The sequence below is a fragment of the Mercurialis annua genome, linkage group LG1-X, assembly GCF_937616625.2.
Source record: "Mercurialis annua linkage group LG1-X, ddMerAnnu1.2, whole genome shotgun sequence".
In the NCBI taxonomy this organism is placed as follows: Eukaryota; Viridiplantae; Streptophyta; class Magnoliopsida; order Malpighiales; family Euphorbiaceae; genus Mercurialis; species Mercurialis annua.
Window position 1 is genome coordinate 38,793,894 of NC_065570.1, and position 72,089 is coordinate 38,865,982.

The following is a 72,089-nucleotide window of genomic DNA, read 5'->3' on the forward strand; positions in this document are numbered from 1 at the left end:
AAACTTTTGGCTTAAATTTCTAAAAAGGGGAAACGTTTGGATGTGTTTGTAACGTTTACTAACGTTCGGATTTGTTTCGTAACGTTTACAAACGTTCGGATTTATTTCGTAATGTTTACAAACGTTTGGATTTGTTTCGTAATGTTTGTACACGTTTTGCTTCAATCGCTAAAAAGGGGAAATGTTTTAATTTGTTTCGTAACATTTGTAAACGTTTTAGCTTAAATGCTAGAAAGGAGAAACATTTGGATTTTTTTTGTAACGTTTGCAAACGTTTGGCTTAAATTGCTAAAAAGGGGAAATGTTTGGATTTGTTTCGTAACGTTTTAAATGTTTGGATAAGTTTCGTAATGTTTCAAACGTTTGTCTTAAATTGCTAAAAAGGTGAAACGTTTGGATTTGTTTCGTAACTATTTAAACCTTTGGCTTTGATTCGTAACGTTTGTAAACATTTGGCTTAAATCGCTAAAAAGGTGAAACGTTTGGATTTGTTTCGTAACGTTTGTAAAAGTTTGGCTTAAATCGCTAGAAAGGGGAAACTTTTGGATTTGTTTCGTAACGTTTTAAATGTTTGGCTTAAATCGCTAAAAAGGTGAAACATTTGGATTTGTTTCGCAACGTTTGTAAACGATTGGCTTAAATCACTAAAAAGTGAAACGTTTGGATTTGTTTCGTAACGTTTGTAAACGTTTGGCTTAAATTTCTAAAAAGGGGAAACGTTTGGATGTGTTTGTAACGTTTACTAACGTTCGGATTTGTTTCGTAACGTTTACAAACGTTCGGATTTATTTCGTAATGTTTACAAACGTTTGGATTTGTTTCGTAATGTTTGTACACGTTTTGCTTCAATCGCTAAAAAGGGGAAATGTTTTGATTTGTTTCGTAACATTTGTTAACGTTTTAGCTTAAATGCTAGAAAGGAGAAACATTTGGATTTTTTTTGTAACGTTTGCAAACGTTTGGCTTAAATAGCTAAAAAGGGGAAATGTTTGGATTTGTTTCGTAACGTTTTAAACGTTTGAATTGGTTTCGTATCGTTATAAACGTTTGGCTTAAATCGCTAAAAAGGTGAAACGGTTGATTTTATTTCGTAAAGTTTGTAAACGTTTGTAAACGTTTGGCTTAAATCGCTAAAAAGGTGAATGTTTAGATTTTTTTCATAATGTTTTAAACGTTTGGATTGGTTTCATAACGTTTTCAATTTTTGGCTCAAATCGCTAAAAATGGGAAATGTTTGGATTTGTTTCGTAACATTTGTAAACATTTGGCTTACATCGCTAAAAAGGTGAAACGTTTGGTTTTGTTATGTAACGTTTGTAAACATTTGCCTTGAATTTCTAAAAAGGCGAAACTTTTGTATTTGTTTCGTAACATTTTAATCGTTTGGATTAGTTTCGTAATGTTTCAAACGTTTGGCTTAAATCGCTAAAAAGGTGAAACATTTGGATTAGTTTCGTATTTGTAAACGTTAAGGGGAAACGTTTGGTTTTGTTTCATAACATTTGTAAACCTTTGGCTTAAATCGCTAAAACGGTGAAACGTTTGGATTTGTTTCATAACGTTTGTAAACATTTGGCTTAAATTGCAAAAAATGTAAAAGGTTTGGTTTGATTTCGTAACGTTTGTAAACGTTTGGCTTACATTGCAAAAATGGTGAAACGTTTGGTTTTGTTTCGTAATGTTTGTAAACATTTGGCTTAAATCGCTAAAAAGGTGAAACGTTTGGATTTTTTCGTAACATTTGTAAACATTTGGCTTAAATAGCTAAAAATGTGAAATATTTGGATTGATTTTGTAACGTTTGTAAACGTTTGTCTTAAATCGCTAAAAATGTGTAACTCTGGGATTTGTTTCGTACCGTTTATTAAAGTTTGGTTTAAATCGCTAAAAAGGTGAAACGTTTGGATTGGTTTCGCAACGTTTTAAATGTTTGGCTTAAATTGCTAAAAATTTGAAACGTTTGGATTTGTTTCGTAACGTTTTAAACATTTGGATTTGTATTTTAACGCCATAAATGTTTGGCTTAAATCGTTAAAAAGAGGAAACGTTTGGATTTGTTTCGTAACGTTTGTAACTTTTGGATTGATTTTGTAACGTTTTAAACGTTTGGCTTAAATCGCCAAAACGGGGAAACATTTGGTTTTATTTCGTAACGTTTGTAAACGTTTGGCTTAAATCGCTAAAAAGGTGAAACGTTTGGATTTGTTTCGAGACATTTGTAAACGTTTGGCATAAAACTAAAATGGTGAAACGTTTGGATTTGTTTCGTAATGTTATAAACGTTTAGATTGGTTTCGTAACATTTGTAAACGTTTCGCTTACATCGCTAAAAAGGTGAAACGTTAGGATTTATTTCGTAATGTTTTAAACGTTTGGATTTGTTTCGTAACATTTGTAACGTTTGGCTTCAATTGCTAGAAAGGTGAAACGTTTGGATTTGTTTCTTAGCGTTTGTAAATGTTTGGCTTAAATCGCTAAAAAGGTGAAACGTTTAGTTTTGTTTCGTAACGTTTATAAATATTTGGCTTAAATCGCTAAAACGGTAAAACGTTTGGATTTGTTTCGTAACGTTTCTAAACGTTTGGCTTAACTCACTAAAAATGTGAAACATTTGGATTTGATTTGTAACGTTTTCAAACGTTTGGCTTAAATCGCTACAAATGTGAAGCGTTTGGATTTCTTTCACAACGTTTGTAAACATTTGGCTTAAATCGCTAAAAAGGTGAAACGTTTGGATTTCTTTCGTAATGTTTTAAAAGTTTGGATTGGTTTCGTGACGTTTTAAATGTTTGGCTTAAATTGCTAAAAAGGTGAAACGTTTGGATTTGTTTTGTAACGTTTGTAAACGTTTGGCTTCAATCGCTAAAAAGGTGAAACTTTTGTAAACGTTTGGCTTAAATCGCTTAAAAGGGGAAACGTTTGGATTTGTTTCGTAACGTTTGTAAATGTTTGGTTTAAATCGCTAAAAATACCAAACATTTGTATTTATTTCATAACGTTTTTTAAACATTTTTCTTAAATCGCTAAAAAGGTTAAACATTTGGGTTTATTTCATAACGTTTGTAAACTTTTGGCTTCAATCGCTAAAAATGTGAAATGTTTGTATTTGTTTCGTAACATTTGTAAACATTTGCTTATATCACTAAAAAGGTTAAACGTTTGGATTCGTTTGGTAACGTTTGTAAATGTTTGTATATGTTTCGTAACGTTTGTAAACGTTTAGTTTAAATTGCTAAAAAGGTGAAACGTTTGGTTTTGTTTCGTAACGTTTGTGAACGTTTGGCTTAAATCGCTAAAAAGGTGAAACTTTTGGATTTGTTTCGTAACGTTTGAAATGTTTGGCTTAAATCGCTAAAAAGGTGAAGAATTTGTATTTGTTTCGCAACGTTTGTAAACGTTTGGCTTAAATCGCTAAAAAGATGAAACGTTTGGATTTGTTTCGTAACGTTTGTAAACGTTTGGCTTAAATTGCTAAAAAGGTGAAACAATTGGATTTGTTTCATACCGTTTACTAACGTTTGGATTTGTTTCGTAATGTTTACAAACGTTTGGATTTGTTTCGTAACGTTTTAAACGTTTGGGTTGAATCGCTAAAAAGGTGAAACGTTTGGTTTTATTTCGCAACGTTTGTAAACGTTTAGCTTCAATCGCTAAAAAGGTGAAACGTTTGGATTTTTTTTGTAACGTTTGTAAATGTTTGGCTTATATCGCTAAAAAGGCGAAACGTTTGGTTTTGTTTCGCAACGTTTGTAAACATTTACCTTAAATTGCTAAAAAGGCGAAACTTTTGGTTTTGTTCCGTAACATTTTAAACGTTTGGATTGGTTTCGTAACGTTTTAATCTTTTGGATTAAATCGCAAATAATGTGAAACGTTTGGATTTGTTTCGTAACATTTGTAAACATTTGGCTTACATCGCTAAGGTGAAACGTTTGGTTTTGTTTCGTAACGTTTGTAAACATTTGCCTTAACTTGCTAAAAAGGCCAAACTTTTGGATTTTTTTCGTAACGTTTTAATCGTTTGGATTAGTTTCGTAATGTTTTGGATTTGTTTCGTAACGTTTGTAAACTTTTGGCTTAAATCGCTAAAAAAGTCAAAATTTTAGTTTTGTTTGGTAATGTTTATAAATATTTGTCTTAAATCGCTAAAAAGGTAAATTGTTTGGATTTGTTTCGTAACGTTTGTCAACATTTGACTTAAATCACTAAAAATGTGAAACGTTTGGATTTGTTTTGGAACGTTTTTAAACGTTTAGCTTAAATCGCTACAAATGTGAAACGTTTGGATTTGTTTCATAACGTTTGAAAACATTTGACTTAAATCGCTAAAAAGGTGAAACGTTTAGATTTGTTTCGTAATTTTTTAAAAGTTTGGATTGGTTTCGTAACGTTTTAAACGTTTGGCATAAATCGCTAAAAAGGTGAAATGTTTGGATTTATTTTGTAAAGTTTGTAAATGTTTGGCTTCAATCGTTAAAAAGGTGAAACGTTTGTAAAGGTTTGGCTTAAATCACTAAAAAGGGGAAACGTTTGGATTTGTTTCGTAAAGTTTTAAACGTTTGGTTTTGTTTCGTAACTTTTGTAAATGCTTGGCTTAAATCGCTAAAAAGGTGAAACGTTTGGATTTGATTTGTAACGTTTGTAAACGTTTGGCTTCAATCGCTAAAAAGGTGAAACGTTTGGATTTGTTTTGTAACGTTTGACTTAACTCGCTAAAAAGGTGAAACATTTGATTTGTTTCGTTACGTTTGTAAACGTTTGGCTTAAATCGCTAAAAATACCAAACATTTGTATTTGTTTCATAACGTTTGTAAACATTTTTCTTAAATCGCTAAAAAGGTTAAGCGTTTGGTTTTGTTTTGTAACCTTTGTAAACTTTTTTTTGCTTCAATCGCTAAAAATGTGAAACGTTTAGATTTGTTTCGTAACATTTGTAAACATTTTGCTTAAATTGCTAAAAAGGTGAAACGTTTGCATTTGTTTAGTAACGTTTGTAAACGTTTGGATATGTTTCTTAACGTTTGTAAACATTTTGTTTAAATTGCTAAAAAGGTGAAATGTTTGGTTTTGTTTCGTAACGTTTGTAAATATTTGGCTTAAATCGCTAAAAAGGTGAAACTTTTGGATTTATTTCCTAATGTTTTAAATGTTTGGCTTAAATCGCTAAAAAGGTGAAACATTTTGATTTGTTTCGCAACGTATGGCTTAAATCACTAAAAAGGTGAAACGTTTGGATTTGTTTCATAACATTTGTAAACGTTTGCCTTAAATTGCTAAAAAGGTGAAACATTTGGATTTGTTTCGTAACGTTTACAAACATTTGGATTTGTTTCGTAACGTTTTAAAGTTTGGCTTGACTCGCTAAAAAGGGGAAACGTTTGGTTTTGTTTCGCAACGTTTGTAAATGTTTGGCTTTAATCGCTAAAAAGGTGAAACATTTGGATTTGTTTTGTAACATTTGTAAATATTTGGTTTACATCGCTAAAAAGGAGAGACGTTTTGATTTGTTTTGTAATGTTTGTAAACGTTTGGCTTAAATTGCTAAAAAGGTGAAATATTTGGTTTTGTTTCGTAACGTTTGGATTGGTTATGTAATGTTATAAATGTTTGGGTTAAATAGTTTTAAAGGGGAAACGTTTGGATTTGTTTCGTAATGTTTGTAAACGTTTGGCTTCAATCGCTAAAAAGGGGAAACGTTTCCATTTATTTCGTAACATTTGTAAACGTTTATCTTAAATGGCTAGAAAGGAGAAACGTTACGATTTTTTTATAACGTTTGTAAACGTTTGGATTTGTTTCGTAACGTTTTAAACGTTGTGATTGGTTTCGCAACGTTATAAACGTTTGGCTTAAAACGCTAAAAAGGTGAAACATTTGGTTTTGTTTCGTAACATTTGTAAACGTTTGGCTTCAATCGCTAAATAGGGAAAACGTTTGGTTTTGCTTCGTAACGCTTGTAAACGTTTGGCTTAAATCGCTAAAAAGGTGAATGTTTGGATTTTTTTCGTAATGTTTTAAACGTTTGGATTGGTTTCGTAACGTTTTATACTTTTGGCTTAAATCGCTAATAATGTGAAACGTTTGGATTTGTTTCGTAACATTTGTAAATATTTGGCTTACATCGCTAAAAAGGTGAAACGTTTGGTTTTGTTTCGTAACGCTTGTCTTGAATTGTTAAAAAGGCGAAAATGTTGGATTTGTTTCGTAACGTTTTAATCGTATGGATTAGTTTCATAATGTTTCCAACTTTTGGCTTAAATCGCTAAAAAGGCAAAACGTTTGGATTTGTTTCGTAACGTTTGGATTTGTTTCGTATCTGTAAACGTTAAGGTGAAACATTTGGTTTTATTTCGTACCGTTTGTAAACGTTTGGCTTAAATCGCTAAAAAGGTGAAACGTTTGGATTTGTTTCGTAACGTTTGTAAACGTTTGGCTTAAACTGCTAATAATAAGAAAGGTTTGCTTTTGTTTCGTAAAGTTTGTAAACGTTTCGCTTAAATCGCAAAAAAGTGAAACGTTTGGTTTTGTTTCGTAACGTTTGTAAACGTTTCGCTTAAATCGCTTAAAAGGTGAATCGTTTTGATTTGTTTCGTAACGTTTGTAAACGTTTGGCTTAAATAGCAAACAATATGAAATGTTTGGATTTGTTTCGTAACGTTTTTTAAACGTTTGTCTTAAATCGCTAAAATTGTGAAACTTTTGGATTTGTTTCGTAACGTTTGTAAACGTTTGGCTTAAATCGCTAAAAAGGTGAAACGTTTGGATCTGTTTCATAACGTTATAAACATTTGGATTGGTTTCGTAACGTTTTAAACGTTTGGCTTAAATTGCTAAAAAGGGGAAACGTTTGGATTTGTTTCGTAACGTTTTAAACGTTTGGTTTGGTTTTGTAATGTTATAATGTTTGGCTTACATCATTAAAAAAGTGAAACGTTTGGATTTATTTAGTAATGTTTGTAACTTTTGGATTGGTTTCGTACCGTTTTAAACGTTTGGCTTAAATCGCTAAAAAGGGGAAACGTTTTGGTTTTATTTCATAATGTTTGTGAACGTTTGGCTTAAATCTCTAAAAAGGTGAAACATTTGTAAACGTTTGGCTTAAATCTCTAAAAAGGTGAAACATTTGTAAACGTTTGGCTTAAAACGCTAAAATGGTGAAATGTTTGGATTTGTTTCGTAACATTATAAACGTTTAGATTGGTTTCGTAACGTTTGTAAACGTTTGGCTTACATCGCTAAAAAGGTGAAACGTTATGATTTGTTTCGTAACATTTTAAACGTTTAGATTTGTTTCGTAACATTTGTAACGTTTGGCTTCAATCGCTAAAAAGGTGAAACGTGGATTTGTTTCGTAACATTTGTAAACGTTTGGCTTAAATCGCTAAAAAGGTGAAACGTTTAGTTTTGTTTCGTAACGTTTATAAACATTTGGCTTAAATCACTAAAAAGGTAAAATGTTTGGATTTGTTTCGTAACGTTAGTAAACTTTTGGCTTAAATTGCTAAAAATGTAAAGTGTTTGGATTTGTTTCATAACGTTTTTAAACGTTTGGCTTAAATCGCTACAAATGTGAAACGTTTGGATTTGTTTCATAACGGTTGTAAACGCTTGGTTTAAATTCTAAAAAGGTGAAATGTTTGGATTTGTTTCGTAATGTTATAAAAGTTTGGATTGGTTTCATAACGTTTTAAATGTTTGGCTTAAATCGCTAAAAAGGTGAAACGTTTAGATTTGTTTTGTAACGTTTGTAAACGTTTTGCTTCAATCGGTAAAAAAGTGAAATGTTTGGCTTAAATCGCTAAAATGGGGAAACGTTTCGATTTTTTTTGTAACGTTTTAAATGTTTAGTTTTATTTCGTAATGTTTGTAAACGTTTGGATTAAATTGCTAAAAAGGTGAAACGTTTGGATTTGTTTCGTAACGTTTATAAACGTTTGGCTTGAATTGCTAAAAAGGTGAAACGTTTAGATTTGTTTCGTAACGTTTGTAAACATTTGGCTTAAATAGCTAAAAAGGGGAAACGTTTGGATTTGTTTCATAACGTTTTAAACGTTTGAATTGGTTTCGTATCGTTATTAACGTTCGGCTTAAATCGCTAAAAAGGTGAAATGTTCGGTTTTGTTTCGTAAAGTTTGTAAACGTTTGGCTTAAATCGCTAAAAAGGTGAATGTTTGGATTTTTTTTCATAATGTTTTAAACGTTTTGATTGGTTTCGTAACGTTTTCAACTTTTGGCTCAAATCGATAATAATGTGAAATGTTTGGATTTGTTTCGTAACATTTGTAAACATTTGGCTTACATCGCTAAAAAGGTGAAACATTTGGTTTTGTTTTAAAACGTTTGTAAACATTTGCCTTGAATTGCTAAAAAGGCGAAACTTTTGGATTTGTTTCGTAACGTTTTAATCGTTTGGATTAGTTTCGTAATGTTTCAAACGTCTGGCTTAAATCGCTAAAAAGGGGAAACATTTGGATTTGTTTTGTAACATTTTAAACGTTTGGCTTTGTTTCGTATTTGTAAACGTTAAAGGGAAACGTTTGGTTTGGTTTTTGTTGGAACGTATCAGTAGGTCTTAAAAGATCTTGCTTGCACTTGACTTCCAAAGTTGGCTTTCTTGCAGTTTGTCGACCTGAACTGACTTCTCTTCAAGTATGTTTGTCTTCTCTGACTCGGCAGGCTTATCATGTGGGAGGATTCCGTGTACATTAAACTCCCTGGGTCATTCAAGTCTCAGAAAATTTCCAAAAGGTCATTAAAGTCAATTTTCTTACAAAGTGGTCACTTAACTATACCTTTAATTACAGAAATATTTCTATTGTTACGAAAAGAACACTAAACTTTTTGTGAACTACAAAACAATCAATGGGTCATTCCTTTTATTACCAAAAGGTCACTGAACTATGTTCCTTTTTGTAATTTTTTCTTTCCACGTAAGCAAAAATGTTAGGTTTTTACGTCGTTTTATATGGGTGAACCCTTTTGTAATAAAATGTATAGTTCAGTGACCATTTTGTAAGAAAATTGACATTAGTGACTTTTTTGAGATTTCCTGAGACTTGAGTGACCCAGGAAGTTTAATATCCGGATTCCATTTACATTCCTTGGGTCAGTTCCTGAGCCCTTCTTGAATATTATCTCCTCGTTGTCGTCTTCTCTGTCTGAGTCATACCAAGCATTGATGGGCCCGAAAGTTTTAGTGTTTTGAGCCTCTGTTTGCTCTTTTGGATGTACTTTGATCTGGTCGATCTCATCAAATTCTGGACCCCAGCCAGTTGGTACAATGTCCTTGAGAGGGACTCTAGGTGAGGATGTGTAGTATACCAGGAAGTCGTATTTTCTGGATGGTTAACTCAACGTGTCCATCAGCCTGACAAGCTTGACATCGGAAAAGGAACTCATGACCTCTTTTTCAATTTTCTCATTCTCGTGACCCCTGTCAATCTTCATTATCTGGAAAGAAGGCTTATCAATCCTTCCATGTTCTATTAGGCTCATGGTGGCGCTCTTAAAGTTTTCGCAGCTCTCTATTGAGTACCCAGACTCTCTGTGATACTCACAAAACTCATTGTTCCATGCATGATGGTATATCAGTCCTTGAAACTTTAGTTGTTGGAAAAGCTTCGTCAAAGGCTTTTCTACTGGCATTTCTTGTTGAACACCCACTTTCATAAGGCTAATGGAGTCAACATGTCACGACTCGAAATCTCGAGCCGAGACCGGCGATAGGGAATGGGAGTGGTAGCTCCAAAACTCGTAGCAAGCCTAAAACTATAAACAATTTTTCGCGAATAAACATACATCATGCATGACAAATATAAACACGTGTCATGCTATAAACATGCCAGGCCACACATGGCCAACCGGCACGAAACAAACGGTTACAACGCAGGAAACATATCGTATACATATTTTCAAACATCAGAGTTATATTTACAAAAAACCGTTTGATATAGATCGAAATATAAAGCACCTATCTACTACAGCTCTAGAAGTAAAGTACCATATCTTTACATACTTCAAAATATCAAACTTCTGAGTCTGCATAACTTGAAAACGTAATCCCCAACTTGAAATTCTATATCTTTTCACTTTGGGTCTGCATAACTCATCTGTCGACTGAAGGCAGTGTTCAGGCATTGCCGTATCAATGGTACATTCTCTGAAGTAATTTGGATAATCTCTGCTCCCGTCAACTTTCTTTCTCCGACTTCATGCCAATAGATAGGGAATCTACACTTGCGTCCATATAAGGCCTCGCACGGAGCCATCTCGATGCTTGAATGGTAGCTGTTATTGTAAGCAAACTCGACTAAAGGTAGATACGTATCCTAACTACCTCCAAAATCGAAAACGCATAATCGAAGCATATCTTCTAGCGTTTGAATCGTTCGTTTTGAATGGCTGTCCGTTTGAGGATGAAACGCAGTGCTGAAGTTTAATCGTGTTCCCTAATGCCTCTTGTAAACTCTTCCAAAATGAGAGGTAAACACACCAAACCTCAGTCTGAAATGATTGATGCCAGAACTCCATGTAAACTAACGATCCTATCGATATATACTTGAGCTAACTTTGTTGCTGAATATATCATCTTGATAGCAATGAAGTGTGCTGATTTTGTTAGATGATCAATAATTACCCAAATGAAATCAAAGCCTTTCTGCGTTTTGGGCAATCTGACCACAAAATCCATCGTGATTTTCTCCCATTTCCATTCTGTAATAGGTAACGGTTGAAGAAATCCGTATGGTCGTTGGTGCTTCAACTTGACTTGTTGACAAGTCGGGCACTTTGCAACAAAATCTGCGATATCCTTCTTCATTCCACTCCACCAGTATGTTCCCTTGATATCATGGTACATCTTCGTGGAACCTTGATGAACATTATAATTCGATCCATGGGTCTCCTCCATGATTTTTTGTCTCAAGTTTTCCATGTCCGGTACGCACAATCAATTGCCATGTTTTAACGCTCCGTTAACGATGCTAAAGTCTTAGCATTTGCCTTGTTGAACTTCCTCAATTAAACGCTTGAGTTGAGGTTTGTCTGTTTGCAACTCTTTGATTCGATCAATCAACGTTGGTCGAATGCTTAACTGAGCCATCAAGTTCCCGAGGGTCGAAACCTCGAACTTGACTCCCTGGCTGAACAGTGTGTGGATTACTTTGATTAATGGTCTCCGCCACGTTATCGCAATATGCACGAGACTTCCTGCCGATTTTCTACTCAACACATCTGCTACTATGTTGGCCTTTCCTGGATGGTACTGTGTTATACAATCGCAGTCTTTTAATAACTCCATCCACTACCTCTATCTGAGGTTTAGTTCTCATAGATCAAAAATGTACTTTAAACTCTTATGATTTGTAAATATCTCGCATGTTGCGTCGTACAAATAATGTCTTCAGATCTTCAGCGCAAAAATTACCGCTGGTAGTTCTAAATCGCGAGTCGGATAGTTCATTTTGTGCTTCTTGAGTTTTCGCGAGGCATACGCGATTACTCGACCATGCTGCATGAGGACACATCCTAGTCCAATTCTTGATGCATCACAGTAGATTGTGAATCCTTCCGTTCCCTCTGGTAATGCTAGAACCGGTGCTGTGGTCAAGCACTCCTTCAATTTAAGAAAATTGACTTCAAACTGGTTTGTCCAGTTGAATCTAGCGTTCTTCTGAGTTAACTTTGTCAAAGGTACAACGATCTTTGAAAAGTCCTGTACAAATCGTCTATAGAATTCCGCTAAATCGAGGAAACTTCGAACATCGGTAACTGAATCAGGTCGTTTCCATTCCATCACGGCTTCGATCTTCTTTTGGTCAACATTAATACCACTTTGAGATACCACATGACCCAGAAAGCTACTTCCGTTAGCCAAAATTCACACTTAGAGAATTTGGCATAAAACTGATGCTCTCTCAGTGTTTGAAGTACTATCCGCAAATGATGTGCGTGCTCTTCTTCCGTACGTGAATAGATCAAAATATCATCGATGAATACGATCAAAAACTGATCCAAGAATGGCTTGAACACTTTATTCATCAATCCATGAAGGCCGCTGGCGCATTGGTCAATCTGAATGACATGACAAGAAAATTGTAATGACCGTATCGAGTTCGAAAGGCAGTTTTTGAAATATCGTCATCGCGAATCTTCAGCTGATGATAGCCTGACCTTAAGTCAATCTTGGAGAAGTACTTCGCTCATTGTAACTGGTCGAACAAATCATCGATCCTAGGTAACAGATACTTGTTCTTGATTGTCACCTTGTTCAAATGTCGATAATCTATACAGAGTCGAAGCGATCCATCCTTCTTTTTCATGAACAGCACTGGTGCACCCCATGGGGATACACTCGGTCTGATAAAGCCAAAATCAAGTAACTCTTCTTGTTGATCTTTCAATTCTTTGAGCTCTGCAGGTGCCATACGATAAAGAGGTATCGATATCGGCTTTGTACCAGCAGCCAGCTCGATACACAACTCTATCTCGCGATCTGGGTGTAATCCAAGTAATTCCTCTAGAAAAATATCTGGATACTCCGATACTACTGGTACATCGCTTAATTCCATGTGTTTCTTCTCCACGTCTCGTACTATGGCTAGAAATCCTTGACATCCTTTCCTTAAAATTTGACAAGCTTTAATAGCTGAAATGATACTCATAGGAGATTCTGTCTAGTCACCTTTAATTGAAACTGGTTCAATTCCAGGCGCGTTGAATGTTACTGTCTTCTTCCAACAATCCATATTGGCATAGTGCTAAGCTAGCCAATCCATTCCTAGTACAATGTCAAAAACTAATACCTCGAGTAAGATCAAATCCATAAGCAAATCTCGTCCTTCAACACTCCCAGGACAAGATGGATAAACGATACTAACTTTCACACTTTCACCTACAGGAGTGGCTACTAACAAGGGATCCATAAGGTATGGTGGTTACACTCCTAACTTACTAGCAAAGCTCGGTGAAACAAATGAATGCGTAGCACCCGGATCAAACAAAACTAATGTGTCTTGAGATGCGATAGGAAATGTACCTTGCACGACAACATTGGAAGCCTGAACCTCCTGAGGATTCAATGCAAAAACCTTGGCCTGACTTCCCCCCAGCTTGTGAAGCCTGGCCAGTACCACGACCTCCACCATTCTTTCCTCCTCGATTCCCATAACCTTGGCCTCTTTGGCCAGTAAATGTGTGTCCCGTCTGATCGTACCCTGACACTGCCTGATGTGCAGTTCTCTGTTGATGATAGGAAGGTTGCGCTACCGTAGTCATTGAGCCTTGAGGCATCTGTCTTGGACTATCTCTAGCAAAGTGACCCTGTTGGCCACAATTAAAACACGCTCCGGAAACGCTACGGCACACTCCATAGTGCCTCTTATTATAAGTCGGACAGATAGGAGCTCCGCCTCCCATACCACTAATAGACCTAGCATCAAACCCTGTGCCGGACACACTAGCTCGAGATCCATGTCGAGACCTCTTGTGTTTTCGCTGTATGTTGTGTCGGCCTTGAGTAACCTCCAATATATGACTGTGTTGGAGAGCTCTGCACGCTGGGAAACACATCACTTCTTTTAGGTACAACGTTAGAAGGATCAGGAATCCTCCCAAATCGAATCAGAGAAACCTCCATCTGTCTGGCGGAATCAATTAGTTGCACCAAGGGCTTACCTACATCATATGTGAAACTCACAAACTCGGGTCCTAAACCCTCTATAAACCTCGAATTAACCCTTACAGGACCGGCAGTCAAATCTGGTGCAAATCTACTCGATCTTGTAAACTCCGTCACGCACTCTTGCACAGATCGAATGCCTCTACTCAAAGTCAACCACTTGCTGGGATAACTCTTTGTTACTACGAACGGTAGAAAATACTCCCTATAATGATTCACAAATTCAGCCCAAGTCATGATATTATTGTTGGTTAAATATGGTTCTAAAACCAATCCTTTGCAGGTCCTCGCATTGACATTTCCACCAAAATGATGGACTGTCTCTTGTTAGCTTGCAGACGTCGAGCATTTCGTTCTACTTCCTCCAGGAAGTCTAGAGCGTCTTTAGAACCGTCAAAATTTATTGGCTTAAGGCGCATGTAAGCCAAAATGATGTCTCAATCAGTATAAGCAACATTACGTTGCTGTTGCTGCTGCAATTGTTCTCGATGCATAGCCTGCACCTCGACCTGATTGGTTTGCATAGACGCAAATCCCGTAAGAAACTGATTTAGGTCAAAGCCTAGGACGTTAGGTTGTTGAGCTTGCACTTGCACCCCTATTGCCTGATTATGGGCCTCTTGGCCACGACCACTACCTGCCGCTTAGGGTGGTAAGTTGAGCCCGCCATGAACAGAAGACTCATCTTGAGCTTCTGGAAGTACATCATGTGCTCCCTCGATAACGTTTCGTGCTGCAGCGGCAGCTTGTTCTTCTTCTTGTTGTTGGTCAGACATCCTGACCAAGACAAGCAGTTTTACGTATCAGGATAAACGCATATCGTCGCAAATGCAAAATACATATATCGCACATCTCTTCTTATATGAACAAACAAACATATAACAGATTCACATCCTAAGGGAAGGATGAAAGTTTGAAAATCAAATGAATACTTAACAAAGACATGACTCGAATCCTATGTGCTGCTGTAGATCCCTAGGTACCTAAACACATAACACTTATCTGATAGAAACAATAGTATCCTGAACCGTTGCTCTGATACCAACTTTCTCATGACCCAAAATCTCAAACCGAGACCGGCGCTAGGGAATGGGGGTGGTAGCTCCAAAACCCGTAGAAATCCTAAAACTATAAACACTTTATTGCGAATAAATATACATCATGCATGATAAATATAAACACATGTCATGCTATAAACATGTCAGACCACACATGGACAGTCGGCATGAAACAAACGGTTACAAAGCAGGAAACATATCGTATACATATTTTCAAACATCAGAGTTATATTTACAGAAAACAATTTGATACAGACCGAAACATAAAGCACCTATCTACTGCAGCTCTAGAAGTAAAGTACCATATCTTTACATACTTCAAAATATCCTACTTCTGAGACAAGGATAGAAGTCCATCACTTTGAAGATTCTTTCACCTGAGAAGGAAAACGGTGAGGGGTCAGTATATGGGAATATACAGAGTGAGTTCATATAATTTACTAATAAGAATTTTACAAAAACATAAAACAATGTTGTAAACATTTCATTCACATATAGCCAAGTAAAGGATCAAACTGAAACCCTAATCCTCAAACAGGCCAGTCATATTCAATCAAATTAATCATTCAATCCATTGGCCCGGTGCCGGGATAGTTCAACTGAGTTCAACCGCTACCAGTCTCTTAATCCCAAGTTGTGGGTCTCGAGATAGTTTAACCGAGTTCAACCCACTGGATACGGATCCCGAGATAGTTTGACCGAGTTCAACCTCGTATCCATTAATTAAATATCCAGCTTTCATATTCATATCCATAATCATATTCTCAGTTGAAATCAATTGAAATTGGTGATCACGCAGTCCTATTACCTCCCAATAGGAAAGCACCTTCCATAAGATATATACTGGTTTCAAATTAAACATGTGTGCATCTCATGTAAAATACTTGTAAAAGTAAACATTCACTTTAAAAGTAAAGCAATAGAAAACGTTTGTTTTATAAAGAATACTCGTTTAAATACTTTAAAAGTAATCATATAAACTCACAGAAATCGCTATCCAAAAACACCACGGTATTCAAACACCGTTAAGCTTTGTGAGCTCCCTGTCCGGTAGCTGCTTGCCTTGCCGGATCTAGGAAATAGATAAACACAACTCGAGCAAGAATCTAACTCTAGAGACATTTTAGACTCGAGACACAAACATATGCATAACTTGTCGAGTTCTAATCACGTTCTATTCGACTCACTTCCGTTTTACTCAGTAACCTTCGATATAGCCTCGATACTGCTTTTGGTTTACAGATAAACCTAACCGCTTAACATCGAATCATACATTATAGCCCTTGCTGCTCCTAAAACACCTCACAGACTTATTCCGACGTGCTTAACACATTCCCGAACGCATCAAACATCCAAACAACATCTAAATACATCAAAAACTAATGAAAAACGCCTAGAACAAATCAAATACGAGATTTCGATACAAATTCTCCGTAACTCTACTGTTCAAATCAAAAATCCATCAAATAAACTCAAACAAATGGCCAAACCACGTGCTCACCTTGATTACCCACTGAAATATGATCGATTCAAGCTAAGAAACGTCAAAAATGGTTGAGAATCGGTGATCGAGCGTAAGAAACGGTGATGGCGATGATGATTGAGATGAAATGAAGTTTTTGGGTTCTGGAACTTTCATTCTTAATGAAAGGGGAAACTATATATATGGATGGTTAAAGTACTGTTTAGCTCGAGCAGCTCAAACTCGTACTTTAACCCAAAACCTTAATTAACTTCCGCGTCAAAAATTAAAACAGTCTCCGATTGACAAGAAACTTTTCCGATAAATTTCTAAAATTATTTTACGGACGACGGTGTAAAAATAATTAACTTGAGACGTATACTTTATTTTATATTAATTTCTTTGATTTTTTTCCTAGTCCCGCTAATACCCGATCTGACGAATAATAATTTTCGAACAAAATTATTATTTCGCGATAAATCTTATAAAATTATTCCGGCCATCATTTCCCACTCGATTTTTACTTCCGACCTACTTTGTTATTTAGGACACGTGGCACGATCTAATTACTTAAAAATTTATTGGGTATTACACAACATCAGCGAAAGAATTCATGACCTCATTGTGAACTAGGCCAGAATTTATGGTATGTAGATTCTATGGCGGCGCCGCCGCATGGTAGTTGGGCAGTGGTTTGTTCTGTGTTTTAGGCTGTCCTAATGATGGATCAATGATTTTTCAATCGTCTATCAGATTGTGGATGGCATGTTTCAGCGTGATGCATGAGTCAGTATGATGCTTGGGTTTCTGATGGAACTTGTAATGTACATTTGGGTTATAGTTTGGCGAATTCAGATTCAGAGGATTTTTAGGAGGTTTGTTCTGTAAGAGATCCTGCTTCATTTGCCTGTCTAACACCTTAGCCAGAGGAATAGGGAATTCTGAGAACTTTATGTTTTACGTCCCTTGTCTTTGGACAAAATTGACATTGGCGCACTTGTTGGTTGACTGATAGCTCTACCGATAACCTCCAGTCTGTGCGTTATGTTTCTTTTCGGATTCTATATCCTCCACTTGCATCCCATCATCTAGCAGGTCGTCGAAGGTCTTGGGATTCATGTTCTGAAGTCGCTCAACCCAATGTGGGAGAACGTTCTTGACCACAATTCTGACCCGATCTTTCTCAGACGGCTTATGGGGTTCAACAAGGTAGCCTTATCTAACCATCTCGTGAGGAATTAAGAGAACGACTCTCCTAGCTTTTACTTTGTTAATTCTAAGTCTCTTAGGGTGACTTCCATTTTAGAGCCACAATTGTGCTAGCTCATAAAATAGGTACACAATTCGCTCCAGTCTCCCCTCGTTTTCATTGGCCGGTCATAATACCAACGAGCGGCGTTTCCTTCCAGCGAACTTGGAAAGGCCCTGATAATCTTCTTTGTGCATAGGATTGATCATCACAATGATGAATTGATTGAGATGGGTATGAGAATCCCCCCTCTTCCATTAAACCGGATGAGGTCAAGCATCTTGAACTTGGCAGGTAGCTTTTCGTCTTCTCCTAGGGAATATTCATCCAGGCTGATGAATTGGCTGATTATTTTCCCTATAATACTAGCCTGGAGCTGCTCCTCTTTTCTTGTCAGGTCTTGATAGGTGTCAAAATGAGCTTATTACAGGTTCTTGAGCATTTTACTCTCGGTTTCTACTTTCTATTGTTCTTCGTACAATTTTATTGAAACAATTTTGACCAGTAGGGTGTCTATTTGTGTTCTGGGCCTGCCATAATCTGCCCTACGCCTTTTCTCAGCGTCATCTTTCTTTATCATCTCCCCCATGAGGTCCTCAGCGGTATTTCCTCCTTTGGTAGAAGATGATGGCTCGTTGTCTTGACCCATTCCTCTCCCCCGTCGGGACTCCACAAGTTTGCAAACCATTTCTCTAAGTCATCATTCTGCCTCTTGACGAAGTCCAACACCTCCTCCTTCATCTAGTCGAGTTGGGCCTCCGTCACGGCGGGTGCTCCTTCTAGTGTTTCTTACATGTCGGAGGTGTTGGATGATTTGATGTCACGACCAAAATTATTGAGCCGCAACCAGCGCTAGAGAATGGGAGTGGTAGCTCCAAAACCCGTAGCAAACCTAAAACAATTAAAAACTTTTCGCAAAACGACAGATACATAAACGGAAGCAAACACATATACAAACATTTACATTAGATAATCGGATATCCACGTGGACTTTAGTTACCGTACCACGTACGAACTGGCCTCACGACACTAAATACATCCTAATGTATCATAAGTATATCACCGGCATCTAGTGCCGTGAACAAAACATAACATGCGTAGCCTACAGAAATATATAAAATAAGACGGCAAGTAAAACATAAAACCAAAATACATTGGGTCAGACTATGCTGAGTGAGTTTGTAATTTACTAACGGTATTATAAAATAACATCGCATCTCAATAAAAAATTAATAAGAAATACATATATGTTAAGCATTCAATCCGTTCGAAACTAAAAGCCTGAAACTTAACACCACCTACTTACCACAGATTATGTATGTCAGAAATCAGATTGATAATTCAATCTTTGGCCCGGTCCCGGGATAATTCCACCGAGTTCAACCGCTGCCAACCTTTTAATCCCAAATTGTGGGTCCCGAGATAGTTCGACCGAGTTAAACCCACTAGATACGAGTCCCGAGATAGTTCGACCGAGTTCAACCTCGTATCTACTCATTTCATATCCAACTTCCATATTCGTATTTGTGCGCACTTATCAAATCATCTTTACTAATCTAAACACACTAGACTGACTCAGTTACTGATGATCACACAGCCAATTGACACCCAATAGGTAGTTAGTTTCTTCGGATCTCACACTAGATTCTCATATTGAAAACAATCATTCAAACAGTATATCCTACATTCAAATCACATAAATGCGATGTATTTAATAATAATATTCATACTATATGAAATTAGCTTTTATAATAATACGCAAATGTAAAATGCAACTCACAGTGACCGCTATCCAATCTATGACGTGGTCGATGTGATAATATGCTCGTACTATCCCACGTTTACCGACCTCACCGCTTGCTGACACGTCTGACACATATTAATTAACGTTTTATAATTAGACGTGAATATCATATTTATATATGTAATACTTTTAAATTTTTAGGTTTAGGTTGATTAAATTTGCTTTCTAGCGTGTTCGTGAATTCGATAATCTTTAATCGCATCGCACGGCTTAATGAATACTACTTCCCGTATTCACTGATCATATAACCTTCTTAATGTTTTCTGCTATCGTAAATTACTTAAAACGTCGAGCTTTAACCCTTAATTTAAGATTTTTGGAATCCTTGATTCATTCTTAAGGTCTAATGTTCGTAATATCGGTCGTCTAGGTCAAATAGGAGCTAAAATGCTCGATAGGTATCTCAAATAAGCTGTGCGGGCACACAGGGGGTACTGTGCGTCCGCCAGTATGCTGTACGTTCGCACAGCTTCGGAATGCATTTTCCGGCTAATCTGCCGCCTTCCGACACCCTACACGCATAAGAGAGATTCTATTCTACAAAACCCGTGTTTTAGAATTTCCGAAAACACCAACATCGAGCTAGTTTCGATGAAAATCCAATTCCCTAACTTATCAAATATGAAACACCCAATATCAACCAAGTTCAATGCCGATTCTTAAATTCTTACCTTAAAGTGATGCCCGAGACGATAGAGAATTCGATTTCAAGAAGTTCGACACCAAGAACACGAGATTCAGACGTCGGACGGCGGAATTATCGCGATCGCAGTTTTTTCGTTGTGGTTTTCTCGATTTTTCTCTTCTCTGATTTCCTTCTTTTGAATGTAATTCTTATATATAGTGTGGCTAACATGCCTCTTAGGTCCTTATTCTCTTTATTCATTACTAATTTTATATTAAACTTTTTTTATTCAATTGAACCAATCACTTAATCAATTAGTATCTTAATCATTTTGTATACGTATTATTTATATCCAATAAATAATACGATCCAAGAATTTATATTTTCCTGTCAAATGTTCGTAAATATTTTATTTCTTGAGACTTAATTGGTTAAATTACCAATTTAGTACCTAAACTTTATTTTGTGACCTTTCTTGCAATTCTTCTTTTCAGTCCGAATTCCAACTTTTAAACTAAAATATAATATTAAATTCCTCATAATTACTTTCCCGAAACCAACCTACTAAAATTTTATTTATCTCTATTTCTCGGAAATCTTTCCGCTATCGCCACTCCGGCGACTCAAAACTGGACACGTCAAAACTGCGTACTATTTAGTAACTTCTTCTTTTATCTTGACGCTCAACACTTCATTTTGACTATTTGATCCTTTATCCATCTACAATTGTGACCTCACACTTCTCGCTGGGCAACAATTTATTCCATTTGTAGACTCTTCTCGCCGTTTACGTAATTGAGAATCTTCTCATCGTTACTCTTGTTCAATCTTTTGCCCTTTCAAATTAGGGCAGCGTTAGGTGTATCTTCAATATTGTAGTTCTTGCGTCATCACCATCTGATCGGAGATTTCTCCTTTGGCTGTCATTAGTCGTTGATTAATGTCCTCTCGATCTACTATCTTATCCTAAGCAAGTGTCATGTTGTTGTCCGCCTCTTCTATGGTTGAATGGTCACCGACATGTTATTTACATCCTTAATGAGATACATACTTATTTCACTTATACGTCTAAGAGTATTCGCTTAATAGTCGTGAATTTGTAGCCATAGCTCTTATATTCCGTTTACTCTAGTCGCTATTCCTTAGCAAAGTTGGATTCGATACACTTTATACTGTTTTAATTTCTCTTTCTTTGCCGTTTTCAAAATCATGGCGAACTACGCGTCATTTGATTGGTTAAGAATAGTTTGCCGTTGTTTTAAACGTTTCGTCTCACACTGATTTGTTTTACTTATATAGCTCATATGGTTGTCTTTGCTTAATGATATTATCCGTATTCTTACTTTCTTCACTTTTCTTTCCTTAATTCTTAAAGATCGTCTTCAACTCCTTGCTAACTTATTAGTCAGCCCGTCTTGTTATTACGTTTAGATTTTTTTTATACGTTAACTTCACAAGAGCCTTGTATTGTCTACTTAACACTTATCTTTAGGCTTTAGCTAATCCAGTAGTTTTTCACTAACTTATCTGCTCCTGTACTCAAATTGTTCTGAAACCGACAATTCCATAAATTTTCATCATATTCCTCGTCGCAAATCCTTCTCGCTGTAAGAACAACTGATATCCTCTATCTTACATATCATTCTTTCTCACTTACTATGGTTTTCTTCATTTCATTCTTACTTTCACCAAATGTTATCTTTACATGTTACTTACTTTCTGCTAGGTATTATCATTCTTTAATTCTTTATTGTATTATATTTCGTCTTCAACCTGAAGTTTCACCGATTGCATACGTCGTTAAAATTGTGCTTGAATTCTATCACTTCCAGGGTTAAGGATTAGTTCCAATGTTCTCGTCTATTACACTTTATGCTTTCCATTATTCATATCATGTTCCTAATTTTCCTTTAAATAACTTAACTTTCTCGTACAGTTAATAGCTTTCATCCTTATAACTTCATGGCTCTTTTAAACGTAATCCATTTCTATCCATTCAATAATAATGAAATATCGTCTCCTCCTTTACTTGTCATATCTGTTATATCTTTCCTCTGTTCACAATAGTTCTCCTGTAATCATCGTGATTATCTCTCCAATGTACCTTTTGAAAGTGTTATTCCTTCTCTCATCTTATGAGATTTTTACTGTACCTTCATATCTTACCACGCTTTCTTCACGTTTCTTACGATCCTTGAATTCCCTTTTTACACTTACCTCCCAATTTCTTAATTTCATTTTCTCGTATCCTACGAGATTATCCTTATCTTCATCTTTTGTATTTCCCGATTTCCTTCTCCGACGAAATTCTTAATCACTCTACTTCTTACTTCTCAAAATGATAAATGTTATATTCTCCAAACTTGCCAACGTACTATATCTTACTTGCGTATATCTTCTCGTGTTGAACTCTTGCTGACGTTTCTATCTTTATCTCATCGACTCCTATCATGTTTTATCGTTAACATCGCTTAATTCCTTTATTGGGGTCCATTTTACAAACTTCAATCTTACTTATCAAGAATCTTTTATTGTTTGTCACAGAGTTGCACGTCTGAGTTTACTTACAAACAAATATGATTCCAAAAACACTTTTTGGCTGGCCAGCTCTTTAATTCATTTTTTCATTTCAAACATTCTTTTTAAAAAATTATTTGAAATCAATTGTACAATTGTAGCTCAGAGTGATGAATTCTCTCAACACTAAAGAGTTGCTCGATAAATCACGTTTTCTTTATCGTTGTAAAGATATGATGCATGATCTACGTTTTGAAAATTATTCTTTTATGCATTCCTAACGTGATTATGACATGCCATATGAGATGTCTGAGCACAATTGTACCTTTAAAATCATAACATTTTCATGCTTTTCGTAAAATCGTAAGTTTGCTCCAGATTATACACTCTACGACAATTTAATGGCTTTTCTTTATTATTTATTGGGTACGTTATAACTTTTTAATATTTCCGTTACTTTTTAGTACTTCCCAAGCATTCCTTTGCTAAACAACTCCTTCTTCATATCTTTGATAAGACAATTAAATTCAAAAATTTCCTATAGCTATAATTGTTGCATCCGTCTTCTTATTATTATACTTGTATTCCATTCTTCACAAGTATAAGTATCGATCCATCTTCCGTAGTCCGCTTCTTCCTTCACAACCTCTAAAACATAATATAAGAATTATGTTCGCGATAAATGTATTATGTATTGTTCATTAAGTTAGTATTCTTGTAAATTATGTATAGATATTTCTTTTATTAAGCGCGTTGTCATCAATATCTCTCCCTATAAGCATTAGCTATACGATACGCTATCTTATAAGCATTTCCTAACATATTGTCACGACCCAATTTCGTGGATCGCGACCGGCGCTAGGGTATGGGTATGGTCGTACCAAAACCCGTAGCAAGCCTCGCGGAAAACCATTTAATCAAAATAAACCTGCAAGAAAACCAATGCTCGGGGGCAACCGAGACTCCAACCTAAGTCTAACAACTTATATAACAATCCTATTACAACCAATTGATAATATTCCGAAACTAGAAACATGCCTCATAAATCAATAATCCAATGTAACATGTCAACGTATAAATAATATAACAGTCGTACCACTACGACAAACCAAAGTATAATAATAAAGACAACTAGCTCTACTGCGGTCTAAGAAGTGAAACAGTTGACTAGTCTGATAATATAAAAAGACCTCCGAGGAACCAAAAGATCGGAGATGACCAACGCTCTCAAAATCATAAACCTGGAAAAGTTTGGAAAGCAACGGGGTCAGATATACTGAGATGAGTTCATAATGTTATTTACATTTATTAAGATTAAAACCTCAAAACAAATCCTTTTATACTAATGTATATATTTGATTATGGAAGACAGTATTGAAATGAAATCCCAAAGTAGGTGTGACGTATCATCACCAAATCCCAAAGTAGACGGGAACAAATCCTCGTCGATCCCAAAGTAGGCTAGACATTAGTCTGCCGATCCCAAAGTACTTACCGGTGCACACAGTCTCGATACAAGCCTATCGAGTAGCTCGTTTCAATCCAGATCCATAATCCTTAAAACAGTTCACAACATTTGATATACTAAAATAATTTGCGGTACTTAATAAAGCGGTAAATAACACTATCAACTCACTGCTTGCGTATCCACGTGAATAACTTGGCAAACAGCTAACCCTGAGCGGACTCCGAAGCACGAACAGACGACGGGTCTAAAACAAGGTATAAGTTAAAATCCATTCAACCCCTAACTCTAAGATTACTAGACACCACATAGGACTAGTATCTCAAACACAACCAAACACAACCAAAGTAATCAAACATAACCAACGTATTATCATAACCAAAGTATACCATATAATAAGTTAGGCAAATTAAGCTTAGGTGAGTTCTTATCTTTAAAACAAAACCAAAGTCCTTTCATAGCTTAAATACTTTATTTAAAATAAAGAGATTTCCCAAAGTAGTGTGTTAGCCTCAACTGCAGTATAGCTCAACAACACATGTCGGAAGACCACGTCTAACCCGACCCATCCATAAACCAAAGTTTAAAACCAAAGTCTTAAATAAATCCTTAAATGAAACCAAAGTATTTTTAAATAAGAACTCATACCTAACTTAATACTACCACGAACACCAAAGTAACAAATCAATTACCTTGCCAACACTTGACAAGTACACCCAAAGTATAGTTGTTGAAATCAACCTTCTTTAACATCACAAATAAATTTCCAGCTTTTAATTAATTACTCAAAACAGTTTTTAACTCAAATACTTAATCCATTTGTTATACTAAATCAATTAGGCAATTTACCCAAACCATTTAAAGTAACATTAGACATCTAACAACCTATGATTCATATTTACAAAATTTCCAGATTTTATATCATAAGAAAAACAGAATTTAAATCCATTTATAAACCAATTCTTTCATGCCATTAATCGAAACCACCAATCTCAAAGCCATCTAGAATAATCATCCAAGGTATAACAATCACAACACCATAGAATGAAATCTCAGATTATAAACCATCACAAAACAGAATATAATCACAAACCACCCAAAGTATCGATTTCAAATCGAGCCACAACAATCACAACACACAAATATAAGGGATTAATCCACTAACCTCTTGAGATAGATTAAGGACAACAATCAAAGGAAAACCCAGAGAATATAATTCCAAAATCAGCCTACAAACAAACCATACGATAGCTAAAGATCACACAACTCAATTATATGATAAAACACTAATTAAACCTTAAGGAATTGATTAGAATACTTACTAATGATCACCAATGGATTAGGAATAGCTAGGATATGAATTTCAGAGAGTATAGGCCGTTCTAGGGTTTTAGAAAACGAGAGAAATGAATTTAGGTCGCTTAAGGGGTCTATTTATAAAAAAATCAGCGAACTGAACAGTGCACGAGTCGCGCCCGCTACACTTCCATCGCGCCCGTGAAACATGAATCGCGCCCGTGATGAATGAATCATCGCGCCCGTGAAAAGCTACTGCCTCCGATGAAAAATTGAGATTTCGAAAATGAAATCGAAAGCGTTCCAAACTCCAAGGTTACTTCTAATACACCTTAAAACACATTTTAAAAGGTTTGGAACATTCGAACCGCGAACCGAAGTGGTCGAACCACTCAAACGAACCCAAAGTACCGTTTAGGCCTAACGAAACTAGTCGGAAAAATACGGGATGTTACATTCTCCCCAACTTAAAAACAAAATCGTCCTCGATTTTAAAACAACGAAACTAAGCCCAAACTCAAGTAAACACACCAAAGTAACTCATATAAAACATGCCCAAGGTAAAACACAATCAATTTCCCAAAGTAGTAGCACAACTCAAAACACAAAACAACCACAAACCCAACGTACCTCAAAGAAAAAGGAAAGGATAACGATTACGCATATCGGACTCCGTCTCCCAAGTGCATTCTTCGACCGAGTGATTTCGCCACAGAACCTTGACCATCGGAATCTCCTTGTTCCGCAACTTACGCACTTGCGTATCAACAATTTCGACAGGCTGTTCCTCATAAGACAGCTCTTGGTCAATCTCGACACTCTGTGGTACTATCACTTGCGAAGGATCCGAAACGCACTTCCGCAACATTGAGATATGGAATACCGGATGCACCAACGACATATCTGGCGGCAAAGCCAAACGATAAGCAACTGCTCCAACTCTCTCTATGATCTCATAAGGACCAACGAACCTCGGTGCCAACTTTCCCTTAACACCAAAACGCACAACGCCCTTCATAGGCGAAACTCGAAGAAACACAAAATCGCCAACTTGAAACTCGAAATCCTTCCGCTTAAGATCAGCATAACTTTTGTGCCGACTGAAAGCAGTCTCAAGCCTACGCTTGATCAAAGGTACCTTCTCAGAGGTAATCTGGATGATCTCAGCTCCAGAAAGTTTACGCTCGCCGACCTCTTCCCAACAAATAGGAGATCGACACTTGCGCCCATACAATGCCTCATATGGTGCCATCTCGATACTAGCGTGGTAACTGTTATTATAGGAAAACTCAATCAAAGGCAAATGAGTATCCCAGCTACCCTGAAAATCCAGAACACACATTCTGAGCATATCCTCCAAAGTCTGAATCGTCCTCTCAGACTGACCGTCGGTCTGAGGATGAAATGCAGTACTGAAATCCAACCTCGTGCCCAAAGATTCCTGCATCGCCTTCCAAAATCGAGAGGTGAAAACTGAACCTCTGTCCGAAACTATCGACACTGGTACACCATGGAGACTAACAATCCGATCGATGTACAATTGTGCCAACTTCAAAGCCTGATATGAAACCTTGATCGGTAAGAAGTGAGCTGACTTGGTCAAACGGTCAACTATCACCCAAATCGAATCATACCCCTGCCGGGTACGTGGTAAACCAACCACAAAATCCATAGCGATCCGCTCCCATTTCCACTCTGGAATAGGTAGCGGTTGCAGATATCCAAACGGTCTCTGATGTTCTAACTTTACTTGCTGGCAAGTCAAACACTTAGACACAAACTCTGCAACATCCTTTTTCATACCGCTCCACCAGTACGTACCTTTGAGATCATGATACATCTTGGTAGAACCCGGATGAACACTGTAAGCTGACTTGTGCGCTTCCTCCAGAATCTGGTCTCTCAAACCATCCGAATCTGGAACACACAGTCGAGAACCGTACCTGAGAATTCCATCCGCCAGAACAAACTCGGAATTTCCATTCAGATGGATCTCATCCATAATCCGTTTCAATTGTGGATCCTCAGCTTGTGAAGCTTTGATCCTATCAATCAAAACTGGTTGCACTTGCAACTGTGCCAACAAACAACCTTTCTGCGAAACCTGAAATCGGTATCCCGAAGTTAACAGACTATGCCACTCACGAACCATGGGTCTCCGCCCAACCTCAGAAATATGGGCCAAACTGCCCGAAGATTTGCGACTCAACGCATCGGCTACCACATTAGCCTTACCCGGATGGTACTGAATAGAACAATCGTAGTCTTTCAGTAACTCCAACCATCTCCGCTGCCTTAGATTCAATTCCCGCTGATCAAAGATGTACTTCAGACTCTTATGATCAGTAAAGATCTCGCAAGTCGCACCGTACAAATAATGCCTCCAAATTTTGAGAGCAAAAACCACAGCTGCCAACTCCAGATCATGGGTAGGATAATTCACCTCATGCTTCTTCAGCTGGCGAGAAGCATAGGCAATTACCTTACCATGTTGCATCAGAACACAACCCAAACCGATACGAGAAGCATCACAATACACGGTGAATCCCTCGATGCCAGATGGCAAAGCCAACACAGGAGCTGTAGTTAAAATCTCTTTGAGCTTCTCGAAACTCGCCTCACACTTATCAGTCCACTCAAACTTAACACCTTTCTGTGTCAGTTTAGTCATCGGTGCAGATATTCTGGAGAAATCTTGCACGAACCGACGATAGTAGCCAGCTAACCCAAGAAAACTTCTGATCTCGGTAACTGATCTCGGCCTCTGCCAATCCATGACTGCCTCAATTTTCTTCGGATCAACCTTGATTCCATCCTTAGACACCACGTGTCCTAAGAAAGTAACATGATCCAGCCAGAATTCACACTTCGAGAACTTAGCATACAGTTGATGCTCACGCAAAGTCTGCAGTATGGTTCTCAAGTGAAAAGCATGCTCCTCCTCACTCCGAGAGTAAATCAATATGTCATCAATAAACACAATAACGAACTGATCCAGAAACGGCTTGAATACCCGGTTCATCATATCCATAAACGCTGCTGGTGCGTTAGTCAACCCAAAAGACATGACCAGGAATTCGAAATGCCCATAACGCGTTCTGAAAGCAGTCTTAGGCACATCGACGTCTCGAATCCGAAGTTGATGATATCCGGATCTCAAGTCAATCTTGGAAAAACATTTCGCCCCTTGCAATTGATCGAACAAATCATCAATGCGAGGAAGAGGGTATCTATTCTTGATAGTAACTTTGTTCAGCTGTCTGTAATCAATACACAACCGAAAAGACCCATCCTTCTTCTTGACAAACAACACCGGAGCACCCCACGGGGAAGTACTTGGTCTGATAAAACCACAATCCAGTAATTCCTGTAACTGCTCTTTCAACTCTTTCAGCTCAGCAGGAGCCATTCGATACGGAGGTATCGAAATAGGAGCTGTTCCAGGAGCAACATCGATACAGAACTCAATGTCTCGATCAGGTGGTAATCCAGGTAACTCCTCTGGAAACACATCAGTGAACTCATTCACTATCGGAACACTATGCACATCACCACAGCCTCCTTCTAAATCACGAACCACCGCTAAGAAAGCCTGGCAACCCTTGCCCATCATACGCTTGGCCTTGATCGCTGAAATTAGATTCTTAGGTGTTTCCGTCTTCTCCCCTTGGAAGGAAAAAGGCGTCTCACCAGGAATCCCGAACAATACCGACTTCCCTCGACAGTCGATAGAAGCAAAATGGCGTGAAAGCCAATCCATCCCCAAGATGACATCAAAAGATAACACATCGAGAACAATCAAATCAGCCCTAAGGTCCCTACCATGAATAATCACAGAACAAGAAGGATACACCACATCCACCACAACACAGTCAGACAAAGGCGTAGATACAGATAAGGGCTCTAACAACCTAGATGGTGTCACACCCAACTTAGCAGCAAAACTCGACGAAACAAAAGAATGGGTTGCACCCGCATCAAATAAAACCAATGCATCTACAAATGAAATGGGAATAGTACCTTGCACCACTGCGTTTGATGCACGAGCATCCTGAGGAGTCAGAGCAAACACTCTAGCCTGACCCTGCCCTTGCTGCGGTGCCTGAGAAGAACTGTAACTACCCGAGCCTCTACCACCGTTTCCACGGCCACCAAAACCACGTCCTCCTGAACCACGGCCCCGCTGGCCACCAAACGAAGCGGCAGGTTGGGAATACCCTGCCGAAGGAGTAAAAGCAGTTCTCTGCTGCTGAAAAGACGGCTGAGCAACACTAGCCGACGACACTCGCTGCCCAGATGCCTGACACTCTCTCGCGAAATGGCCCGGTTGGCCACAAGCATAGCAGCTACCCGGTGCTACTGCACAAGCTCCAAAGTGCCTGCGCCTACAGTTCTGACAGAAAGGGACACTGGATGCTCCACTGCTATCCTGCCCAGAACTACGGTTACCACTGCTGTAACTAGCACCATGGGAATACGGTTGGTATCCCCTCCGCTCACCCCCTTTCTTACTCTTGAACTGAGAAGACTTGGAATGATAGCTGCTGCTACCACTTTGCTGCACACTACCCTGCGCAACACCGCTCGCCTTTTTGGTCTCAGACATTTTTCCAAAGTGCAGTAAACTAGTCTCCATTCGACGAGCACTGTCTACTACATCCGAAAACTCCTTGTTCGACTCAGTCAGAAGGCTAATAAAATCAGCGCCTAAACCCTTCACGTACCTGTCATTCACCCTTTGCTGTTCAGTCAGCAGCTCTGGGGCAAAACGACACAGCCTCACAAATTCAGTAGTGTACTCGTTCACCGACCTATCTCCCCTTTTCAAAACCAGCAATCTGTCTCTATGACCTTCGGTCAATGAAAAAGGTAAGTAAAAGTTCTTGAACCGAGTCACAAAATCCTCCCAAGAAATAGTAGCCATCTCAGCACGAATGGCACTACGAAACCAATCACTTGCAGAGCCCTTCAAGGACATCTCCACCAACATAACAGTCTGCCTCTCCGAAGCCTGCAACCTCTGAGCATTTCGCTCAACTTCCTCCAGAAAATCTAGGGCATCGCCATCGCCCGAAAACTCTGTCGACTTAAGCCTCGCATAAGCCAACACCAAATCCTTGTCAGTGGTCCCGCCACCACCAACTGCATTACCACCAGCCTGAGGTGCCTGTTGCTGAACAATCTGACCCAGCATAGCATACTGGTTCTGCATGGCAATCTGTCCTGCCTGCAGTTGCACCTGATTATTCTGAAGTGCAGTGATCCCAGCCAAAAACGTCGTGAAATCGAATGGATCGAGATGAATGCCTGCACCACCTCGTCCCCTACCTCTGCCAGCCTGACCTCTGCCGGCTAGGCCTCGGCCGGCCGGAACTCCGCCTGCACGACCCCCACCAACTTGAACCTCTGGTTCATGCTGGTCAATCTCAATCGACATAGCGTCATCAGCCTCAGCCTCAGCCTGAGCTGCAGCACGCCTACGAGTATTCATTCCTAAGAATGAAACAAACAATTCTCAAAACAAAGTCCTCAAGGCAACACCCAAAGTAAATTTAAATAGTTCAAACATCAAAATTGCAACCAAAGTAATAACAATAATATTCCAAAGTAAGCATAAACTTCAAAAGTAACATTAGTAACACGTAAGACCGACTCAACATCCCTAAAGGTGAAGGTAGAAAGTTTTGAAAACAAATGATGACGTTTCAAAAGACAAAACTTGAATCCTAATTTCCGCAGTAGACCCTAAGACATAACAGTAACACTTAACATGCCTTAAAGCAGTAAACACATAACATGCAAAATTTGACCTTAGTTCGAAACTAAAGCTCTGATACCAACTTTGTCACGACCCAATTTCGTGGATCGCGACCGGCGCTAGGGTATGGGTATGGTCGTACCAAAACCCGTAGCAAGCCTCGCGGAAAACCATTTAATCAAAATAAACCTGCAAGAAAACCAATGCTCGGGGGCAACCGAGACTCCAACCTAAGTCTAACAACTTATATAACAATCCTATTACAACCAATTGATAATATTCCGAAACTAGAAACATGCCTCATAAATCAATAATCCAATGTAACATGTCAACGTATAAATAATATAACAGTCGTACCACTACGACAAACCAAAGTATAATAATAAAGACAACTAGCTCTACTGCGGTCTAAGAAGTGAAACAGTTGACTAGTCTGATAATATAAAAAGACCTCCGAGGAACCAAAAGATCGGAGATGACCAACGCTCTCAAAATCATAAACCTGGAAAAGTTTGGAAAGCAACGGGGTCAGATATACTGAGATGAGTTCATAATGTTATTTACATTTATTAAGATTAAAACCTCAAAACAAATCCTTTTATACTAATGTATATATTTGATTATGGAAGACAGTATTGAAATGAAATCCCAAAGTAGGTGTGACGTATCATCACCAAATCCCAAAGTAGACGGGAACAAATCCTCGTCGATCCCAAAGTAGGCTAGACATTAGTCTGACGATCCCAAAGTACTTACCGGTGCACACAGTCTCGATACAAGCCTATCGAGTAGCTCGTTTCAATCCAGATCCATAATCCTTAAAACAGTTCACAACATTTGATATACTAAAATAATTTGCGGTACTTAATAAAGCGGTAAATAACACTATCAACTCACTGCTTGCGTATCCACGTGAATAACTTGGCAAACAGCTAACCCTGAGCGGACTCCGAAGCACGAACAGACGACGGGTCTAAAACAAGGTATAAGTTAAAATCCATTCAACCCCTAACTCTAAGATTACTAGACACCACATAGGACTAGTATCTCAAACACAACCAAACACAACCAAAGTAATCAAACATAACCAACGTATTATCATAACCAAAGTATACCATATAATAAGTTAGGCAAATTAAGCTTAGGTGATTTCTTATCTTTAAAACAAAACCAAAGTCCTTTCATAGCTTAAATACTTTATTTAAAATAAAGAGATTTCCCAAAGTAGTGTGTTAGCCTCAACTGCAGTATAGCTCAACAACACATGTCGGAAGACCACGTCTAACCCGACCCATCCATAAACCAAAGTTTAAAACCAAAGTCTTAAATAAATCCTTAAATGAAACCAAAGTATTTTTAAATAAGAACTCATACCTAACTTAATACTACCACGAACACCAAAGTAACAAATCAATTACCTTGCCAACACTTGACAAGTACACCCAAAGTATAGTTGTTGAAATCAACCTTCTTTAACATCACAAATAAATTTCCAGCTTTTAATTAATTACTCAAAACAGTTTTTAACTCAAATACTTAATCCATTTGTTATACTAAATCAATTAGGCAATTTACCCAAACCATTTAAAGTAACATTAGACATCTAACAACCTATGATTCATATTTACAAAATTTCCAGATTTTATATCATAAGAAAAACAGAATTTAAATCCATTTATAAACCAATTCTTTCATGCCATTAATCGAAACCACCAATCTCAAAGCCATCTAGAATAATCATCCAAGGTATAACAATCACAACACCATAGAATGAAATCTCAGATTATAAACCATCACAAAACAGAATATAATCACAAACCACCCAAAGTATCGATTTCAAATCGAGCCACAACAATCACAACACACAAATATAAGGGATTAATCCACTAACCTCTTGAGATAGATTAAGGACAACAATCAAAGGAAAACCCAGAGAATATAATTCCAAAATCAGCCTACAAACAAACCATACGATAGCTAAAGATCACACAACTCAATTATATGATAAAACACTAATTAAACCTTAAGGAATTGATTAGAATACTTACTAATGATCACCAATGGATTAGGAATAGCTAGGATATGAATTTCAGAGAGTATAGGCCGTTCTAGGGTTTTAGAAAACGAGAGAAATGAATTTAGGTCGCTTAAGGGGTCTATTTATAAAAAAATCAGCGAACTGAACAGTGCACGAGTCGCGCCCGCTACACTTCCATCGCGCCCGTGAAACATGAATCGCGCCCGTGATGAATGAATCATCGCGCCCGTGAAAAGCTACTGCCTCCGATGAAAAATTGAGATTTTGAAAATGAAATCGAAAACGTTCCAAACTCCAAGGTTACTTCTAATACACCTTAAAACACATTTTAAAAGGTTTGGAACATTCGAACCGCGAACCGAAGTGGTCGAACCACTCAAACGAACCCAAAGTACCGTTTAGGCCTAACGAAACTAGTCGGAAAAATACGGGATGTTACACATATATATATTCTATTATGCAATGCAAGCATATATATACACAACAATGCAAACACATAAACACAACACACAAAACATAACAATCAACTAATACCTGGGGTGCCTGATGTGGAACTCTAGGCTCCCTAATAACTATACCGGAGCGTCGTCCCCTAACTCTTCTACCAGCATTGCCCCCACCCCTATGCACAAATCTGGGGTTAGTCCGAATAACAGGGGCTAACTGGTGTAGTCTGGGTAAAACTCACATCTGAAAAAGAAGGGTCGAATAGGATTGTCATCCCACTCGCGGTTGCTCTCGATCCTACGAGCCATCGTAGTAAGCGTCCTAAAATGCTCGTTGACGTGATCATACAACTCCACAAACTCGGGTCCCAAACCCCTAACATGCCCACGATTAATCTCCTCGTTATCTTCGTTATGCTCTGGAAACCCCTCAACTATACGCAGGAAGTCAGAAGAATACAGTCCCACTGAAAACATAACCCTAAAAAAGGAGTGCATCTGCCTCCTAACTTGACTCAGAACATCATGTGCCTGATTGTTCCTCACCTCCGCATCCTCTCTCAGACTTCGGTACCTCTGCAAATCGGACCAGAACCGCTCACCTCTAAATTCCTCGACGTCAGATTCATCTGACAACTCTTCTTCCTCCAAGTCCTCCTCCTGAGGATCTTCTTCTGGTTCTTTTCCGGATCCTCCTCTAGATCCTCTGCTAGGTCCTCCTTACTTTCCTCACTGTACTCTATCTCTGGTGAGTGAGCCCTACTTCTAACCCTAGAAGAACTACCACCCTCTGACCCTGACATAAAGCCATTCTGATAGATCTCGAGTGATCCTCTAGTGTTTGTATAGAATCTGTTCTGATGGACTTTAGATGGTCCGCCTACTTCATAATGAAATCTATTTTGAAAAATAGGAGGCACTTCCTCCTCTTCTTTTGAAGCATGTGGCTGAGCTCCGTTTTTCCCATACATGATGAAAAAAAACAATCTAAACATAAGAGACCATCTGAATCCATTTCCACATTTAATACCAATATTAACTTGCGCAGATTACAAACACTAAGTCACGTTAGCAGTTCGAATGGCGCAGATACTAAACACTTACTCGCCTAACAGTTTTGGTACGCGCGCGTTATGAAACAAACTAACACTTCACACGTTAAACAAATACAAGCAATTAAGGTTCGACTCTATTGCTGCAGTAGTTCCTAGGTTCACTTACTGAAAAAGTGTCTAAAATCAAACAGACATCATAAATAAACTAACAGTGGTAACTAGACCAACTGCTCTGATACCACAATTGTCACGACCCAAATTATTGAGCCGCAACCGGAGCTAGGGAATGGGAGTGGTAGCTCCAAAACCCGTAGCAAGCCTTAGACAATTAAAACTTTTTTGCAAAACGACAAATGCATAAACAGAAGCAAACACATATACAAACATTTACATTAGATAATCTGATATCCACGTGGGCTCTAGTTGTCGTACCATGTATGAACTGGCCTCACAACACTAAATACATCCTAATGTATCATAAGTATATCAGCGGCATCTGGTGTCGTGAACGAAACATAACATGCATAGCCTACAAAAACATATAAACAAAGACAACAAGTAAAACATAAAACAAAAATACACTGCTGTCAAGGCCACGACTCTGTCAACACAGGACCACTACTCCAGCAATACGGAAGTCAAGGAACTATACATGTGCAGCTGACTTCCGGATCCCAAAAATGACCTCTAACTAGGTCCAGACACTAAGCACCTGAAATGTTAAACAACAACAGGGTCAGACTATGCTAAGTGAGTTTGCAATTTACTGTAATACCTCAAATATTTTAGAATAATTAAGTCGTGCCACGTGTCGTGAATTTCGATAAATTAAGTTAAGATGGATTTAATTTAATGATATTGGGAATTTAAAGTAATTTTTATTGAGCGGATTAGCGGGATTTAAGGAAAAGGGTTAGAAAATTAATATAAAATAAATTATAAATCTCGAGGTGATAATTATTTCGCCAAGGTCCGCGAAATATTTTATAATATTTATGGTAAAAGTTTTAAGTCAATTGGAGACCTTTTAAAATTTGGACGCGGATGCGTTTTGGGTCAATTTGCAATTTTTGAAAAGTTTAAGGGCTAAAGTGTAAATAAGCTAATTGAACATCGAGAATAAAAATTAGAGGATTATTGACGGATAATAATAATATTAGAATCGTATTATTTATTTGGATATAAATAATACGTACGTAATCGAGTTAAAGTAAATAAATAATCGATAAGTTAAAAATAGAAAGTTTAAAGGATAATTGGTTTAAACTAATGAGATGAAGAACCAAAATGTATTTTAACCATAATTATATAAGAAATGAAAGAAGGGAAAGAATGATCCAGAACAATCAAATGGCTATCAGCTCCATTTTTCTATCTCCTTCGACGATGGTTACGGTTCGTCGCTCGATCTCCATTTCTCGTCCGTTTTCGACGTTTAATAACTCGAATCGATCGTATTTCAAAGGACAATCACGGTAAGAAAGTTGTTTCTCCGTTTATTTGGGTATAATTGATGGAAAAACAAATTGAAAATTAGGTTACGGCAAAACTGTATCGCGATTACGTATTCGATTCGTTTTACACGTTTTTATTGTGTTTTTTAATGGATTTAGATGTCGTTTCCGTAGCAGATACGTTCGGAAGTGTCTCAAGCATGTCAGAATTAGTTTTTTAGCGGTTTTATGCCGATTTGGGCCTGCTGCCCTCGTCTGCACGACGCGCCAAAATTTGGCGCGACGCGCCAAAGCGTGGCGCGACGTGCCAAAGCCCAGCACGACGTGCCAAGCCCGTTTTGAAGCTTTTTGATGATCCCCTAACCCAATATCGACTTCCGGACTCCGAAAATGCAAGATTCGGATGTCAAACGAGTAAAATATGACTAGTTGATTGGAATGAGATAGTTTATGGATATCAATTGGTTTCATTAAGAAAACCTATATTCTCTATTGAGAATTAAATTGAAAAGTGTTAAGAAACGAAAGAAGAATGATTCGTTTATCGGAAAAGATTATGTTTAAAGCACAACGACTTATGTTTTGTGTCTTTTCGTGTCTCGAGTCTAGACTCAATCTTAGAATAGGATTCTGATGGTGAGTCAAACGTTTTGAAATTGTTTTAAATCCAGCGAGGCAAGAAGCAGCTGGACCAGGAACTCGGAAACTTGACGTTTCTAAGCCCCGACGTATTTTTGGATAAGCGTTTTCTGTGAGTTTATACGATTTGCTTTTAAAGTATTTATTCAAGCAATTATTTTATATTGCTTTCTGTTTGAATTGCATGATTTATATGCGAAATCTTTATATGAATTACGCATACGTTGATTTGAAACCAGTATTGATCCGATGGAACGTGCTACCTATTGAGCGGAAATAGGACTGCGTGATCACCAGTTTTGATTTGATACAGCTGTAATAAGATTAAGAACACGGATTTCAAAGTCAGATGTACGACTGTGATACGAGAGTGAACTCGGTTACAGTGTAACCTGAGCCCCGTATCTAGTGGGTTGGACCCACCGTTAGAATAAAGAGATTTGTCGCGACTGACGTGGTTGAGTGTGAATATTGGATAAGTTTTCTTCTGAGTACATACGTTTAGCATGTTCGAGGATTAGGGTTTCAATCAGATCTTGTCCTTGGCTGCATGAGGTTTGAACGTTATTACATTGTTTTATATTTTATATGAATATATATTAGTAAATGTATGAATTCACTCAGTATATTCCCATATACTGAACCCTCTCAGTCTTTCTTTCAGGTCAAAGCGTTTTAAAGGACGGACTTCCTTTTCTTGTTTCGGAAATGTACGATAGTGAAAGAATATGTCAAGGGAACTTTCCTCGTAGAGCTGCAGTAGTCGGTAGATGTCCGTATGTAATGTGAAATTTAAATTCAAACGGTTTAAAGGGCAACTCTGATTTAATATAAAATTATATATATATATATATTATTTGTTTATAAAGATCGTATTTTAACCGTTTGATTTCCTTAACCAATTGCCATGAGTGAAATTGGTTGAGATTATGATTAGAGACAGGGCAGGGCTGGACATGAGATGTCGCTCAGTAAGACCCTAGTCTATAAGAATGATTTGTAATGGTTTTCAGAAAGCAATAAAGATAATTTGATATTTATAATAGTAAAGTTTAAAAAGGTTTTCTGAAAATGTTTTATATAAAATAATATATTTAATTCGCGAAAAATTCATAGTGGATTTAGGCTTGCTACGGGTTCCGGAGCTACCACTCCCGTTCCCTAGCGCCGGTCTCGGCTCAACAATTTGGGTCGTGACATTTACTAACGGTATTATAAAATAACATCGCATCTCAACAAAACATTAATAAGAAAATACATATACGTCAAGCATTCGATCCGTTCGAAACTAAAAGCCTGAAACTTAACACCACCTACTTATCACAGATCATGTATATCATAAATCATATTGATCATTCAATCTTTGGGCCGGTCCCGGGAAAATTCCACCGAGTTCAACCATTGCCAACCTTTTAATCACAAGTTGTGAATCCCGAGATAGTTCGACCGAGTTCAACCCACTAGATACGGGTCCCGAGATAGTTTGACCGATTTCAACCTCGTATCTACTCATTTCATATCCAACTTCCATATTCGTATTCGTGCGCACTTATCAAATCATTTTTACTAGTCTAAACACACTAGATTGACTCAGTTACTAGTGATCACACAGCCTATTGACACCCAATAGGTAGTTAGTTTCTTTGGATCTCACACTAGATTCTCATATTGAAAACAATCATTCAAACAGTATATCCTACATTCAAATCATATAAATGAGATGTATTTAATAATATCATTCATAATATATGAAATTATCTTTTATAATAATACGCAAAAGTAAAATGCAACTCACAGTGACCGCTATCCAATCTATGACGTGGTCGATGTGATAATATGCTCGTACTATCCCACGTTTGCCGACCTCACCGCTTGCTGACACATCTGATACATATTAATTAACGTTTTATAATTAGACGTGAATTTCATATTTATATATGTTATACTTTTAAAGTATTAGGTTGAGGTTGATTAAATTCCCTTCCTAGCGTGTTCGTGAATTTGATAATCTTTAATCGCATCGTACGGCTAAATGATACTACTTCTCGTATTCACTGATCATATAACCTTCTTAATGTTTTCTACTATCGTTAATTACTTAAGACGTCGAGCTTTCACCCTTAATTTAAGATTTTCAGAATCCTTGATTCATTCTTAAGGTCTAATGTCGTAAAATCGGTCGTCTAGGTCAAATAGGAGCTAAAATGCTTGATAGGTATCTCAAATCAGCTGTGCGGGCGCACAGGGGGTACTGTGCGTCCGCACAGCCTGTGCATTCACACACCGTAGCTGTTCTTACGCACAGCTCCGTAATGCATTTTCCGGGCTGATTCACCGTGTTCCGACATCCTACACGCATAAGAGACATTCTATTCTACAAAACCCGTGTTTTAGAATCTCTGCAAACACCAAAATCGAGCTAGCTTCGATGAAAATCCAATTCCCTAACTTATCAAATATGAAACAGCCAATATCAACCAAGTTCAACACCGATTCTTAAAGTCTTACCTTAAAATGATGCCCCGAGACGATAGAGAATTCGATTTTGAGAAGTTCGACACGAAGAACACGACATTCGGACGTAGGACGGCGGAATTATCGCGATCGCCGTTTCTTCGTTGTGGTTTTCTCGATTCTTCTCTTCTCTTCCCTGATTTCCTTCTTTTGAATGTAATTCTTATATATAGTGTGGCTAACAAGCCTCTTAGGTCCTTATTCTCTTTATTCATTACTAATTTTATATTAAACTTTTCTTTATTTAATTTAACCAATCACTTAATCAATTAGTATCTTAATCATTTCGTATACGTATTATTTATATCCAATAAATAATACGATCAAAGAAATTATATTTTCCCGTCAAATGTTCGTAAATTTCAATTCTTGAGACATAATTGGTTAAATTACCAATTTAGTACCTAAACTTTATTTTGTGACCTTTCTTACCATTTTTCCTTTTAGTCCCAATTGCAACTTTTAAACTAAAATATAATATTAAATTCCTCATAATTTCCTTACCTGAAACTGACATACTAGAATTTTATTTATCTCTATTGCTCGTAAATCTTTCCACTATCGCCACTTCGGCGACTCAAAACTGGACACGTGGTCCAATTAATTAATTTAAACTTACGGGGTATTATATTTGAATATTCTACTGGAAGATTTCCTGGAACTGGGATTACTTAATTGCTGGCATACTTGTTTGGCCTTCTGTGCTGGTGTAAAAGGAGTTGCCTGTCTTGGTAGGGCTACCTGGTCTAGAGAGTCTTCCTGACTGTCTTTGCTAGAGAGCAGCAAAGCGAGTTCCCTTATTGGTTGCATCCACAAGGGATTAGTACATGGTGTTTTTGCATTCAGGATGCATAAGATGCAGATGCGTGATATGCAAATGCATGATATGCAAGTTTATTTTTACACATAGCACGTAGCACATAGAAGTTTAGCACGTAGAACAGTTTGATATCACATAGGCACGTTTAGTCCTTCCAACCTTATTTCTCCCACACACGTGTTCCAGGCGAGGTTTGATTCCTAGGTGTTTTGGTATGGACCCTCGTATCGCAATGCAAGACTCGACGTATACCTGCAAGCTCTCTTTAACAGTTCTAAACAAACAAGCGGCAGTATTCGATATAAGAATTTGTTTATTCCCTTCTCTCTTGTGCAAACATATAGAATGGACCTCACAGTCCACTTTGAAATTTGGAGTGATTTAGCCTTGCGGCTAGTCAAGTGCCTGGACAGACACTTGACTGGACTATTATTAGAGTTTGTAATCAAGTGAAGGGGTTTCACTTGATCGACTTTTGTATTTTAGGTCTGGCATAACATAATGTTTTGAAAATTTGGTTTTGAAGACTGGAAAATATGTTAGGTCGGACCTAAGACTGAGATTGAAATATTAGTTTTGAAAATATGGACTTAGAATCCTACATCAACACATTGTCTCAAATACACATTATTTCTGGTATTTTCCTAAAGGGTAGTGTCTAAGCTGGAATGTATGTGAGCTGAGTTAAAGATTTTGGTAGTAATCGGTTTAAGGCTCCCACATATTGATATACCTTTGGTAAGTCTCCTCAATCACGAGTACAAACGAACGAGGTACTAGGTTGTGAGTGGTGCTACTCCGCATAAGACGTACATTGGTCGTTGGAATGCAACGTCAAGACGTGAGAGCGGCTTTGAGCACCAGAGTTTGATTAGGGTTTCTCCTAGAAAGAACCATCTAATCCAATGCAAGCAGTTTGAGACATCTGGTAAGCAAAGAATTTGAGGTCGATAAGACGCAAGCTCATGCGGTTTAGGTCCATGGCAACCATTTCCAAAATACTTATGAAAACGTTTTTTTTTATGCAAATGGGTATCTTTATACATCCCTAGTGGAGTCGCCACTGTGAGCGGAATCAGGAATTTCAGGGACCTGTTCGCCAAGGCTTATGGCAGGACTCTATTTCAAACATGTTTTGAAAAGGTATGGAGTTGCCACCTAGCTCAGCTAAGAAATGCCTTTTACATCGACTCGATAACCTTACTTGCTTATGGCTAAGATTATCGTAGCAAAGACTTGGGTTCATGGACCTCCCTAAGACTCGTGCAACTTTGTTTATGAACCTCTATTTTATTTACTTACTAGATGTATCTATATCACCTCGACATACATTGCAATTCACAACATATAATGCTGGAAATTCAAACATATATGAAAGCAGTTAACACGTGTGACGCACATATGACTCAATCTTGCCTAGCAAGTAGCAATTACTCCTAGCATACATCTAAACTTGGCGGTTTCTAACTAGTAAAAAGTATTGGCTAGTCTGGATATTTTACAAGCACAAAACCTAAACTGGGAGTCTAAGTTTGATTGATTTTGTTAGATTATTCTTGAAATCCTATGCAACCTCTAATTATATTTTATATGCAACCCTATGATATCTAGATGATTGGATGAAATTGATTTGATCGGTAATTAACGTGGTCAGTCCTTTAGCCTATTAATACTGGATTGGCATGCTTTTGGAAATTTGTAAACATTGAAAACAAGCTCACGAGCAATTGATATGCATACAAGGTTAGGAATACTTTTAAACCTCGTTGACTTTTGAGTAATTGGCACTCACCGCGTATTTGAACGTCGGTGTGTTCAGAACTGGTTCTCGGGCAGAACATGGAAGTTGTATGTTTTGTCGATACGGTTCTATTGGTTTGAAATGGGGTCGATTAAAAATTTGGGTGGACCCAAAACTCGGTCTCGAAGTGGATGGGTTTACCATTTCGTAGGCTTATGGGCCGATTTATATTGTAGGTTACAAATTTTGGCTTTGAAGCCCGTGTTACGTTAGGTCTGGCCCATTATAATACAAAAAAGTAAAGTACATAAAAAACCATTAATTTGGGCTCAAACTTTACCTAACTCTGAGATCAAACGAGACCGGAAACACAAAAACTAGTTTGAGTTGAATTCTGGAAGATCTAGGATCCGAATCTGGAAACCAGGGAAGGATGATCTGGGTCGCCTGTTACTGTGGCGGCGGCGGCAGTCTGAACTGGCGGTGGCGGCGACTCATTCCAGCGCCGGCACCGGCTTGCATAGAGGACAACAGCTCTGTTTTTTGTTGTTTCAGCTCCAGTTTTCATCGTTTCAGCTCTGGTTTTCATGCAAAAACATGGAAAAGTGAATAATAGTACATAGAGTGTGTAAATAACATATTCCGGGATTATTTAAGAGTGTTTGTAAGCGAATTAAAGCACATAAAACGTCAATTTACAACAATTCTAAGGAATAAATGAGTATATGGTAAATAAGCTTAAAACTCACTTTAACATGCTTTCTAAGAGTTTTTATCAGCTGAGATTTTGAACATAACATACAAAACATATTAATTTAGCTATTAACATGTTTCCTATCAATTTCATGGCAATTATAGTAAATTCAATTACAACAACAATTTTATGGCAAAATTAATAAAGTAAGCTAGTATGCATCCTAACATAGAAATACTCGACAAATATTATCATAATGGCCTAAAAGTGACATAGGAATAAAGAGAGTCCTCAAAAGTACCATTCTGAGTCCATGGCTCATTTACTTGCGAAGTAGATGCAGAATCCAACTTCGAATAGTTGTGCAGTCTGTTTTCTTAAGAGATTAAAACGTTTTAGCTTGTTTTCTAGGCTATAATTAAAGTGAATTTTTATGTGTTGTGTAGGGCGGCTTGGCATATGCTAGGGGAATTTAGGGTTTCTGGTGCTTTTCTAGTAATTGCATTTTTGCCGACCTCATGCTACGCTAGCTAACAGGGGTACTTAAAGAGGAGTCTATGACCTAGAGATTACTATAGTCTACTAGGTTTGAAAGTGTGTGAAGTGATAGGTTTTTAAGTGTTAGGACTTAGTTAAACCTCTTTTAATTTATTTAAATTCGTATCTTATCTTGGTGGCTAAGCAAAAGCGTGCTAAAAGGTTATTTTGGTGCCTAAAAGTATCAAAAAGGCTTCTCGGACTATGTGGGTATGGATATGGTCAATTTTAGTATGTCAATCTTGCAAATTGGCCCATAAACTTCGAAGATATTGTAATTAGTCCAATATCTGGACTTAGACTAAAATCTCTTTGGATTTTTATAAGCTATTTACGGCTAATTACGCTTTAATCCACCAAGTTCACGGCTATTCACTGATTGCGCCTTCTTGGATTCCCGCAAGCAAATCTGTAGCTCGTCACCTGGACGATTTTCTCTAGAAATCATCATTGGAGGCTTCAGTTCCTTGTCAGTTTTTACATGTCCGGAAAATAGGTATCTACAATTATCTTACGCAAACTGTGCGTGAAAAATCAGGCTAGATTAGTATGCCCGGTCTCAACACTCTATCGATCCCGACCTCCTTATTTTCACTTTTCACGCACACATTGTGTAATATAATCTAACCATGCTTAGGTAATCTGAACGACACGTTAAAGAGACTTGAAACGGGGCATCAGACGGGACACGACATGCTTAAGTAATGAATTTTAAGACAAAAGATACTAATCTAGCATCTCTTTAGCGCGTCATTCCAATTACTGTTGGTCATTTACCGCAAAAGAACGGTATCGTAACTCGTAATAAAGTGGACTAAAGTCCTGGTATCAAACCCACGAAGACGAAGGATTTGATGAGAATGAATTGACTTTGAATCCCAACTCGTTTAGCATAAAAAGGTAGATAATTCTGCAATTCCTTAAACAACTAAGAATAAGCAATTTAAACACGAATAATTCACTAAACAATACTTGTAACTAACACGGAAATAACGATAAACAAGTAAAACGGGAAATCAAGGGATAAAACGCGTTTAAGGGTTGCTAAATCAAACCACATACAAATCATGCATAATTGGGGTAACTAGGGATATTTGCGAAGGTCGAGATATCCAAAAACTTTAATCTCGCTCTCTCGAGTCTCAAAGATTGAAAGAATAAAAATGCAATCAACAAGCCAAAATCTAACTCACTCTCGTGTTATTAAATTTTGATAAATCAATCGAATTCAATTAATATGCAAACTCCAAGACCGCCTAAACCCTAACTTGCTCTCGAGTAATCAAATCATAGGCATGCGATTAACTAGGTTGATTTAATTAAAAACTCTCGTCTAATCAATTAAACACACATCAAGGATTAAGAGATCAATTTAACCTTAGCATTAAGTCTAATAATCACATCAAGCCCTAATCACTAATCAAACCAACAACACAATCATCACAATACAACAATCATTAACAACCTTTAAACTAAGATTCTAGCTACTCATGGCAAGCATTAAACTAAAAGAAATTGAATAAATAGAAGTCATAATTTAAGGAATACTTACTTAAAAGATGAAATCAAAAATATAAAGTTGCATTAATAGATAAAACTTGTTTTACAATAATAAAAGCTTGAAATCTTCAACAATGGTGAAGAAAAATGCTGGAAAAATTAGTAAAAGTAGGTGGCTTCAAAGCCCCAAAAAGATACTACAACTAAAACTAGGAGAACAACTTGTAATGCATTATTCTATTAATTGTATATGCCCTAAAATGAGATAAGGTGCCTTTTATAGGCAATACAAAAAGGTAAAGATAAACATCCTAGTACAAGTCTTGTTGGGATAAACAGGGAAGCTGGCCAAAGAAGAACTTGATTCAAAAACGATTCTATCTCAAGAATCATGGGCTTCTCGATCGAGAAGCAATTTTGGCAATGCTCTACCAATATTTCCCTTCATGTCTCGATCAAGAATCTTTGGTCTAGTGAACTTCTCGATCGAGACATGTACAAAATGTGTGCATCTCGACAACTTCAATGGTCTTCTCTTCAAATCTTCGCTCTAACCCCTTGGCTTCACCGAATCGTCATTCCTTTATTCTTTTAGCCCCACAATAGTCTCGCAGTTGCTCCAATGTACCTGAAACGCTCAAACATGCAATAAGGCACACAAACACCTAATAATGCATAATAAAACATAGTAAAGTGATGGAAAAACAACTCAAATACTAAGAGTATTCTGCTCCAATCAAACCTCCTCACATTAAACCCTTGCTTGTCCTCAAGTAAGAAATGAATCTCACTTAGGGACACATGCTAGCTAATGAAATCACACTTAAACATTAATGAATCATCAAAGTTCCAAACCAATGAATACTAGAATAAACACTTAAAGAACCAACAACTAAAAGCGATGCAAACAAATGAGAAATGCAATTATAATGACATGATCTGATGACATTAAGACTACAATCACAAAAGCATGCTAATGAAACAAGTCACATCACGAGGCTGTTATTGTATACGCGACATGTAAACTAATTGGTCACAAGCTAACTTAGGCAATTCATGGCATACTTCATATATTTCAAGCAATGGCATACTCCTCTCAAGGTTTCATTCGCTCAAAAAATTTGGGTGTACAAACACGCATGCAAAGTCACCATAGTCTTGCTCATAGTCCCAGACTCCACTACTTAGTTCGGATTTCGACAACTATGATATGGACTTAATTGGGATTGTAACAGGGCTAAGGGTTAGGGTAGGTAAAAAGAAGGTGAAATGTGGTTAAATAATTGACTTGACTACTAAGTTATAATTCATACTAACTTGATCTAGCTCGAAATTTTATACAATGAACGCTTCTTTCTTTTCCTTGCCTCTTTTTATTCTTTTGCAACTTTCAAATTTTTCTTTTATTTTTTATTATTTCTTTCAAATTTTATTATTTCTTTATTTTTCTTTTCTTACTTAGGCATTTGTTCACTTTTTCTTTTCTTTTCATCAAACTAGATCCACTTATTTTCAAAACATCAAAGTCAATCAAGTCAATTAGGATGTTCAAAGAGGTCAAAATATTTTGAAGGGTAAATGTATGAAAATGTGGTACAATCAAGAAAGGTCTCATGCTCAAATTTGTGTTATCTAAGAGTAAAGGGTAGGCTTTTCAAGTGATTTAAAGAAATGTGTACCCTAATTGCCAGACTCACCTAATTGCCAAAAACTCAACAATGTAATTTTGAACAGACACCAAGCAAGTTTTAGGACTTAGAATGCAAAACATAACAAAAAATAGGCTCGAAGCATTCAATCAATCAAAAATATGTGTTTTTTTTTCCATATATTAGAAACTCAACAACTATGCCAATCATGGCCAAGTTTCGATAATTAACACAATTTTAAGACATACATATCATGAATATGTATCAAGCTAATCGAACATGCATCGAGGGTCACCAATGCAAGAAAGTGAGTTCACCCTAATCCTATTGAATCATGTGATACAATTGGCATTTCATTAGGCAAGCATCATGTCACGACCCGAAATCTCGGATCGCAACCGGCGTTAGGGAATGGGAGTGGCAACTCCAAAGCCCATAGCAAGCCTGAAACCACTATGAACTTTTTGTAAACAAAACAAACATCTGATCATAAACATATACTATATATTCCATACAAATACGATATAGACCAGTCCAAACTTGACTACTGGTATCAAACACAAACGGTTATACAAAGCACATTTGAAATGATACATCTGTACGATCGTATCAAAATATCAGAGTAAAAGCGATACAATAAAAACCATTTGACAAAAACGATATAAGTCTAGGACACGACTACTGCAGCCCTATCGATTGAAACCTTCTTTCTATACATACTTCAAAACACAGACTTCTAGAACAAGAGTAGAAGTCCATCACGTCAAAAGACTATTTACCTAAAAAGGGTTATATCAACGGAACCGGTAAATACTGAGTGAGTTCATATAGCTTACAAGTGAGTATTATATAAAACAATCAAAACAATGCTACAAACCATTTATTCATATGCATCCAAATATAATTTACGATTGAAACCCTAATCCTCGATTTATATCAAATCCCATATGAACTGAATTCTCCTTTCGAGCGAAACAATTAACTTGTTCCTGATGGTTCGATCCCGAGATAGTTCAACCGAGTTAACCAATACCATGTGGTACAGTCCCGAATAATTCAACCGAGTTAACTAGTACCATTTCTCAAATCCAACGATCGAGATGAGTCACGGGATAGTTCCACCGAGTTAACTCATTAGATATAGGTCTCGAGATAGTTCCGCTGAGTTAACCTCGTATCTAATAAACAAGAAAGATGTCTTCAAACTTCTTGCACAAACGAAGTAGTGTAGAGCTCTGAACTTAACTAGTGATCACGCAGTTCCTATTACTGCCCAATAGGAAAGCACGTTTCATCGCATCTATACCGGTTTCAAAGTAATGATGTATGCATTTCATACAAAGCATTTAGGATTATAAACAATTCTAGGCAATTCATATAAAACATTTTGCATTTATAAAACAATGCACTTTCAATACATCACAAGTAAACGTATATAAACTCATTGAACGATATCCAAAAATTTCAATCAAACAACACCTGATACGCTCCCTGAGCTCCTTGTCCGGTAGTTGGCTACCTTGCTGGATCTAGGAAAGATTCAAAACACAACCCGTGTAAGAATCCTATCTAGAGACAACTCTAGACTCAAAACATAAACGGTAATATTAGGTCTAACTCGTTGAACTAGACTCGGATCGTTCTCGACGAACTTACGAAACCCTAATCTTATTTTCTTATTTTTGAAACCCTTATGAAGTCTATTCCAATTAATCTCAAGTATACGATACAGTACAGATAAAAAACATCGAGCGAGTCGTCGTGCGATTGCACGGCTAACTATGCGTTCGCACAACCTTGTTGTGCGTTCGCACAATCTTGGATGGATTGTGCGTTCGCACAGCCACATGATTTCCAATCCCGAAGCCATTCCGACCTACTTCACGCACCCATTCATCCTCGAGAACAATCAAAATACACCTATCTATCGAAAAACATATTCAAAATTATAAAATCAAACCTGAAACGTCAAAATCGATGCGATAACCTTAAAACCCTAATTTTTAACTCCAAAATTCGCCGAATTCATCCAACCAAATATAAAAGGCCAAACCCATCCTCAGGTCCCTCTACTCTTCACATTTTTCAATAAGTCCTTCTACTTCAATTTGACGTTTACGAGTCCCTTGAACTTTAATTTCGTTGTTATTATGCCCTTTAATGGATGGAATTTGGGGAGTGTGCTACACTCTCTGTTAATGAGAGTGAAATTTTTTTTTGACATTTTAACTTTTAAATAAAGTAACAAATATTTTAAAATCCACGTATTTAGTATATAATACATTAAAATCCTTAAACTTTCTCTACAAACCAAAATCAAACCCTATTTTTTTAAAATTAATTAATTATATTACTATAAATTCATATATTTACAAATAACTAATAGTGTGGCATTAACTAATTAAAATTCATTTAACAAACAAAATGAATCTATTAAATTTTAATTTATTTCGAAATTTAATTTTTATTTTGAAACAAAATTTAATCAGTAACTTTAGTCCCGCCATCGTCTTCTCCCTTTCCCACTCCGACCGACACCCACATAAATTTTATTTAATTTAACTCGTAATTTGTTTAAAAATATATTTTTAATTTACTAACACATCAATATATCAAATTTGTATTTAATACTGGAAAAAAAACTCAATGGTGGCCTTTTTCCCTTCATTAATGGACCATTAGTGGAGGAAACCATTTCCTCCATAGTGGAGGAAACCATTTCCTCCATAGTGGAGGAAACCATTTCCTCCACTAATGGAGGAAAAAAGGCCACCATTTTTAAATGGTGGTAGGAGATAAAAAAACTTAGCATCGAATGTTTTTTTTTAAGAAAAAAGTGTTATTTGGTTCTTCAATTTTAGCCATATTACTATTTTAATTTTGACACATCATTTATTTAACAGAGTTTATAATTTAGCAGAGTGTGTAGCACACTCTCCACATTCCATCTGTTTAGGGGTATAATAACAATGAAACTGAAGTTCAAGGGACTCGTAAACGTTAAATTGAAGTATAAGGACCTGATGAAAAAAAAGTGAAGACTAGAGGGATTTAAGGATGGGTTTAGACAATATAAAAACGACATGTTTAACTTGATTTCCCGTTGAATTATGATCGTTTCTCAACAAGAACCGTAAAATTCGGACGAGAAACGGAAACCCAAGGCTATGGCTATGAAGAAGGTTAACAAATGATAGGAAATTAGGCTTTTAGATCAAGAACCTGAAACTCGTACTTTAACTCAATTTCTTATTAACGTCCGCGTCCAAATTTAAAACAGTCTCTGAATTTCATGAAACTTTTCCGATAAATTCTTAATAATATTTTACGGACGATGGCGTAAAAATTATTGGCTAGGGATTTATATTCCATTTTATATTAATTTTCTTAACTTTTACTTAGTCTCGCTAATACCCACTCTAACGAATAATAATTTTCAAATAAAATTATTACTTCGCGATCAACTTAATAAACTTATTTCGATTTTATTTCGTAACACGATTCTCAATCCTGACCTACTTGACCTAAATTTTAAAATTAGGACACGTAACACGATCTAATACCTTAACAATTTACGGGCACATCACTAATAATTGTTAATTCGAGAAGCAATAACAATTGACACGGTTCAAGAATTTCATTCAACTTAGCTGGTATGCTCAACAAAATTAAGCTAAAAGTTCATGCTTCAAAGGTAAAAAAAAATCCCAACACAAGGACATCCTAAAACATTTAAACTAAACAAACACGCAAAAATATAAAAACAACCTAAAACAAACAAGATTCAATTTCTCTAACCCTCCTCACGCTATTTCTAAACAATTCCCTCAATGGTAAGAAATAAACAAATACGAAAATTAAATTGAGTTTGGGTTAGAGAAATCAAACCTTGCTTAATCAAATGGCGGTGGATTAGGAAATGGCGAGGGAGATGGATATCGCTCTCTTCTTAGTGAGTTGAAATTTGCCTCATATAGGCCTCTTGACACTTGAGCTTGGCCTTCATCCGGCCTTGCTCGTATTGGAGCATCTTCATATCCCACCTTGCTCGTATTGGAGCATCTTCATATCCCACCTTTGATCCGCTATAAATTAACGACTCTCCTTCCAAAAAAATTATGGTGCGGCTTGTTCCCATTATGCCCCCTCCGGAACATCATCCTCACTCGGAGCCTCTTCAACATGGGCGCTTGAGCTAGCCGCTCCCTTTCCTTTCCTTCGCACTTGTTCTTTATGCCTCTTCGATTTTAGTGGTGGTACATCTTCTTCATCGAAATAATCCGATTGGTCACCAAATTCTACCTAACGCGTCGCTTCTTCTCCGTGCACTTTGACCCAAGTTTTCCTTTGGTAGTATAGCACCACTTCCGCATTCTTCACAAATTGAGATTTGTTGAGATGCTCGATATTTATCAAACAAGCCTGAATGGGAGTAAACCTCTCGAAGTTCTTGGGCGAGCCCCGAGTCTCCATGGAAAATGGCATAATGAGCCATGAAAAAAAAACTTTGCATCTCCCTCCGAAGTCTCACCAAAACTATGCATTAAGCAGTAAGCCATATTGATTTTGTAGGCTTCCACCTCCCGATGCAACGTGTTCATCATCAAAAACTCGCTTTCTCCCACTTTGCTATACTCATGTTGCCCCCCGAATGTGTGGCCAAGCCACTTAAGCACCACAACCAAGGCGATATCTTTAAAATCATTCACCTTGGCCGTTCTAGCTTGATAGCCATTCAAATCGGATGCTTCTTTCCAAATCGATTCCTGATCGAATCGCAACGGATTTGTTTTCAACCCCGCTCCTTTCAATTCGTACTTTAGCTTTAAATCTTGCAATCTCAATACCAACTCTTCACCCATCACTCAAAACTTGAAGACGGCGGGTGACATTTCCTTCATAGTGGTGAAGAATTCTCAAGTTAATTCTTCATAACCGTCATGTGAAAACTCCGTAAGACGCCTCAATTCGAGAATATCCAAGTAGCGCTTGACATCCTCATCCAATCCTAATTCCACCATAGAGGGCCAATCAATTTGGAATAAAATGGCAAACCCCCTTGCCTCAAATTTCTCACCTTCATCCACGGTTCGAATTTCGAAAGGGACCTCAAATCTCCGGGTTAATGCAGCCGGATTGTTGGTTCCCACCATGCTTGCTCCGGAAGTGGTATTTTTCCAGCGAGACCTTATGTTGGTGGTTTTGGGTGGTTATTGTTCTTGAGGTGGGTTGGAGCTAGCAGCTTTTGTTGATTTTGTCGTTTATACCATGATGACAGCAAGCAAAATGGTATCCAGAAGTGGATTTGTTTCTTGATTTGGTGGTTGTTAGAGTAATGGCCGGAGTTGGGTTGATGAGAGAGCGAGAAGCTTAGGTTTTTCTATTTTTTGTAAAGTTTGGGAGGAAGAAAATGAAGTGTTGTATACAAATAAAGCAAAGAAACACAAATGTATTTGAATGATCAAGATCTCGCCACCTCAATGATTAATATGAATTGTGTTTCTTGTGGAATTTTTAGATCATGCCACCTCACTAATCAATGTGATTTCCTTGATGCTTGTTGAATCAAAAGTTGATGTGTCATTTAAGTAAACTTCTCGATCAAGAAGGCCTAAAAAAAATTTCTTCTTGATCGAGAAGGTCCTGAGCCAATTTTCTGCCCAAAAATGCCTTCATGTCTCGATCGAGAAGGTCCAGTTTAGTCAACTTCTCGATCGATACATGACTTAAACTGACACTTCCAAATTTTCTTCTACATAACACAAACAAAAACAAACCTCGACATTAAATTGAACAAAAATACGCAGAATAAACACATAAACACTAAGAAATAAATAACAAATGTCAAAGGAACAAACCTCTCGAGATTGCCTCCCATGTGTGCTCGTTTTAGATCGAAAGCTCGACCATCATTTCGTGATATACGGAGGAGTTGTGAGCGACACTTGCTAGATTACTTGATCCGCCATAGCAACGGTATTCGTTTAGATTAAACGTTTCCCCTTTTGAATTCTTTAACTCCACCGCACCGTGACTCGGCACACTCCGGATTTTGAAAGGGCCACTCCATTGGGACTTAATCTTGCCCGGAAATAACTTGAGCCTTGAGTTGTAGAGAAGCACAAAACATCCCGCTTCCAAGACTTTAGGGGTAATATGTGCATCATGCCATCGCTTTGTTTTTTCCTTATTGAGCTTGGCGTTCTCATATGTCGAGAACCGAAACTCGTCCAATTCATTATGTTGAAGCAATCTTTCTACCACGCCGCCTTTAAGTCAAAATTTATCTTTTTGATAGCCCAATAGGCTTTATGCTCCAATTCGACCAGAAGGTGACATGCCTTCCCATACATAATCCGGAAAGGGGACATACCAAGAGGCGTCTTGTATGCCGTAAGGTATGCCCACAAGGCATCATCCAACTTGAGGGACCAATCCTTGTATGTTCCGTTCACCGTTTTCTCCAAAATCCTCTTCAATTCTCTATTCGAGACTTCAACTTGACTACTTGTGTTCAGGTGGCATGGGGTAGCAACTCGGTGGTACACATTGTATTTCTTCATCTATGCCTCAACTTTCCGATTGCAAAAATGTGAGCAACCGTCACTAATAATCACCCTTGGGGGTCCCAAACCGGTTCATCAAACGCTTGAGGAATCTCAATACAACCTTGGTATCATTTGTGGGTAACGCCTCTGCTTCTACCCATTTCGAAACATAGTCAACTCCTAACAAAATGTATTGGTTTCTGAAAGATACAGGAAAAGGTCCGATAAAGTCGATCCCCCACACATCAAAAATCTTTACATCTTGGATGATGGTCAAGGGCGTCTCATCCCGCTTCGATATGTTGGCAACTCTTTGGCATCGATCAAAATGGCCTACGAAGTCCTTGGCATCTCTAAACAATGTTGTCCAAAAGAAACCGCTCTCAAGTACTTTAGCGGAGGTTCTAAAAGCTCCGTAATGCACAGCGTAGTCTGACCCATGACAATGGCTCAAGATTGGCAAAATTTGTATTAAGGCTACATACCTTCTCAACATGTCGTCCCTATAAATTTTGAACAAGTTGGGCTCATCCCAATGAAACCTCTTGACATCAGATAATTTTTTTTTGTTATAAGTCAAGTCTGAAGGCATCACATTGGACGAAAGGTAGTTGGCGATGCCTGCATACCAAGGAGTCTCAACTTTGGATATCATCATTAGCATCTCACAAGGAATCTCTTATTAACCTCAACTCCAATAGGAATGGGCTCCGGAATCTCCATTCTAGACAAATGATCTGCAACCACATTTTTCATACCCTTCTTATCCTGGATCTCCACGTCGAATTATTGCATCAATAAAATCTAAAGGATGAGGCTTGGCTTTGTATCTTGCTTGGAAAAAAGGTGTCATAAGGCGACATGATTGGTATAAATCATCACCTTCGAGCTAAGCAAGTATTGCCAGAACTGGTCTAAAGCAAAGACCACCGCCAAAATTTTCTTCTCGGTGGTGGTGTAATTGAGTTGCGGTCCCGCCATTGTTCGGCTTGCATAATAGATCACAAGCACACATTCATTAGTAAACTCAAAGGAGGAATCCTTAATGAGCAAGTTAGTCAAAGGTTTAGCATTATAAGAGAAATATTTGATAAAGCTCTATAAAACCGACAATGCCCCAAGAAGGCATGAATTCCCTTTATGGTGGTTGGAGGTGGAAGCTTCTCTATCACTTCCGTTTTGGCTATATCAACTTCAATGTTGGCCTTTGAGATGTTGTGGCTCAAAACAATTCCTTCTTCAACCATGAAGTGGAACTTCTCCCAATTCAAAACGAGGTTGGTCTCCTAACACCGAGCTAACACCCGGTCCAAATTCTTTAGGCACATTTTGAATGTATCCCCAAACACTGAGATTTCATCCATGAAGACTTCCATGATATCCTCAATCATATCGGCAAAGATGGAAGTCATGCACCTTTGGAAAGTGGTCGGTGGATTGCATAGCCTAAATGGCATTCTCTAGTAAGCAAAAGTCACATATGGACATGTGAAAGTTGTCTTCTCTTGGTCATCCGAAAATATTAGAATTTGATTATACCCAGAACAGTCGCCAAGGAAGCAATAATAAGCATAGCCCGCTACCGGCTCTAATATTTGATCAATAAAGGGTAACGAAAAGTCTTCCTTCTTTGTTTCCGCATTCAACTTGTGGTAGTCGATGCAAACACGCCACCCTGTCACCGTCTGTGTAGATATTTTCTCACCTTTCTCATTTTCAATCACTGTCATCCCTGCTTTCATTGGAACGCATTAGATAGGACTCACCCATCCACTATCGGAATGGGGTTAATGACACCAACATCTAGAAGCTTCTCTATTTCCTTATTAACAACTTCTTTCATATTCATATTTAGCCGTCTTTGCCTTTGATCCGATTCTTTATACTCGTATTCCGAATGAATCTTGTGCATCACCACCAGATGACTAATATCTCGAATGTCGGATATTTGCCATCCCATGGCCAAAATATGACTCTTCACCACTTGCACAACTCTTTTCTCTTGAAACTTTGATAGCTTGTTTGAAATAATGATGGGTAACGTCTTGTTCTCGCCCACAAAAGCATACTACGAGATGTGGTGGTAGAGGTTTTAACTCTACAATTGGTGGTACCACAGAAGAAGGTGGTGTTATTCACTCACTCTTGGTCAACTCCTTGGGTCTTGGTTCATCCCCCTCAGAATACTCTTCATCTTTGTCATCAGAGTAGAAAGTGACCGTCAAAACTTGAGAAAAATACTCATTTTTAGCATTAGTGCATGTCTCTATCAAGATAAGAGGTTCTCGATCCATGTCTCGTCTCGTCTCGATCGAGACATGTGAGCCTTTTTCGGCAGAGAAATCTTTTTTTATTTCTCGATCGAGAAGGTCCTGGGAAGGGATTTTCGATCGAGAACTTCCAATTTGATCTCAAAATCATCAACATTCCTTTCTATTGCCCGGTTGATTTCTTCCAAATTTGCTTCTAGTTGTTCTTCAATGAGTTCATCCACCAAATAAACCCTCATACACTCTTCTTCCTTGATGGTATTCTACATCCCTCTCCTCATATCAAAATCGAGACTCGCCTCATCAATCTGCAAAGTCAGCTTTTCGGTATGCACATCAATCAAGGCTCGGCCGGTGTTCATGAATGGGCGCTCGAGGATCATAGGACACTCTTTGTCCACCACATAGTCTAGAATCACAAAATCCATCAGGAAGATGAATTTGTCCCCTTAGACCAAGACATCTTCAACTAATCTATATGGCTTCTTGAGAGAGTGATTGGAATGTTGTAGAACCATCGAGGTGCGCTTCGCTCGTAGATCACCAAACAAAGTCCTAAAGAGAAACAAAGGCATCAAGTTAATGCTAGCACAAAATCACACAAGCAATTTATAGAATTCATATTTCCAATAGTGCAAGGAATAGTAAAACTCCCTGGATTTTTAAGTTTGGTTGACATATCGCTTTGAATGATGGAGCTACAACTGTCCGTCAATGGTATGGTGCCATATTTCTCCCAAATCCTCTTGTTTATAATGATATCTTTGAGGAACTTTGCATATTGAGGCATTTCCATCAAGGCATCAGCAAGGCTTATATTGATTTGGAGCTTCTTAAAGATCTCCAAGAACAAGTTGAATTTTTAATTGCCGAGCACCTTCTTTAATCTACCCAGAAATGGTACTTTGGGTATAAATGGAGGTTGTGGTATAACATAAGGAATCTCAACTTCCACCTCTTCACTTGTACTCGACACATCCTTGCTAGAACTTTCCACGTTTTCAATCACAATCGGTTCCTCCTCCAACCTCTCAAGGACTCCATCAATTTTGCTCCCATTATCTGGATTTCTATGAGGTTGAAATCCGGGAGGATGTTGTTGCCTATTCCCATAGCTGTTGGGATTGGCGTTGTAGCTTCCTTATTAAGGTGGTTGACGGTTTACCCCTTGAAAGCTAGGACCCGCATTTTTATGTCCTTGGGAATTCCCTTGTCCCCCATTGTTCCTCCAACAAAAATATAGGTGATTTCGCCAACTCGGATTATAGGTGTTGGAGAAAGGGGTCGTTGACTTGCCTTTGCCCCCAGACACAGTTGACTTATTCGCTCATAGCTTGACCCGTAATGAGGCATTATCCTCCAATATGGTTATAATCACCGCAAAACTCACAACCCACTTGAACAAACGCAACCGGCACATTCCTTGGGTTTGCTTGCTTCTTGAGAGAGTCCACTTGAGCTTGGAGGGAGGCAATCTTGACTTTCATAGCCTTCATCTCTTGAATTTGATCTAGAGTAATCACACCCTTCAGTCTTCCTCTCTTATTAGGCCAAGCACAACTAGTGGTTGCCAATTCTTCCAATAACTCATTTTCTTCCTCATATGTTTTCCTCATCTATGATCACCACGATGCTGCATCTATAGTAGCTCTTGAAACATCATTCATGCCATTGTAGAAAATTTGAATCAAATACTCCCAAGTTAAATGATGATTCGGGCAATTTTGTTGGAGATCCTTGAATCTTTCCCAAACTTCATACAAGGATTCCCCATTATGTTGGAGGAAGTCAATGATCTCCGTGGTTAACCGAGCGGTCTTCCCAATAGTTTGGTGAGAAAGTCTTGAGCTAAATCCCTCCAAGTGGTGATCGGCTCATTAGGGAGCGATTGAATCAAAATGCTTGCCTTATCCCTCAAAGAAAAGGGGAACATCCGGAGCTTTATTTAGTTCAGGTCACATTGTGAAGCTTGAAGGAATTGAGAACATCCAAGAACCTGGAGATATGGGCATTCAGATCTTCGCTTTGTAAACCATAGAATGGACATCGATTCTCCATGAGTTGGATAGTGCTAGGCTTGATCTCAAAAGTGGTTGCTTGGACCAGTTGGGCAAAACATCCGTAGTTCGCATTATCCACACCCGGCAAAGAGAACTCGCCCAAGGTACGCCTTTGATGTTGTTGAGGTTGTTGATGTGGGCGATCATTCCTTGGGTTAGGTTGACTTTGTAGATGTTGCGCTTGTCGAATTCCTCCCTCAATAGGAGGAGGGGGAGATGGAGGAAAGTGTTGGCCCCCTTCCTCTATAGGAGGGCTGAATCCCTCAGTATGGTACTCTTCTCCGTCACCCTCCATGATTATGGGTCGACGGTTTGACCTACGCACACTTATTTTGAAGCTCCAAGGTCTTCTCGATATGGTTCAAGTGGAAGTTTTGCTCGGCGCGTATTGTGAATACACTACGAGTAAAATTTTGCACAAACAAAAACAAGAACACCACGCGTTAAATCAAAAACAGAAAATAGGAACAAATAAAGTAAAAACAGAAAATAAAAACTAAGTCGACCAAGTTTGAAAATACTTTCAATCAATCAAATACGCTCTCATCCCCGGCAACGGCGCCAAAAACGTTTTGGTCATTTAATGCAAAAGTACGGTATCACAACTTGTAATTAAGTGGACTAAAGTCCGGATATCGAACCCACGAGGACAAAAGGATTTGATGAGAATGACTTGAATATGAATCCCAATTTGTTTAAAATAAAAAGGTAGATAGTTCCGCAATTCCTTAAACAACTAAGAACAACTAATTTAAACATGAACAATTCACTAAACAATACTTGCAACTAACACGAAAATAAAGATAAATAATTAAAACGGGAAATCAAGGGATAAAAGGAGTTTAAGGGGTGCTAAATCAAACCACATGCAAATCATGCATAATTGGGGTAACTAGTGATATCGCTAAAGTTGAGCTATCCAAAAACTGCAATTCCACTCTCTCGAACCTCACTGATTAAAAGAATCAAAATGCAATTAACAAGGCAAAATTTCACTCACTCTCGTGTTATTAGATTTCGACAAATCAATCGAATTCGATTAATATGCAAATTCCAAGATCGCTTAAAGTCTAACTCGCTCTCGCGTAATCAAGTCCTAGGAATGCGATTAACTAGGTCGGTTTAATTGACAAACTCTCGTCTAATCAATTAAATACACATCGAGGATTAAGAGATCAATTTAACCCTATCATTAAGTCTAATAATCAGATAAAGGCCTAATCACTTATCAATCCAACAACACAATCATCACAACATAGCAATCATTAGCAACCCCTAAACTAAGATTCTGGATACTCATGGAAAGCATTAAACTCAAAGCTATTGAATAAATAAAAATCATAGTCTAAGGAATACTTACTTAAAAGATGAAATCAAAAAGATAAACTTGCATTGATGTATAAAACTTGTTCTACAATAATAGGAGCTTGAAATCTTTAATAATGGTAAAAAACATGTTGGAAAAATTTGTAAAGGTAGGTGACTTTAAAGCCCCAAAAATATACTACAACTAAAACTAGGAGAATTATTTGTAATGAATTGTTTAATTAATTATGTATGACCTAAAATAAGATAAGGTGCCTTTTATAGGCAATACAAAAAGGGAAAGAAAAACATACTAGTACAAGTCATGTTTGGCTAAAAAGGGAAGTAGGCCAAAGAAGAACTTGATTACAAAATGATTCTATCTCAGGAAGAGGAGCTTTTCGATTGATAAGTTCACTTAAAGTGAGCTTCTCGATCGATAAACAATTCTGGAAATTCTTTCCCAAAATTTCTCTTCATGAGATAGAATCGTTCACTTAAAGTGAGCTTCTCTTCATTCTTTTAGCGCCACAATAGTCCTGCAATTGCTCTGATGTGCCTAAAATTCTCAAACATGAAATAAAGCAAGAAAACACCCAATAATGCACAATCAAATACAATAAAGAAATGCAAAGACAACTCAATAGATAGGATTACCTAACCATGGTTAGGTTAGGTTACATTACGTAAAGTGTGCATGAAAAGTGAGGCTAGATTAATATGCTGCATCAGAAAACCTTTTAACGCATCGTTCTAATTACGTATGCATGGAGAGGTTATATTATGCAAAGTGCGCGTGAAAAATAAGACTAGATTAGTATGTTGCGTCTCAAGTCTCTTTAACGCGTCGTTTGGATTACCTAAACATGGTTAGGTTATATTATGCAAATTGTGCATGAAAAGTGATGCTAGATTAGTATGTCGCGTCTCAAATCTCTTTAACACGGCGTTCGGATTACGTAAGCATGGTTAGGTTATATTACACAAAGTGTGCATGAAAAATGAGACTAGATTAGTATGCCCCGTTTAAAGTGTCATTCCCATTACCTAAGCATGGTTAGGTTGCATTATGCAAAGTGTGCGTGAAAAATGAGGCTAAATAAGTATGCCTGGTCTCAGCCATCCATCAAGCTCAACCTCCTTAACGCGTCCTAACCATGCTTATGTAATCAGAATAATTCGTTAAAGCAATCTAAGATGGGGCATACTAATTTTTCGCTCCAATTACCTAAGCATGGTTAGGTTTATTAGGCAAAGTGTGTGTGAAAATTGAGGCTAGATTAGTAGGTCACATCTCAACTCTCTTGAATGTGTTGTTTAAATTATATAAGCATAGTTAGGTTATATTACGCAAAGTGTGCGTCAAAAGTAAGGCTAGATTAGAATGCCCTGTCTCTACATGGTTAAGTTATATTATGGAAAGCGTGCGTGAAAAGTGAGACTAAATTAGTTTGTCCCATCTCAAGTCTTTTTAACGCGTTGTTTGGTTTTCCTAAGCATGGTTAGGTTACATTATAAAAAGTGTGCATGAAAAGTGAGGCTAGATTAGTATGCCGTGTCTCAAGTCCATTAAACGTGTCATTCAAATTACCTAAGCATGGTTAGGTTATATTACGTGAAGTGTGCATGAAAAATAAAGCTAGATTAGTATATTGTGTCTCGGGCCTCCATCAATCTCAACCTCGTTAATGTGTCCTAACCATTCTTGCATAATTGGAATGATAAGTTAAAGCGACTTGAGACGGTTCATACTAATTTGTTGCTGAAATTACTTTGGCATGGTTAGGTTACATTACGCAAAGTGTACGTGAAAGTTAGGCTATATTACTATGCCCTGTCTCAAGCCTTGTTGACGCATTATTCCAATTAGCTAAGAGTGGTTAGGTTATATTACGTAAAGTGTGCGGGAAAAATGAGCCTAAATAAGTATGTGAAGTCTAATGTCTCTTTAATGCGTCGTTTTAATTACCTAAGCATGGTTATGTTATGTTACGCAAAGTATGCGTGAAAAGTGACGCTAGATTAGTATGTCTCGTCTCAAGTCTCTTTAACGCGTCCTGAAGCATGGTTAGGTTATATTACACAAAGTGTGCATGAAAAATGAGACTAGATTAGTATGCGTCGTTTAAAGTGCCATTCCCATTACCTAAGAATGGTTAGGTTACATTTTGCAAAGTGTTCATGAAAAATGAGGCTAAATAAGTATGCCCGGTCTCAACCATCCATCAATCTCAACCTCTTTAACACGTCCTAACCATGCTTATATAATAAGAATAATTCGATAAAGCAACCTTAGACGGGGCATACTAATTAGTCGCTCCAATTACCTAAGAAAGGTTATATTAGGCAAAGTGAGTGTGTCAAAAGTGAGGCTAGATTAGTAGGTCAGATCTCATCTCTTGAATGTGTTGTTCCGCTTACCTATGCATGATTAGGTTATATTATGCAAAGTGTGCGCCAAAAGAAAGGCTAGATTAGAATGCCCCATCTCAATATGGTTAAGTTATATTATGCAAAGCGTGCATAAAAAGTGAGGGTAGATTAGTATGTCCCGTCTCAAGTCTTTTTAACGCGTTGTTCGGATTTTCTAAGCATGGTTAGGTTACATTATACGAAGTGTGCATGAAAAGTGAGACTAAATTAGTAAGCTATGTCTCAAGTGTTTTTAATGTGTCATTCGGATTACCTAAGCATGGTTAAGTTATATTACGTGAAGTGTGCGTGAAAATAAAGCTAGATTAGTATGCCCTGTCTCGGGCCTCCATCAATCTCAACCTCCTTAATGCGTCCTAACCATGCTTGCATAATTGGAATATGCATGGTTAGGTTATATTAATAGGTCACATCTCCAGTCTCTTTAATTTGTTGTTCTTATTACATATGCATGGTTAGGTTATATTATGCAAAGTGTGCGTCAATAGTAAGTCTAGATTAGAATTTATGATCTTAACATGGTTAAGTTATATTATGCAAAGCGTGCGTGAAAATTGAGGCTAGATTAGTACGTCTCGTCTCAAGTCTTTTTTACGTATTGTTCAATTTTCCTAAGCATGGTTAGGTTACATTATACAAAGTGTGCATAAAAAATAAGGCTAGATTAGTATGCCTTGTCTCAACTCTCTTTAACATGTCATTCGGATTACCTAAGCATGGTTAGGTAATATTACATGAAGTGTGCGTGAAAAATAAAGCTAGATTAGTATTCCCCGTCTCATGCCTCCATCAATCTCAACCTCTTTAATATGTCCTAACCATGCTTGCATAGTTGGAATGATAAGTAAAAGCGACTTGAGACGGGTAATATTAATTTGTTGCTCAAATTGCCTAGGCATGGTTAGGTTACATTATGCAAAGTTTGCATGAAAGTTAGGCTAGATTGCTATGCCATGTCTCTAGCCTCTTTGACATATTATTACGATTACCTAAGCATGGTTAGATTATATTAGGTAAAGTGTGCATGAAAAATGAGCCTAGATTAGAATGCCAAGTCTCATGTCTCTTTAATGCATCGTTATGATTACCTAAGCATGGTTAAGTTATGTTACGCAAAGTATGGGTGAAAAGTGACGCTAGATTAGTATGTCCCGTTTCAAGTCTCTTTAACGCGTCATTCTGGTACGCAAGCATGGTTAGGTTAAATTACGCAAAGTGTGCATGAAAAATTAGACTAGATTACTATTCCCCGTTTAAAGCGTAATTCCCATTACATAAGCATGTTTAGGTTACATTATGCAAAGTGTGCATGAAAATTGAGGCTAAATAAGTATTCTCGGTCTCAGCCATCCATCAATCTCAACCTCCTTAACGCGTCCTAATCATGCTTATGTAATCAGAATACTTCGTTAAAACAACCTGAGACGGGGCATACTAATTTGTTGCTCCAATTATCTAAGCATGGTTAGGTTATATTAGGCAAAGTGTGTGTGAAAAGTGAGGCTAGATTAGTAGGTCATATCTCAAGTCTCTTTAATGTGTCATTCTTATGAGGCTAGATTAGTAGGTCATATCTCAAGTCTCTTTAATGTGTTATTCTTATTACCTAAGCATAGTTAGGTTATATTACGCAAAGTGTGCGTCAAAAGTAAGGCTAGATTAGAATGCCTGGTCTCAACATGGTTAAGTTATATTATGCTAAGCGTGCGTGAAAAGTGAGGCTAGATTAGTATATCCCGTCTTAAGTCTTTTTGAAGCATTGTTCGGATTTCCTAAGCATGGTTAGGTTACATAATACCAAGTGTGTATGAAAAGTGAGACTAGATTAGTATGTCCTGTCTCAAGTCTCTTTAACGTGAAGAAATTCAAGAACCACAAAGTAGCATTGTACCAAGTATGGAACCTCAAATGAATCAACAGGCAATTGTTGAACCAGAACAAGTAGGACAAGGCCAAAGGAGGTCTGATATGACACATCATAATCCTATGAGATATGGATTACTCATTACTGAGAACAATGATGTGATGCTTGTGGATCAAGAAGAACCCACATCCTATCAGGAGGCCATAAATAGTCCTGACTCTGAAAACTGGCTCGAAGCCATGAGATCTGAAATGCAATCCATGTATGATAATCAAGTTTGGACCTTGATTGACCCAATGGATGGTGTAAAAACCATTGGGTGCAAATGGGTCTTCAAAATAAAGACTGACATGGATGGCAATGTGCATACCTATAAAGCAAGACTGGTTGCAAAAGATTTCAGACAAATACTTGGTATTGACTATGATGAAACTTCTTCACCGGTAGCTATGCTTAAATCCATTCGGATTCTCCTTGCCATAGCTGCATATTATGACTATGAGATATGGCAAATAGATGTCAAAACGGCGTTTCTTAATAGAAACTTACTTGAGGATGTGTACATGACACAACCTGAGGGTTTCGCCAGCCAAAGAATTCTGGAAAGGTTTGTAAGCTTCAAAAATCCATTTATGGATTAAAGCAAGCTTCTCAGAGTTAGAATCTTTGTTTTGATGAAGCTATCAAAGAGTTTGGATTCATCAAAAATGAAGATGAACCTTGTGTGTATAAGAAGGTTAGTGGGAGCGCAATTGTTTTCTTAGTGCTTTATGTTGATGACATACTACTCATTGGAAACGATATTCCCATACTGCAAAATGTTAAATCATGGTTAGGGAAATGTTTTTCAATGAAAGACTTGGGTGATGCTGCTTATATATTAGGCATCAAGATCTATAGAGATAGATCTAGAAGACTCATTGACCTAAGTCAAAGCACTTATGTTGATAAGGTATTAAACAGGTTTAGTATGCAAGACTCCAAGAGAGGATTCTTGCCAATGTCACATGGCATCAGTCTCAGCAAGACTGAGTGTCCTAAGACACAAGATGAGCGAGACCGCATGAGTAAGATTCCATATGCTTCTGCTATTGGATCTATAATGTATGCAATGTTGTGTACTCGACGTCTCGTATGCTTTGAGTACAACGAGAAGATACCAGTCAAATCCAAGTGAAAGTCACTGGGCAGCAGTTAAGAACATCCTTAAGTACTTGAGAAGAACTTAGGATGCATTCTTGCTATATGGTGGTCAGGAAGATGAGCTGATTGTAAAGGGTTACACAGACGCTAGCTTCCAAACTGACATAGATGATTATAAACAGTCAGGTTATGTGTTTTGTTTAAATGAAGGTGCTTTCAACTGGAAAAGCTCGAAGCAAGACACCGTTCCTGATTCTACAATAGAAGCTGAGTATATAGCTGCTTCAGACGCAGCTAAGGAGGCTGTTTGGATCAAGAAGTTCATAATTAGATTAGGAGTTATTCCTAGTATATCCGATCCAGTGAACTTGTTATGTGATAACAATGGGGCTATAACACAAGCAATGGAGCCCAGATTACATCAGCGATCCAAACACATACTTAGGCGTTATCATCTCATTCGAAAAATCATTGAGAGAGGAGACGTGAAGATATGCATAGTTTCGACAAATGATAATGTTGCTGATCCGCTAACTAAGGCTCTTCCACTCGCCTAAGCATGCGAGTCATACTAGGTCCATGGGTATTAGATTTAATGTAGATTGGGCCTAGTGCAAGTGGGAGATTGTTAGTGATATGCACTAGGTCAATCATGTTTGACCATGTATTGACTTAATCGTTTTGTTATTTATTAATTGGCTGTTTTTATCATTTTATATTATGATTAAAATACTTGAATGGTTAATTCTTTCTAACGTCATCAGGTATGTGACTTGATAGTAGAACCATTAGCTTTAATAAATAATTATATTCCATCTATCCCTAGTCTTAATAGAACATTGAGACTAGTATGATCTTGGCTGATGATTATGTTTTACTAATCATGTATATGAGATATTAAGTCAAATCATAGGTGTTATTTGAGAAATAAGGCATTGGACTTGAGAATACTACATAGATCACTGCCATAAGTAATTCTCATTACAATTTTATTAGTATAATCCTTTGACCTTGAAATCACCATGGATTTCTACATAGCTATTTCATATTTTGATACAGTCTTACATTATCTTTAACAGGATAATGAAATAGACTGTCATTGGATATGAAAGTAATGATGTGAGAAATGTGAGTGATTGAGAAGGAATTTGTCCCTCATTTATTTGAGTAAGATATCTATGGGCCCCTTGAAAAAGATAGACTAAAGGAAATGCATGGCCATGCTAAATGAATTGATAAAGAGTTATCATTTTCAGTCTACTTGGAATCAGAAAACTAATGATTGAGTATTATAAGGATGACAGAACTATGCCTTATATTCAATCAGGATATCGTGAGACAAATGGATTAAAATATTATGTAAATGGTTAAATCGGATAATCGATATTCATATAACTTGGGTAGTCATAATGTCTTGGTAGAGGCCACTTATGACTTGTGGGTCAAAATAGGGATTTCGGGCCCACTGCCAATGTTATATAAACCTACAGGATCGCACACTAAAAACAGGGCCAAAACAATTATTGGATTGTACAAGCCCAATGGAATTAAGTGATTAATATATTACTATAAATATATAATTCGTAATATATATATTAATAAATATATATTAATTGAAATTCAAAATTTAAGGAGAAGTGTTTTCCTTAAGGTATTATCTTTTGAAGATAATAATAATAATAATTAATATATATGTGTAATTATCAAAAAGGAGTTTTTGACAGACATGAACTCAAAAGAGTTATCAAAAACGTAGTGTTTGCATATGATTACAAAACACGTTTTTGAGTAAACCCTAGATGTCCTATTTTCTTATAAATAGACTCTTAAGCCTAGGGTTTTAAGATATGTGTTTTTCGAAATAAACACAAGACACACAATCACTAAATATTTCGTAATTGCTTTGTGAAGCAATAGTGCTAGCACACAAGCACTAGTTTTGGCTAAGGTCCTTTCGTGTGGATACTCCTAGAGGGCGCATTCTTTTGGACGCGTTTCTGATCTGAGGCCAGGTATCACCAAAGTGAACCACCTCCTTTCTTCCTACATTGTTCTTAAATTCGACATACAAGTAAGTATTAAATATGTTATTAATCTATTTATTCGAATTACATGGATCTTGGTTTGGGTTTTTGCTAAATTTTTGAAATTCTGCTTCGTTATGAACCTAGAAAACCCAACACCTTAACCCGTCCTAACCATGCTTATATAGTCAGAATAATTTGTTAAAGTAACCTGAGACGGGGTATACTAATTTGTTGCTCCAATTACCTAAGCATGGTTGGGTCATATTAGGCAAAGTGTGTGTGAAAAGTGAGGCTATATTAGTAGGTCATATCTCAAGTCTCTTTAATGTGTTATTCTTAGTACCTAAGCATGGTTAGGTTATATTACGCAAAGTGTGCATCAAAAGTAAGGCTAAATTAGAATGCCTGGTCTCAACATGGTTAAGTTATATTATGCAAAGTGTGCGTGAAAATTAAGGCTAGATTAGTATATCCCGTCTCAAGTCTTTTTAACGCGTTGTTCGGATTTCTTAAGCTTGGTTAGGTTACATTATACAAAATGTGCATGAAAAGTGAGGCTAGATTAGTATGCCTTGTTTCAAATCTTTTTAACGTGTCATTCGGATTACCTAAGCATGGTTAGGTTATATTACGTAAAGTGTGTGTGAAAAATAAAGCTAGATTAATATGCCCTATCTCAGACCTCCATCAATCTCGACTTCCAATGCCTCCTAACCATGCTTGCATAATTGGAATGATAAGTTAAAGCAACTTGAGACGGGGTATACTAATATGTTGCTCAAATTTCCTAGGCATGGTTAGGTTACATTATGCAAAGTGTGCATGAAAGTTAGGCTAGATTATTATGCCCTGTCGCAAGCATCGTTTACGCATTGTTACGATTACCTAAGCATGGCTGGTTATATTACGTAAAGTGTGCGTGAAAAATGAGGCTAGATTAGTATGTCAAGTCTCATATCTCTTTAATGCATCGTTCTGATTACCTAAGCATGGTTAGGTTATGTTACGCAATGTATGCGTGAAAAGTGACGCTAGATTACTATGTCCCATCTCAAGTCTCTTTAACGCGTCGTTCGGATTACGTAAGCATTGTTAGGTTATATTACACAAAGTGTGCATGAAAAATGAGACTAGATTAGTATGCCCCGTTAAAAGTGTCATTCCCATTACCTAAGCATAGTTAGGTTACATTATACCAAGTGTGCGTGAAAAATGAGACTTAATAAGTATGCCCGATCTCAGCCATCCATCAATCTCAACCTCCTTAACGCGTCCTAACAATGATTATGTAATCAGAATACTTCGTTAAAGCAACCTGAGACGGGGAATACTAATTATTCGCTCCAATTACCTAAGCATGGTTAGGTTATAATAGGCAAAATATTTGTGAAAAGTGAGGATAGATGAGTAGGTCACATCTTAAATCTCTTGAATATGTTGTTCCGATTACTTAAGCATGGTTAGGTTTTATTACGCAAAATGTGCGTTAAAAGTAAGGCTAGATTAGAATGTCTGGTCTCAACATGGTTAATTTATATTATGCAAAGCGTGCGTGAAAAGTGAGGCTAGATTAGTATGTCCCGTCTCATGTCTTTTTAACGCGTCGTTCGGATTTCCTAAGCATGGTTAGGTTACATTATACAAAGTATGCATGAAAAGTGAGGTTAGATTAGTATGCTCTGTATCAAGTCTCTTTAACGCGTCGCATTGATTACTTAAGCATGGGTAGGTCATATTACGCAATGTGTGCATGAAAAATAAAGCTAGATTAGTATGTCTCGTCTCAAGTCGCTATAACACATCATTCCAATTACATAAGCATGCGTGAAAAGTGACGTTTGATTTGTATGCTCCATATCAAGTCTCTTTAACGCGCCGTTGTATTTACCTAAGCATGGTTAGGTTATATTATGCAAAGTGTGCGTGAAAAGTGAGGCTATATTAGTATGTCCCATCTCAAGTCTCTTTAACTCGTCATTTAGATTACTTAAGCATGGTTAAGTTATATATTACAAACTGTGCATGAAAATGAGGCTAAATTAGTATGTCAGGTCTCAGCCCTCCATCAATCTCAACCTCCTTAACACGTTCTAACCATGCCTAGGTATTTAGAATGATGCGTTAAAGCGACCAAAGACGGGGCATACTAATTTGCCGCTACGATTGCCTAAGCATGGTTAGGATATATTTACGCGAAGAGTGCGTTAAAAGTGAGGATAGATTAGTATGTCCTGTCTCAAGTCTCTTTAACGCGTCGTTCGGATTAGCTAAGCATGGTTAGGTTGTATTACGCAAAGTTTGCGTAAAAAGTAAGGCTAGATTATTATGTCTGGTCTCAACATGGTTAGGTTATATTACGCAAAGTGTGCGTGAAAGTGAGGCTAGATTAGTATTCCTTGTCTCAACCCTCCATCAATCTCAACCTCCTTAACATGTCTTTCTGATTAGTATGTCATGTCTCCTTAACGCGTTGTTCAAATTAACTAATCATGGCTAGGTTATATTTGCGCAAAGTGTGCGTGAAAAGTGAGACAAGATTAGTATGTCCTGTCTAAAGTCTCTTTAACGCGTCGTTCACAATATCTAAGTATGGTTAGGTTATATTACGTAAAATGTGCGTTAAAAGTTCGGCCTCTGCCCTCCATTAATCACAACCTCCTTAATGTGTCGTCATGATTAGTATGTCCCGTCTTAAGTATCTTTAACGCGTTGTTCCGATTACCTAACCATGGATAGGTTATATTTATGCAAAGTGTGCATTAATAGAGATGCTAGATTAGTATGTTGCGTCTCAAGTCTCTTTACCACGCCATTCCGATTACCTAAGCATGGCTACGTTCCATAACACAAAGTGTGCTTGAAATGTCAGGCTAGATTAGTATGCCCCATCTAAAGTCTCTTTAGTGCGTCGTTCTGATCAACTAAGAATGGTTAGGTTACATTACGTAAAGTGTGCGTGAAAAGTTAGGCTGGATTAATATTCCCGTCTCACGTCTCTTTACCGCGTCGTTCAGATTAACTAACAATGGTTAGGTTTTAGATTAGTATGCTCGTCTCAGGCCTCCATTAATGTCAACCTCCTTATCGCATCCTAACCATGGTTATGTAATCGGAATTATGCGTTAAAGCAAATAGAGATGGGGCATACAAATCTTTTGCTCTAATTACCTCCTATGAATGGTTCGGTTTATTGACGCAAAGTGTGAGTGAAAAATGAGGGTAGATCACTATTCCAAGTTGAAGCCCTCTATCAAACTACACCTCCTTAACGCGTCCTAACCATGCTCATATAATCAGAATTATTCGTTAAAGCAACTTGAGACGGGGCATACTAATCTGTCGCTTCAATTACCTAACTATGGTTTGGTTATATTACGCAAAGTGTGCGTGAAAAGTGAGGCTAGATTGGTATGTCACATCTCAAGTCTCTTTAATGCGTCGTTTGAATTTCCTAAGCATGGTTAGGTTGCATTATGCAAAGTGTGCGTGAAAAGTGAGGCAAAATTTGTATTCCTCTTCTAAAGTCTCTTAAACGCGTCGTTCTGATTACCTAAGAAAGGTTAGGTTATATTACGCCAAGTGTGCGTGAAAAGTAAGGATAGACTAGTATGTCTTATCTCAAGTCTCTTTAACGCATCATTCCGATAACCTAAGCTTGGTTGAGTTATATTACACAAAGTATGGGTAAATAGTGAGGCTAGATTAGTATGTCCGGTCTTAACCCTCCATCAATCTCAACCTCCTTAACACGTCCTAACCATGGTTAAGTAATCGGAATAATGTGTTAAAGAGACCTGAGATGGGGCATACTAATCTCTCAATCTTATTTCCTAAGCATGGTTAGGATATAATTTTGCAAAGAGTGCGTGAAAAGTGAGGCTAGATTAGTATGTCCCATCCCAAGTCTCTTTAACACGTCATTGTGATTACATAATTATGGTAAGGTTATATTATGCAAAAGGGTGCGTGAAAAATGAATCTAGATTAGTATTCCCCGTCTTAAGCCTCCATCAATCTCAACCTCCTTAATGCGTCCTAACCGTGTTTACAAAATTGGAATGCTGTGTTAAAGCGACCTGAGAGGGGGCATACTAATCTGTCACTAAAATTACCTAAACATGCTTAGGTTACATTACGCAAAGTGTGCGTGAAAAGTTAGGCTAGATTATTATGTAAAGACTCAAGTCTCGTTAACACGCCGTTCTGATTACCTAAGCATGCTTGGGTTATGTTACACAAAGTGTGTGTCAAAAGTGAAGCTAGATTAATATGTCCCATTTCAAGTCTCTTTAACGATTTGTTCGGATTACCTAAGCATGGTTAGGTTAAATTAAGCAAAGTGTGCGTGAAAGGTGAGGCTAGATTAATATGTCAAGTCTCAGGTGTCTTTAACGCGTCGTTCCGATTACCTATGGATGGTTAGGTTACATTACTTAAAGTGTGTGTGAAAACTAAGGCCAGATTAGTATTCTTTGTCTCAAGTATCTTTACCGCGTCATTCTGATTACCTAAGCATGGTTAGGTTATAGATTAGTATGCCCGTCTACGGCCTCCATCAATCTCAACCTCCTTACGTGTCCTAACCATGCTTACGTAATCGGAATGATGCATTAAAGCTACTTGAGACGAGCATACAAATATTTCGTTCCACTTACCTCCTAAGAATTGTTAGGTTATATTAATGCAAAGTGTTCGTGAAAAATTGAGGCTAGATCAGTATGCTCGGTATCAGCCCTCAATCAATCTCAAGCTCCTTAATGTGTCCTAACCAAGCTCATATAATCAGAATGATTTGTTAAAGAGACGTGAGACGAGGCATGCTAATTTGTCGCTCCAATTATCTAAGCATGGCTAGGTTCTGTTACGCAAAGTGTGCGTGAAAAGTGAGGTTAGTTTAGTAGGTCCTGTCTCAAGTCTCTTTAATGCATTATTGTGATTACCTAAGCATTTTTAGGCTATATTACGCAAAGTGTGCGTCAACAGTAAGGCTAGATTAGAATGCCTGGTCTCAGCATTTTAGGTTATATTATGCAAAGTGTGCGTGCAAAGTGAGGCTAGATTAGTATGTCAAGTCTCATATCTCTTTAACGCGTCGTTCTGATTACCTAAGCATGGTTAGATTACAATATACAAAGTGTGTGTGAAAAGTAAGGCTAGAATAGTATTCGCCGTCTCAAGTCTCTATACCTCGTCCTTTTGATTACCTAAGCAATGTTAGGTTATAAATTAGTATCCCCGTCTCAGGCCTCCATCAATCCCAACCTCTTTAACACGTCCTAACAATGCTTACGTAATCGGAATGATGCTTTAAAGCAACTTGAGGCGGGGCATACAGATATTTTGCTCTAATTACCTCTTAAGAATGGTTAGGTTATATTAACGCAAAGTGTTCGTGAAAAATAAGGCTAGATCAGTATGCCCGGTCTAAGCCCTCAATCAATCTCAACCTTCTTACCGTGTCCTAATCAAGCTCATATATTAAGAATGATTTGTTAAAGTGACATGAGACGAGGCATGCTAATTTGACACTCCAATTATCTAAGCATTATTAGGCTATATTACGCAAAGTGTGCGTGAAAAATGAGGTTAGATTAGTAGGTCCCATCTCAAGTCTCATTAATGCGTTGTTCTAATTACCTAAGCATTATTAGGTTATATTACGCAAAGTGTGCGTCAAAAGTAAGGCTAGATTAGAATACCTGGTCTCAACATGTTAGGTTATATTACACAAAGTGTGCGTGAAAAGTGAGGCTAGATTAGTATGTCAAGTCTCTAGTCTCTTAAACGCGTCGTTCCGATTACCTAAGCATGGTTAGGTTACATTACGCAAAGTGCGCGTGAAAAGTGAGGCTAGATTAGTATTTTCCGTCTCAAGTCTCTTTACCGCATCCTTTTGATTACCAAACCCTGGTTAGATTATAGATTAGTATGCCTATCTCAGGCCTCCATCAATCTCAACCTCCTTAATGCATTTTAACCATTCTTATGTAATCTTAATGATGCGTCAAAGCGAATTTAGACGGGGCATACAAATATTTTGCTCCAATTACCTCCTAAGAATGGTTAGGTTATGTTAACGCAAAGTGTTAATGAAAAATGAGGCTAGATCAGTATGTTAGTCTCAGCCCTCGATCAATCTCAACCTCCTTAATGTGTCCTAACCATGCTCATATAATTAGAATGATTTGTTAAAGCGACATGAGACTAGGCATACTAATTTGTTGCTCCAATTATCTAAGCATGGTTAGGTTATATTACACAAAGTGTGCATGAAAAGTGAGGTTAGATTAGTAGGTCCCATCTCAAGTCTCTTCAATGTGTTGTTCTGATTACCTAAGCATTGTTAGGTTATATTACGCAATGTGTACGTCAAAAGTAAAGCTAGATGAGAATGTCTGGTCTCAGCATGTTAGGTTATATTACGCAAAGTGTGCATGAAA

At 37.6% G+C, this 72,089-nt stretch overlaps 2 protein-coding genes and 1 non-coding gene across 3 annotated transcripts; 1 reads left to right on the forward strand and 2 right to left on the reverse strand.

The window, feature by feature from the left end:
- Window positions 1-25,785: 25,785 nt before the first annotated feature.
- LOC126668705 (uncharacterized) lies at window positions 25,786-43,301 on the reverse strand. Its single transcript, XM_056104392.1, has 17 exons — window positions 43,196-43,301; window positions 42,447-42,453; window positions 42,044-42,197; window positions 41,324-41,345; window positions 41,181-41,231; window positions 40,692-40,941; window positions 39,678-39,854; window positions 39,053-39,202; window positions 33,971-34,401; window positions 33,639-33,830; window positions 32,957-33,068; window positions 32,804-32,867; window positions 32,626-32,689; window positions 32,331-32,408; window positions 30,874-30,899; window positions 29,515-30,570; window positions 25,786-29,412 (listed from the first exon to the last, which is right to left on the reverse strand). Exons 1-17 carry the CDS (start codon window positions 43,299-43,301, stop codon window positions 25,786-25,788), a joined length of 6,567 nt encoding a protein of 2,188 aa, XP_055960367.1.
- An 8,299-nt stretch (window positions 43,302-51,600) lies between these two features.
- LOC126668718 (uncharacterized) lies at window positions 51,601-52,562 on the reverse strand. Its single transcript, XM_050361902.1, has 3 exons — window positions 52,373-52,562; window positions 52,097-52,268; window positions 51,601-51,751 (listed from the first exon to the last, which is right to left on the reverse strand). Exons 1-3 carry the CDS (start codon window positions 52,560-52,562, stop codon window positions 51,601-51,603), a joined length of 513 nt encoding a protein of 170 aa, XP_050217859.1.
- A 3,959-nt stretch (window positions 52,563-56,521) lies between these two features.
- Window positions 56,522-56,628, forward strand: LOC126666438 (small nucleolar RNA R71). Its single transcript, XR_007637938.1, has one exon. It is a non-coding gene; the product is annotated as a small nucleolar RNA R71 (small nucleolar RNA).
- Window positions 56,629-72,089: the final 15,461 nt, after the last annotated feature.

Excerpts from the sequence above, each read along its gene's own strand:
- LOC126668705 (XM_056104392.1), bottom strand. The coding sequence starts at position 43,301 with ATGATGATTTCTAGAGAAAATCGTCCAGGTGACGAGCTACAGATTTGC. Across the intron at positions 39,855-40,691 it reads GTTGCATTCCAACGACCAAT|GGAACTCGCTTTGCTGCTCT; the intron begins GTACGTCTTATG and ends GCAACCAATAAG. Across the intron at positions 33,069-33,638 it reads TCGACCCTTCTTTTTCAGAT|ACCCCTTAAGCGACCTAAAT; the intron begins GTGAGTTTTACC and ends TTTTATAAATAG.
- LOC126668718 (XM_050361902.1), bottom strand. The coding sequence starts at position 52,562 with ATGAAGAAATACAATGTGTACCACCGAGTTGCTACCCCATGCCACCTG. Across the intron at positions 52,269-52,372 it reads GGCATACAAGACGCCTCTTG|GCGGCGTGGTAGAAAGATTG; the intron begins GTATGTCCCCTT and ends TTTGACTTAAAG. Across the intron at positions 51,752-52,096 it reads CTCTACAACTCAAGGCTCAA|AAGAAAATTTGGAAGTGTCA; the intron begins GTTATTTCCGGG and ends TGTGTTATGTAG.